Here is a 72,089-nt window from a genome sequence, read left to right on the forward strand (position 1 = left end):
AACAATCAGCTCACAAGGTAGAGCTTAGTACAGTATTACAAGCTTTTGTGATTTTTAAAGATTCTGTATTTAATTTATTTTTCGAAAGTCAGTATATAGTTAATGCTATAGTATCCCTTGAAGATGCTGGTAGGATTTCCCCTTTCTCTACTGTTTTCTCTTTGCTTTCCACTATAAAGTCTAATCTGGGACAGAAAAGATCCATTCTTTATAGGACATATCAGGGCACATACAGGATTGCCTAAAGCCCTTAGTTTGGGCAATGATTTAGCAGATAAAACTACAATTGACATACATACATATTTTCTTTACACTAGAAGAAGCAATAAATTTTCTTAAAAAGTTCCATGTCAGTGCTTATACTTTACAAAAGCATTACAAAAAAACTAAGGAACATCTAGACAAATTATAAAACAATGTCAAAATTGTGTGACCTTTTTACCACAAGTTAATCTTGGAGTCAATTCTAGAGGATTGATACCTAACCATATTTGGCAGATGGATGTCACACACTTGCCAGAATTTGGAAAATTAAAATATTTGCATGTTACAGTTGATATTTGTTCTGGATTTTTAATGGGCTCCCTTCATGCTGGAGAAAAAAACTAAAGATATTATAGCTCATTGCTTACAAAATTTTGCCACTGTGGGCATTCCAAAACAGTTAAAAACAGATAATGCCCCCGGTTACACTTCTAACTCTTTTAAACTATTTTGCTCATCATTTGGCATTACTCATATAACAGGAATCCCATACAATCCACAGTGACAAGGCATAGTTGAAAGAGCACATCAAACAATAAAAATGTACTTATTAAAGCACAAAGACGGAATTGAGAAGGGGTATATATTCCCCAAAGATAAACTTAAATTAACGCTTTTTACTCTAAACTTTTTAAACTTGGATTCATCAGGACTTAGTGCTGTGGAAAGGCATATGTTTCCAAAAAATGTGCATAAGCCCAAGGTACTTTGGAAGGATATTCTAATAGGACAATGGAAAAGTGTTGACCCAGTAATTGTCTGGAGTCGGGCGTCTGTTTGTGTGTTTCCACAGGAAGAACAGCAGCTGATTTGGATTTTGGAGAGATTAACTAAAGTCCTGACCCAGTGATTGTCTTTAGTCAGGGTTCTGTTTGTGTGTTTCCACAGGAAGAACAGCAGGCAATATGGATTCCAGAGAAATTAACTAAAGTGATTTCTATAGACCAAAAAGAAGATGATTTGGCTCAAATTCATAACAGCTGATATCCAAAACTCCAGTTTGGCTATCCTTACATCTGCGACAGAACCAGGATGCTTTTTTCAATATATATTTTATTATTGCCCTTTCCCACATCATGAAGTTCTATTTTTTATTTTTTATTTTTTGAGCTCATACAGACCTAGGTTAATGTTTTGCTGATCAGTTCTATTTTTTGACTATAGAGTTTTTAGACATTCCAATGGTGATTTCACCTGTAAAAAGTTATAAGGCCTTTACTATTATGTTATGTGTTGTATATATTATATTATTTGTGCACACTTGTGTTTTGTGTTTTATGTTTGAATGTACATATATCCATATATCATATATGATGTGCGCTCATGAAAAAATGGATCCAAATTTTTTTTTTATTCACGTGATTTAAATAGTTTAATTTAAATTGGGTAAACAACTGTTGAGGATTGTTTTAATATGTGAACAAAAAAAGGAGTTTAGCAGAACTGTTTGTTGACTTTCACCTTTCCTTTTCATTATATTTAATAATTCTCTTCAAGATAATGTAAATTGTTAAGATAATTGGGTTTTTTAGTGCCTTCTGGAATGGTAAGTAATTTTTTCTTTAGCCATTATTGCCAGAATTCCAATCTTCAACCCAGTTCTGGTGAAGACAAAGATAAAACCAATCTACAGCTTCTGCAATAGCCATCACTGAACTGCTTGCAGAACTTGCCTGGAATATGTATCACTTGTATGCATTGTGAACTAACATGTATGCATTGTGAACTATCTGTTGGTGCAGCGACTTGTGGTAGTGTTGGGGTAATTTTGCTGATGCTCTCATTGGTGGTACAATTTTTCCAAAAGGAGACATCAATTGGCTTGGTGTATCTTCCCTATTCTCACTTTATAGAGGTCAGGAACCTTACAGAGGAAGGCGAAAGACTTCATCTGCAATGACTGTACTTTCGGCCATTTTGGTTTTGGATGCACACATGGGATCTTTGTTTAGATCCATAAGGGGCTGAGAATTTAATCAACAGCCTCACACAGAGCTAAGAGGCTGATTCAGACACATCCCTTTCCAAAGCAATTAAGCAAAGAGCCACAGGTGATTTCCATTCATTTCCATTTGAAAACTGTTTTCTTCAGGTTTCACAAAGGGGTGGCCTGAGGCAAAGAACTTCCTGACATTCAGGGTAACAGAACAATATGTAAGCAAAAGTCCCAAAGCAGGGTTTATCCACTGAGACTTTTCTGGTCACAGTGATCTGAGTTTTCTGAGCTTCTCGCCATTCACTTCAGCTATCCAGAACATAGCCATGTCACAGAGCTTGGAAGTGATTCATATCTTGGACACAAAACCATGAGCCACTTCTGGAGAGTGGCCAGAATTCAGGAAGAAAACAGCAACTTAGGAAATTAGCAGGTGTTGCCCATCGATAAGGCAAGCCAAAGTCCATACATAAATCGGGCAGGATGAATGCTGGGAAGCTTTCTACCAGACAGGACACATCCATTGAATCATTCTCTTTTCTAATGTCTACAACCGCGATACACAGACATAGAAACAGTCGCCTTGTCAAATGACTTATTAAAAACAGTTCACTACAAACCAAACAAACCACCTTTCCTACATATTCTCAGAATATGAGACAAACCAAAAAACCACACCCACACAACAAAGGCACCTCCTTCCCTCAAATGGGTCTGTGACTATCCGGAGTGTCCTCTGACTGGTGGGCCACACTATGTTCCCCTGAGATGGCCTGTCCTGTATGAGATTAGGTCTCCTTGGTCAACTCTGTGAACTTGTCAGAAGCCAGGGGTGAGCCCCTACCTGCTTGCTCAGAAAAGGCCCCTCTTGAGAGCTTTCCTGTTATTTGGCCATTCCCACATCAGTAGGTATCAAGAAAGATTGACTCTATCCTTGGAAAATCAAAACAAGTGAGACCACTGAGACTGGGACTTGGACTGGCTCTGGGTGCCTGGCTTACTGGATCTAAGTTCAGAGAGTTTGATCACCACGGAAGTGAGGTAAGTCACTTCCTTCAGGAATTGAATGAGTTCACTGCCTTGGCAACCACTTTGTCCTAAGAGTTGACTCCAAGGGTCCCATGAGATGGAGGCTGCCCCTGCTTCCTGTGACACTTTCACAAGTTAGAATGGTATATCAACCATAGGCACACAGGAACAGCTCTCCACACAGGCCTGGTTTGGTCCATCTTCTCTACATTAATAAGAGAGAGGCTGATTCATACATATCCCTACATCCTGACCAGGTTGTTTTCCATGGAAGATGACTTTTGCTCTCTCAGGTCTTTCATAGCTGCCTACAACTTATCCAGGTGTCATTTATGTAGGACATTTGAGGTTCTCAACAGGTGGAAGATCGCCTACATTCCTGTATTGAAATACCAACTCCTTCCCTGCTCTTCTGTAAAGTTAGATTGAGGGAAGAGTGTATGATTAGGGTGAATAACAGGTTCGATTTGGGTGAGGAATCATTCTGAGGGTTGAATAACAGTATTGGGAACCTGCGATATTTACAAGAATATATAGGTGAAATATAAGTATGAAAACAGAAATCTAGTTAAGATTTGAAGCCGAGAAGGGCATGGGAACTTGATTGGGATACTTAGCGTTGAATTACGTTCTGAACAGATGTCTCAGATAAATCGATATACAATGGCATAGGACCATGTACCTTGAATGATTGAATGTAGAAGAGAACATCAAGTCAAAAAGGAATACTCGGTAGGAACAGGAGATAGTAGTTTTAGGAAGAAGAGTGAGTATAGGATCTGGACCAAAAGTTCTTTAGCAATATGGTTTCAGTTGAGAGTGAATGTAAATGTTAGCACATGTGAAGAGTCAGTCACGATGATGAACTGGGGAAAATATGGAGGAAAGCAGATATTAATAGAGACATTAGGAAATCAGGCAAAGTATAAACTGAGTCATAGGACTAGACATTTTCAACAGGGTTGAGTTTGGATATATAATGTTAGAAAGAAACAAATATGTAGTCACCAATAGGATTGACATTTGAGAGCATTAGGCAACCTGGACATGGGTGCATTTAGTAATCCATGCTCATTTTCCATTTAGGCTTTGGTACAATCATAGGAGTGACCTTTGTTTTATGTGTCCAGAATATTACTGTGATAAAATGTATATGTAGATCAGGTGACATGGGTATTTCTTCCACCATTTCTGGGAGCACTATTTTGAAGAAATATAAATTAGTATTGGGGGTACAAAGGGTATACCCTGTGTCATAGAATATATTGATAATGCATCAATTAACCATCATGTGAATAAATAATATAACTGGTTCCACTTTAAATAATGGATTGAATTGATATCTGAAAATACATAAGAAATCTAATATTGATATACAGTCATTCATTCCAACGAGTTATACATCTAATGGTAATATTAGGGTTATGGGTTATCATGAAAGGTGTGTGGGTTTTGCTTCAAAAGTGATTATGGAAATCGAAAATAATGTGTTTGGAAAGAAGTCTCATGAAAATATCAGTCAAGAAACATGGAGAAATACATGTGTTCTGAAGCAGGAAGTGACTGAAAGTGAAACAAATGCCTATCAATTTGCTAACTTGTGGATGAAATATGTATCCTATGATGTGCATAAACTGAAGAAATAGCAATGTACCAGTGTTGAATCAAAATGAACTTCAAAATACACATCATATCCCATAGTAATCTACTTGAATTGATGTTAAACAGGGTCAGTTACTGTAGAAATGTTAGGATATGTATGCACCATTCAACGAAGTTAGTTTTCAGTACTAGGAAACAAGTATGTATTTTAGGTGGATGAGTATTTCTGAGAATAATCTTGTGAAAAGTTGATTATAAATCCACATACATGAATATAAATGAATTTAGGGAGTCTACAATAAGACACATGTTTCATATTTTGAAAAATCTAGACAGAGTGCATATATATATATATATATATATATACACACACAGAGAGAGAGACATTAAAAATTGCAATATATATGCCAATCGAAATTTATCGTGAAATATATATCATCATCAGATCCAAAAATATTAATTTCACTGAACATGGATTTTTGTATAAGGTTGTTCAAATAGGAAGCTCACCCATTGGTTGTATTTTCAGTTCCAACAGCGTTTACGAGGAGTGGTCATTTCTCACAATTTGTATCTGCCAATCAGCCACCTCATGAGACTGTATGTGTGATAACCAGGTAGGATTCTATATGTGCATATAAAAACACATGTTCTGAATAAGCTAGAGAGAATGGGAGACAGTAATTTACATATTTGTTAACTTTAAAAACACATGGAAAACTATTTCAATTAAAAATTGACTAGATTTATTACTCCTACCCTATATAATGCAAAAGGCAAGTCCAACTATACACCATGCCTCCTATGAAATGCTTGTATTTCTATTTTGTTTGAGTTATTTTTCTCCATCATATTAGGATTAGTAGTCAGAGTCTATTAGGATATGGGTTAATGTCAGGGATTCAGTATTTCAAATAAATGCTGCACACAAATTTTTGCACTCTCATACAGAAAAATGCCTTGACATTACCCTCGCCTGAAGTAAGACACAATTAGAGGACAAGAGTTAAAAATTCTGTGAATACATATCTGGAATGGAATACGCTCAGGAGTTCACAACCTTGGAGGTGGTAGAGGAGTTTCCAAAAGTAAGGGACAGGGTAAACACTAACAAACATGGAGCTCTGCTGGCCTAAAGACTTCTTGAGAAACTGCCTCTGAGGTTGCGTACTTGAAATATAAGTATTTGTCAGGAGCTTCCTTTGTAGTGAGACCATCAAAGCTGGGTGTGCATGTATGTGACCTGGAGGACATAGTTTCTTATTTTCCACTGAACATGAGGCAGCAGTGCTGATTTCTCTCTATGTAGGTTAACAGTGTCCACTGGGGGCTAAGTTTCTTTCTGTGTGGACTGTGAAGCCATTTGGTCATCCTCCACTTTTCGTGGTATTTCTTACTGCTGCACTGGGAGTTTGTTATTTGCTTCACGAAATACAAGTAGTTCACCTGGTACAGTGCTGGAGGGAGTTCTGTCACCTGTGGTGGGTAAGGGTCTGCAAGAGAATGCACCAACCATGCTTCTATCCCACATACCTTTTCCCTTGACCATAGCATCCTGATTCTGAACATTGCCCTGAAACCTCTCCAAATAACAAGATGCTTTTACATATAAGGGTCTGCTGGCTGCACCATGTCAGTCACAAGCCATTTGGAAGACAATGGAAGATCCCCATGGCCCCACCACAGATGTTTTATCACACACCTGCCCTCCACTGCTCTAGGCCCACTACTCAGAAGGCTCGAACTTACTGGCATCTCTGTTCTACACCATTTGCATGAAACCCAGTGAATCAAGGCACTGTCTGTTATACTCATGATCAGAAACCGGACATCCAAACTTTCTCCAGTGGTACCTGGTCCTGGGAATTTCAAAAATTTCATGGTATTTATCTAGCCATTTTTCAAGGATGAAGTTGGAGGCACTGTGGGTTTCAATTCATTCAGGAACCTTTAAATTTTGAAAAAGCTGATTTCAATGAAATCTCTATAGAACTCTCACAGACAAGGCTTCTCAAAGAGTGGCCAAAAGGTCACATGAAACCAGGCCCATTGAGGTCTACAGTGTGAGGTTCATGTGTGTTTTGACTCTCAACTATGGCTGCCAGGTCATTCAGAATAAAATCATGTGATATCCTGGCTGAAATTTCCAATGCTCTGTGGAAAGCCACCCTGGGCCTAGATCTCAGTTTCCAAGGGCAACTCTCATGTGTGGCCTCTTATAATCCCAACACAATTCATGACACCTCTTCTCTGAGTTCAGTTCCAGAACTCAGTGTCTAAGGGGAATCACACCAGAGTTCACACCCAGGTGGACCCAGTCTGTTAGGGTAAAAGAAATTGAAGTTAAAGTGTAAAATAGCGGGTGTTGTAAAGTTTCTAAGCTGCAAAGCCTGAGTTAAAATGTAAAGGACCAGGTATTGTTAAGTTCCCATGCTAAACCTAAAACCTGAAATTCCTGTAGCTGTTAGGACAATTCCTTTCACTGCCCATTAAATATTCCCCCTGACCATCCAGTTGTTTAATAATCTAGGACCCTGTGCAGCTTGGCACCTAAGCATATCAGGGCCCAAACCAATCAGTTTGAATGTACCCCCTCCTTAGGATCGACCTATCACCCCCGCCCGACCTGATTCCACCAATGAATGTGCTAATCAAGTTTGAGAGTTGTTGTTCGATTTTCCGGCTGATCAAGATGATTTCCTCTGATATATATAAAGCCTCTGCCTACCCAAAAAGTGTACTGAAGCACTGCTTAACCTCTTCTCGGGGATCTGGGCCGCTCTTGCTTGTTGAGTGAGCACAGAGCCCCAGCGAACTGAATTGGATCCTCAATAAATCCCCATTGCTGTTGCATGAGCCAGTCTCTTGGTAGTCTCTTCCTCCGATGTCTGCTGGAATCTTACAAGTCATCTCTTCCAACTGCCACACAAATGACCACAATTAAAACCAAAACACTCCCACATGGCCCTCATATTCTTCCATATAGACACTCATCATATCCTCTGGCTAAAGGTTTCCATGAGGGGCGCAGCCCAAGACAGTGTCCAAAATAAGCTCCCTTGCCTCTGGTTTGCCTAAAGTCAGGGTGGCCTGGACAACCTTCCTGTGAACCAGGAGTGGTCAAATAGGCCTGCCATTAATACTACTTCGGTTCACCAATTTGAGGCCTACTGACTGTGGGGTTTAGATTCTTTATGTGAATTGGAGTAATCAGAAAACCCAAGCACCTATGGGCTAGCCTCTGCAGGGCTTTTAAGAACTCAATTGACCCAAAGGATCCCTATTCTCACTTGATGGAGGTCAGGAACCTAACAAAGGAAGGTGAGAGACTTTATCCATAATGACTGCTCTTTTGGCCAGTTTGGTTTGAATGCACACATGGGATCATTCTTTAGATCCATCAGGTGCTGATAATCTAAGCCACAGACTCACAAAGGGCCAAAAGACTGAATCAGACACATCTCCTTCCAAAGAAATTAAGAAAAGAGCCACAGGGGATGTCCATTCATTTCCATTAGAAAACTGTTTTCTTCAGGTTTCAAAAAGAGATGTCCTGAGGCAAAGACCTTGCTGACATTCAGGTCAACAGAACAATAGGTAAGCAAAAGGCCCAAAGCAGGGTTTCTCCAATGAGACTTAAATGGTCACTCTGATATCTGAGTATTCTGAGATGCTCTCCATTCCCTTCAGCTATCCAGTACATGGCCATGTCACAGAGCTTGGAGGTGGTACATATCTTGGAGAGAAAACCATGAGCCTATTCTGGATATTGGCCAGAATTCAGGAAGAAAACAGGAACTTAGAAAGATAGCAGGTGTTGCCCATCGATAAGGAAAGCCTCAGACCATTAATAAATTTGGCAGGATACATGCTGGGATGCGTTCTACTAGACAACACAAATCCATTGATCCATTCTCTTTTCAACTGTCTACAACCACGGACACAGTGGGATTCAGAGACATAGAAACACTCGCCTTGTCAAATGACTTACTAGAAACAGTTCACTCAAAACCAAACAAACCGCCGCTACTACCTATTCTCAGAACATGAGACAAAACCACAAACACACACACACATACAAAGGCACCTCCATCCCCCAAGTAGGACTGTGACTATCCAGAGTGTCCTATGACTGGTGGGTCATACTATGTTCCACTGAAATGGCCTGTCCTTTCTCAGATCTGGTCTCCTTGTCCAACTCTGTGAAGTTGTCAGGAGCCAGTGGTGAGCCACTACCTGCTTTCTCAGAAAAGGCCCCTCTTCAGAGCTTTCCTGGCATTTGGCCATCCACACATCAGTAGTTACCAAGAAACTCTGACTCTCTCCTTGGTAAATCAAAAAAATTGAGACCCCTGGGACTGGGACTGTGACTGGCTCTGAGTGCCTGGCTTCCTGGATACCAAGTTCAGACAGTTCCATCACCAAAGAAGTGTGATGAGGTCACTTCCTTCAGGAACTGAATGAGGTCACTATCTTGGCAACCTCTTTGCCTTCACAGTTGCTTCCAAAGGTCCCATGATATGGAGGCTGCCCCTACTTCCTGTGATACTTTCACAGGTTAGAATGGTATATCAACCATAGGCACCTAGGGACAGCTCTCCACATAGGCCTGTTTTGGTCCATCTTATCTATATGAAAAAAAGAGAGGCTGATTCAGACACAACCCTTTATCCTGACCAGGTTATTCACCATGGAAGATGTCTTTTGCTCTCTCAGGTCCTTCATAGCTGCCTACATCTTCTCCATGGATCATTTCTGCATGGGCCTTTTAGGTTCTCAGCAGGTGGAGAATCCCCTACATGCCTGTATTTTGAGACCAACTCTGTCCCTGCTCTTCTGAAAAGTTAGATTGAGGGATCAGTGTATGGTTAAGGTTAATAACATGTTTGATTTGGGTTAGGAATCATTCCGCTCAATTAATAATGGTATTGGGAACCTGTGACATTTTTAAGAATATATAGGTGAAATATAAGTATGAAAACAGAAATCTAGGTAAGATTTGAAGCCCAGAAGGGCATTGGGCCTTTGATTGGGATACTTAGCATTGAATTATGTTATGCACAGATGTCTCAGATAAATCGATATACAATGAAATAGGACCTTGTACCTTGGATGATTGAATGTAGAAGAGAACATCCAATCAAACAGGGATAGTCTGTAGGATCAGGAAGATAGTCGGTAGGTGTTGAAATGAGGGCGAGTATAGACTTTGGACCAAAAGTTCTTTAATAATAGGGTTTCGGTTAGAGAGTGAATGTCAATATCAGCACATGTGTAGGGTCACTCACAATGATGAACTGGGGAAAATATGTAGCAAAGCAGATATCAATAGAGACATTAGGAAATCAGGTATAGTACAAAGTGAGTGATAATATTAGACATTTTCAACAGGGTTGAACTTGACTGTATAATCTTAGGGAAAAATAAATATGGAGTCACAAATAGATTGACATTTGAGAGCATTAGGCAATTTAGACATAGATGTTTTAGTAATCCATGGTCAATTTCCATTTAGGCTTTGGTACAATCATAAAGGTGAACTTTGCATTTTGTGTCCAGATTATTACAGTGATAAAATGTATATGTAGATCAGGTGGAGTATTTCTTCCACTGTTTCTGGGAGCAATATTTTGAAGATGCATAAATTAGTATTGGGGGTACAAATGGGTGTACCATGTGTTTATGAATATTGAGATAATGCATGAAGAGACCATACTGAGAATTAAAAATATAACTGGTTCCAACTTTAAATAATGGAATGAATTGATGTCTGAAAATATACATGAAATCTTATATTGATACACATACATTCATTACAACCATTTATACATCTAATGGAAATATTAGGGTTATGGATAATCATGAAAATTGTGTATATTTTGCTTCAAAAATCATTATGAAAATCAAAAATAATGTGTTTGGAAAGAAGTTTCATGATAAGACCAGTCAAGTAACCTGCAGGAATACGTGTGTTCTGAAGCAGGAAGTGATTGAAAGTGAAACAAATACCTGTAAATTTGATAACTTTTGGATTAAATATATATCCTATGATGTGCAAAAAAAGACGAAATAGTAATTTACCAGTGTTGAATAGAAATAAACGTCAAAATACATAACATGTCCCATAGGAATCAACTTGCTTTGATATTAAACTGGGTCAGTTACTATAAAAATATTAGGATTTGTGTGCACCGTTCACTGAAGTTAGCTTTCAGTACTAGGTAACAAATATGAATTTCAGGTGGATGAATATTTCTGGAATAATCTTCTGAAAAGTTGATTATAAATCCAAGTACATGAACATGAATAAATTTATGGAGTGTATAAAAGACACATATATTTCATGTTTTGAAGAACCTGGAGAATATATATATATATATATATACAAAAAACACACACAGAGACATTAAAAACTGGCAATATATATGCCAATAGAAATTCATCATGAAATATATATCATCCATTGAAGCAAAAATATTTATTTTACTAAACATGGATTTAAGTAAAATGTTGTTCAACTAGGAAGCTCACCCATAGGTTGAATTTTCAGTTCCAACAGTGTTTAGGAGGAGTGATCTCTTCTCACAATTTGTATCTGCCATGTCATCCACCTCACAAAAATATAAGTGTGATACCAGGTAGGATTCAATATGTGCATTAAAAATACATGTTCTGAATAGGCTTCAGAGAAAGGGAAACAAGAATTCACATATTTGTTAACTTTAAAAACACATGGAGAACTTTTTCATTTAAAAATTGACTAGATTTGTAACACCTACCCTTTATCATGCAAAAGGCAAGTCCAACTATACAACAGGCCTCCTCTGAACTGGTTGTATTTCTATTTTGTTTGGGTTATTTTTCTCCATCATATTAGGATTAGTAGTGAGAGTCTAGTAGGGTATGGGTAAGTGTCAGGGAATCAGAATTTCGAATGGAAAATAGGAAAATTAATCTCATGTGTATTCAAATATGTGCTACACAAAAATCTCCCCACTCTGATCCAGAACAATGCCTTGACATTTCCTTCACCACAAGTAAGACACAATTAGAGGAGAAGAGTTAGAAAATTTGTGAATACATATCCGGAATGGAAAATGCTCAGGAGTTCACAACCTTGGAGTTGGGAGAGGAGTATCCAAAAGTAAGGGATAGGGTAAACACTCCACAAACATAAAGTTCTTTTGGCCTAAAGACTTCTTGACAAACTGCCTCTGAGTTTGGGCACTTAAAGTATATGTTGTTGTCAGGAGATTTAGCTTCCTTTGTAGTGAGACCATCAAATCTGGAATGGCATCTATGTGACCTGGAGGACATGGTTTCTTGTTTTCCAATGAACATTAGGCAGCAGTGATGAATTCTATCTTTGTCGGCAAACTTTGGCCACCTGGGTCTAAGTGTCTGCCCACGTGGACTGTGAAGTCATTTGGTCATCCTCCACTTTTCGTGGTGTTTCTGGCTGCTGCACTCGTAGTTTGGTGTTGCTTCAAAAAATACAAGGAGTTCATCAGGGACACAGTGCTGGAGGGAGTTCTGTCAGGTGTGGTGGGTCAGGGTTTACAGGAGAATGCACCAACCAGGCTTCTATCCCACATAGCTTGCCCCCTTGACAAGAGCAACCTGATTCTGAACATTGCCCTGAAACCCCTCTATATAATAAGATGCCTTTACATATAAGGGTCTGCTGGCAGCAGCATGTCAGTCACAAGCCATTTGGAAGTCAAAGACATATTCACATGGCCCCACCACAGATGTTTATCATACACCTTCACACCACAGCTCTAGGCCCACTACTCAGCAGGCTCCAAATTACAGGCATCTCTGTTCTACTCCATTTTCATGAAACCCAGTCAATCAAGGCATTGTCTGGTACACTCATGATCAGGAACCAGATATCCAAAGATTCTCCAGTGCCACCTGGTCATGGGAATTTCAAAACATGCATGGTATTTATCTAGCCATTTTTCAAAAATGAATTTGAGACACTCTGGGTTTCAATTAATTCAGGAACCATTAAATGGTGAGGAAGCTCATTTCAATGAAAGCTCTAGAGAACTCTCATAGGCAAGGCTACAGAAACAGAGGCCAAATGGTAACATAAGCAAGGCCCATTGAGGTCTACAATGTTAGGTCCATGTGTGTTTTGACTCTCAACGATGGCTGCCAAGTCTTTCAGAATAAAATCATGTGATATCCTTGCAAAGATTCCCAGTTTTCTGTGCAAAGCCACCCTGGGCCTAGATCACAGATACCAAGAGCGAATCTCATGCGTGGCCTCCTAAAATCTCAAAACAATTCATGGCAATACTTCACTGAGGTCAGTTCCAGAAAGCAGTCTCTAAGTGGAATCACACAAGAGTTCAAGCCCAGGTGAACACAGTTATCTCTTCCAACTGACACACAAATGACCACAATTAAAAACAAAACACTTCGAGATGGCCCTCATTTTCTTCCATATAGACACTCATCATAACCTCTGGCTGGAGGTTTTCATGAGGAGCGCAGTCCAAGACAGTGTCCAAAATAAGCTCCCTTGCCACTCATTTGCTAAAGTCAGGGTGGCCTGGACATACTTTCTGTGATCCAGGCGTGATGAAATAGGCATGCTGTGAAGACTACACCGCTTCTCTACTTTGAGGCCAACTGACTCAGAGGTTAAGATTCTTTATGTGAATTGGAGTCATGAGAAAAACCAAGCACCTCTGCAGGGCTTTGGAGAACTCCTCTGACCCAAAGGATCCCTATTGATGGAAGTCAGGAACCTCACAGAGTAAGGCGAGACGTCATCCACAAGGACTGCTCTTTTGGCCATTTTGGTTTTGGATGCACACATGGGATCTTTCTTTAGATCCATCAGGTGCTGAGAATCTAAGCCACAGCCTCACACAGGGCCAAGAGGCTAAATCACACACATCCCTTTCCAAAGCAATAAAGCAAAGGGCCACAGGTGATGCCCATTGATTTCCATTTGAAAACTGTTTTCCTCAGGCTTCACAAAGGGGTGGCCTGAGGCAAAGAACTTCTTGAAATTAAGGGCAACAGAACATTATGTAAGCAAAAGGCCCAAAGCAGGGTTTCTCCACTGATACTTTACTGGTCACACTGATATCTGAGTTTTCTGAGATGCTCGCCATTCCCTGCAGATATCCAGTACATGACCATGTCACAGAGCTTGGAGGTGGTACATATCTTGGACAAAAAAACATGAGCCAATTCTGGAGATTGGAAAGAATTCAGGAAGAAAATTGGTAATTAGGAGGATAGTAGGTGTTGCCCATCCTTAAGGAAAGCCGCAACCCATTCATAAATTGGGCAGGTTGAATGCTGGGAAGCTTTCTACTAGACAGGACAAATACATTGATGCATTCTCGTTTCTAATGTATACAACCACGGACACAGTGGAATACACAGACATAGAAACACTCGCCTTGTCAAACGACTTACTAGAAACAGTACACTCCAAAAAAAAAAAAAAAAAAACTAACCGCCTTTCCTACCTATTCTCAGAAGATGAGACAAAATCATAAACCCACAACCACACCCACAAAGTCACCTCCTTCCCCCAAGTAGGTCTGTGACTCTACGGAGTGTCCTCTGACTGGTGGGCCATACAATGTTCCCCCGAAATGTCCTGTCCTATCTCAGATCTGGTCTACTTGGCCAACTCTTTTAAGTTGTCAGAAGGGAATTTTGAGCCACTACCTGCTTTCTCAGGAAAGGCCCCTCTTCAGAGCTCTCCTTGCTTTTGGCATCATAATATCAGTAGGAACAAAGAAAGACTGACTCTGTCTTTGGTAAATCCAAGCAAGTGAGCCCACTGGGACTGGGACTGGGACTGGCTCTGTGTGCCTGGCTTCCAGGATCCCAAGTTCAGAGAGATCCATCACCAAGGAAGTGAGGTGAGGTCACTTCCTTCAGGAACTGAATGAATTCACTGTCTTGTAAACATTTTGTCCTAATACTTGCTTCCAAGGGTCCCATTAGATGGAGGGTTCCCCTACTTCCTCTGAAATGTTCACAAGTTAGAATGGTATGTCAACCTTAGGAACCTGGGAATAGCTATCCACACAGGCCTGGTTTGGTCCTTCTCCTCTACATTAAGAAGAGAGAGGCTGATTCAGACACATACCTTCATCCTGACCAGGGTGTTTGACATGGAAGATGACTTTTGCTCTCTCAGGTCCTTCATAGATGACTATATCTTCTTCAGGGTTCATTTCTACATGGATCTTTGAAGTTCTCAGCAGGTGGAAGATCCCCTACATTCCTGTATTGTAAGACCAACTCTGTCCCTGCTTTTCATTAAATTTAGATTGAGGGAACAGTGTATTCTTAGGGTTAATAAAATGTTTGAATTGGGTTAGGAATCATTCTGCGGGATGAATAATGGTATTGGGAACCTGAGATATTTATAAAAATATAGAGGTTAAATATATGAATGAAAACCGAAATCAAGGTAATTTTGAAGCCTAGAGGGCATTGGGCCCTTGATTGGGATACTTAACTTTGATTTACATTGTGCACAGTTGTCTCAGAAAAATAGATATATAATGGCATAGAACCTTGTACCTTGGATGATTGAATGTCGAAGAGAACATCCAGTCAAAAACGGATAGTCGGTAGGATTACGTAGATAGTAGGTTTAGGAAGAAGTGTCAATATAGGATTTGGAATATATGTTCTATCGCAATAGTGTTTTGGTTAGAGAGTGAAAGTAAACATAACTTCATGTGAAGGGTCAGTCACAATGATGAACTGGGGAAAATATGTAGGAAACCACATATCAATAGAGACATAATGAAATCAGGCAAAGTATAAAGTGAGTGATATGATTAGGCATTTTCAACAGGGTAGAGTTTGAATATATAATCTTTGGAAGAAACAAATATGTAGTCACCAACAGGATTGATAATTGAGAGGATTAGGCAACATGGACAGGAATGTTTTTAGTAATCCATGTTCATTTTCCATTCAGACTCCGGTACAATCATAAGTGTGACATTTACTTTTTGTGTCCCGAATATTACTGTGATAAAATGTGTATGTAGATCTGGTGACATGAGTATTTCTTACACCGTTTCTGGCAGTAATATTTAGAAGACATATACATAAGTATTGGTTGTACAAAGAGGTGTGCCCTGTGTCTATGAATATAGAGATAATGCATGAATTGACCACACTGTGAATAAATAATATAGCTGATTCCACTTTAAATAATGGATGGAATTGATATCTGAAAATATTTAAGATATCTTATATTGATATAAAATCATTCATTCCAACCAGTTATACATCTATTGTTAATATTAGTGTTATTGTTTATCATGAACGGTGTCTGAGTTTCGCTTCAAAAATGATTATGAAAATTGAAAATAATGTGTTTTGTAAAGAAGTCTCATGAAAAGACCAGTCAAGAAACATGGATGAATACATGTGTTCTGAAGAAGGAATTGATTGAAAGTGAAACAAATGCCTATAAATTTGCGAAATTGTGGATGAAAAATATATCCTATGATGTGCATAAACTGAAGAAATCATAATGTACCAGTGTTGAATAAAAATGAACGTCAAAACACACAGCATGTCCCATTGGAATCTACTCGCATTGATGTTAAACTGGGTCAGTTACTGTAGAAATATTAGGATTTGTATGCAACATTCACTGAAGTTAGTTTTCACTAGTAGGAAAAAATATGTATTTCAGGTGGATGAATATTTCTGAGAATAATCATGTGAAAATTTGATTATAAATCCACATACATGAATATGAATGAATTTAGGAAGTGTGTAATAAGACACATATATTTCATATTTTGAAAAATCTGGAGACTGTATATATATATATATATATATATATATATATACATCCTCACACTACTAAACTAGGAATTTAGGTTATCCAGACCAAGGACCTTCAAAGTCCTAAGCAAGTACCCAATACTTAATTCCTGCATTAAGGACTGCAAGACTCTATCTTACATCAATTGAATGCAAATCAATTACTTTAATTAAGCTAAGCCCTTTATCCCTAGACTGATGGGATTTAAACCCACAAGATCTTAGTTAACAGCTAAACGCCCTACTCAACTGGCTTCAATCTACTTCTCCCGCCGTAAAAAAAAAAGGCGGGAGAAGCCCCGGCAGAGTTGAAGCTGCTCCTTTGAATTTGCAATTCAATATGACTTATTCACCTCAGGACTTGGTAAAAAAAGGATTCAACCTCTGTCTTTAGATTTACAGTCTAATGCTTACTCAGCCATTTTACCACCTACCTATGTTCATCAACCGTTGATTCTTCTCAACTAATCATAAAGATATTGGTACACTTTACCTTCTATTTGGCGCCTGAGCTGGTATAGTAGGAACTGCACTTAGTCTACTAATCCGAGCTGAGCTGGGTCAACCCGGAGCTCTATTAGGCGATGATCAAATCTACAACGTTATCGTTACTGCTCATGCATTTGTTATAATTTTTTTCATAGTAATACCAATTATAATTGGCGGATTCGGAAACTGATTAGTACCCCTAATAATTGGAGCTCCTGATATAGCATTTCCACGTATAAACAATATAAGCTTCTGACTTCTTCCCCCTTCATTTCTCCTCTTACTTGCTTCTTCTATGGTCGAAGCAGGTGCAGGAACTGGTTGAACTGTATATCCCCCACTAGCTGGAAATCTTGCCCACGCAGGAGCCTCAGTAGACCTAACCATCTTCTCCCTTCACTTAGCAGGGGTATCATCAATCTTAGGAGCAATTAATTTTATTACAACAATTATCAATATAAAACCGCCCGCTATATCTCAATATCAAACCCCTCTATTCGTATGGTCTGTGCTAATTACAGCGGTACTTCTACTCTTGTCTCTTCCAGTTCTTGCAGCAGGAATTACTATACTTCTCACAGATCGTAACCTTAATACTACGTTTTTTGACCCCGCTGGAGGTGGAGATCCTATCCTTTACCAACATCTATTCTGATTCTTTGGACATCCCGAAGTTTACATTCTTATCCTCCCAGGATTTGGTATAATTTCCCACATCGTAACATATTACTCAGGTAAAAAGGAGCCATTCGGTTATATAGGAATAGTGTGAGCTATAATATCCATTGGTTTTCTTGGATTTATCGTGTGAGCCCATCATATATTCACTGTCGGGATAGACGTAGACACCCGAGCTTATTTTACATCTGCAACCATAATCATTGCTATTCCTACAGGAGTAAAAGTTTTCAGTTGACTAGCAACCCTGCATGGGGGAAATATCAAATGATCACCAGCAATACTATGAGCACTTGGCTTCATTTTCCTGTTCACTGTAGGGGGCCTAACAGGAATTGTCTTAGCTAATTCTTCATTAGATATTGTTTTACACGACACATATTATGTCGTAGCCCATTTCCACTACGTATTATCAATAGGAGCTGTATTTGCCATCATAGGAGGATTTGTTCACTGATTCCCCCTTTTTTCTGGTTATACACTAAATGATATATGAGCTAAAATTCATTTTACTGTAATATTTGTTGGAGTAAATTTAACTTTCTTTCCTCAACATTTCTTAGGACTATCAGGCATACCACGTCGGTACTCTGACTATCCAGATGCCTATACAGCATGAAACACTGTATCTTCAATAGGCTCATTTATCTCTCTAACAGCTGTTATAATTATAATTTTTATAATCTGGGAAGCATTTGCATCAAAACGTGAAGTCTTCACCGTAGAACTTACACCAACCAACTTAGAATGACTACACGGATGTCCTCCACCCTACCACACATTTGAAGAGCCTACTTATATTAAAGCTTAAATCAAGAAAGGAAAGAATCGAACTTCCTAAAACTAGTTTCAAGCTAGCCCCATAACCATTATGACTTTCTTCATGAGATATTAGTAAAGTAATTACATAACTTTGTCAAAGTTAATTCATAGGCTAGACTCCTATATATCTCTATGGCATACCCACTAGAATTAGGATTTCAAGACGCCACATCCCCTATTATAGAAGAACTCTTACATTTTCACGACCATACTCTTATAATTGTTTTCTTAATTAGCTCTTTAGTCCTTTATATTATTTCATTAATATTAACTACAAAATTGACTCATACAAGTACTATAGACGCTCAAGAAGTAGAAACCATTTGAACCATTCTCCCAGCTATTATTCTTATTCTAATTGCTCTTCCCTCCCTACGCATTTTATATATAATAGACGAAATCAATGACCCATCCCTAACAGTAAAAACAATAGGCCATCAATGATATTGAAGCTATGAGTATACAGACTATGAAGACCTAAGCTTTGACTCTTACATAATTCCAACCTCAGACTTAACCCCAGGAGACTTACGACTTCTAGAAGTTGATAATCGAGTTGTACTTCCAATAGAGTTACCTGTACGAATACTAATCTCATCTGAAGATGTTCTTCACTCCTGAGCAGTCCCGTCCCTCGGATTAAAAACAGATGCAATTCCAGGTCGACTTAATCAAGCTACATTAACATCAACACGACCAGGACTTTATTATGGACAATGCTCCGAAATTTGTGGATCAAATCACAGTTTTATACCAATTGTTCTTGAATTAGTCCCATTAAAATACTTTGAAAACTGATCCTCATCAATGCTATAAATTCATTATGAAGCTATGATAAGCGTCAACCTTTTAAGTTGAAGACTAGGAGTTGAATCTCCTCATAATGAAATGCCCCAGCTAGATACATCCACATGACTTATTACAATCTTATCAATAATTTTAACCCTCTTCTTTTTATTTCAACTTAAAATTTCAAATTACTCTTATCCATCCAATCCTTCCCCAAAAGATATAAAACTAATTGAGTATAAAACTCCTTGAGAAGAAAAATGAACGAAAATCTATTTGCCTCTTTCATTACCCCTACATTCATAGGTCTCCCTATCGTTCTTCTCATTATCATATTTCCCAACTTACTTTTCCCTTCACCTACTCGACTGATAAATAACCGTCTAGTATCATTCCAACAATGACTGATTCAACTTGTATTAAAACAAATAATGGCCATGCACAATCCTAAAGGACGTACTTGATCCCTAATATTAGTCTCATTGATTATGTTTATTGGCTCCACTAATCTTCTAGGTTTACTACCTCACTCTTTTACACCAACAACACAATTATCAATAAACTTAGGAATGGCTATCCCTCTATGAGCAGGAGCAGTGATTACCGGGTTTCGTCATAAGACTAAAACATCTTTAGCTCATTTCCTTCCTCAAGGAACTCCCATCCCATTAATTCCTATACTTATTATCATTGAAACAATTAGCCTTTTTATTCAACCCATAGCATTAGCCGTACGACTAACAGCTAATATCACAGCCGGTCATCTTCTCATACACCTAATCGGAGGAGCAACTCTTGTTCTATCATCAATTAGTCCTCCCACAGCCATCCTAACCTTTATTATTCTTATTTTACTAACAATGCTCGAATTCGCAGTCGCATTAATTCAAGCCTATGTTTTCACTCTCTTAGTAAGCTTATATCTACATGATAATACTTAATGACCCACCAAACCCACGCCTACCATATAGTTAATCCCAGCCCCTGACCACTAACAGGTGCCCTGTCTGCCCTACTTCTGACATCTGGTCTAGTAATATGATTTCATTTTAATTCCTCTTTTCTCCTTATTCTAGGCCTGGTAGCTAACACCCTTACAATATATCAATGATGACGAGACATTGTGCGAGAAGGCACATTCCAAGGTCATCATACATCAACCGTCCAAAAAGGCTTACGATACGGCATAGTACTATTTATTATCTCAGAAGTATTCTTCTTCGCTGGATTTTTCTGAGCTTTTTATCACTCTAGTCTAGCCCCCACCCCTGAGCTTGGCAGCTGCTGACCTCCGGTAGGGATCAATCCACTTAACCCCTTAGAAGTACCACTCTTAAATACCTCTGTTCTTTTAGCCTCGGGAGTTTCAATTACCTGAGCCCATCACAGCCTAATAGAAGGAAAACGAAAACATATAATTCAAGCATTATCAATTACAATTGCATTAGGACTTTATTTTACCCTTCTTCAAGCCTCTGAATACCTAGAGACATCCTTCACAATTTCAGATGGTGTATATGGCTCAACATTTTTTATAGCTACAGGTTTTCATGGTCTCCACGTTATAATCGGATCAACTTTCCTCCTGGTATGTCTTATCCGCCAACTAAATTTTCACTTTACATCAAATCACCATTTTGGATTTGAAGCAGCCGCATGATACTGACATTTTGTAGATGTCGTATGACTCTTCCTTTATGTATCTATTTATTGATGAGGCTCATATTCTCTTAGTATTAATTAGTACAATTGACTTCCAATCATTTAGTTCTGGAATAATCCCAGAAGAGAATAATAAATCTTATGTTATCACTCTTCATAAACTCCTCCATCGCCCTTCTATTAATCTCTGTAGCATTTTGATTACCTCAACTGAACGTATACGCCGAAAAAACAAGTCCCTATGAATGTGGCTTTGACCCCATAGGATCTGCTCGTTTACCATTCTCAATAAAATTTTTCCTTGTTGCAATCACATTTCTACTATTTGATTTAGAGATTGCTCTTCTTCTACCTCTTCCTTGAGCCTCCCAAACAAATAGTCTTAGCCTTATATTAACTATAGCATTATTCCTAGTCCTAATCCTTACCCTTGGATTAGCTTATGAATGAATTCAAAAAGGCCTAGAATGAATTGAATATGATAATTAGTTTAAAAAAAAACAAGTGATTTCGACTCACTAAATTATGAGTTATCATAATTATCAAAATGCCTATAATTATTCTTAATACTATTTTAGCCTATTCGATATCTCTATTAGGAATATTTATTTACCGATCTCATTTAATGTCCTCACTTCTATGTTTAGAAGGCATAATATTATCAATATTTGTCCTATGCTCCCTCCTAATTATAAATTTTCATTTTTCTTTATCATTTATAATTCCTATTATCTTACTAGTATTCGCCGCATGTGAAGCAGCTGTAGGCCTAGCCCTTCTTGTAATAGTATCCAATACATATGGCCTAGACTACGTCCAAAACCTGAATATTCTTCAATGCTAAAAATTATCATTCCCACAATCCTACTTGCCCCTCTTGTATGATTCTCAAAACCTTCTATAATTTGAATCAATCCCTCAATTCATAGTCTAATAATTAGCATAATTGTTCTCCTCACATTAAACTGCCCCACAAATATAGACTTAATTTTCTCACTGGCTTTTTTCACAGACTCCCTATCTTCTCCCTTATTAATCTTAACAGCCTGACTCCTACCCCTTATAATTATAGCAAGTCAAAATCACCTGAATCAAGAACCATTAATCCGAAAGAAATCATATATTCTTATATTAATCTCCTTACAATCCTTCTTAATCATAACTTTTTCTGCTACCGAACTAATCATATTCTATATTCTATTTGAAGCCACCTTAATCCCTACACTAATCATTATCACTCGATGAGGAAATCAAACTGAACGGCTAAATGCAGGGTTATACTTCCTATTCTACACCCTAGTAGGCTCTTTACCTCTACTAGTAGCATTAATCTACATTCAAAAATTTACAGGAACCTTAAATTTCGTTATCTCAATATATCAATCATCTATTCTCTCTATTTCCTGAACAAACGATATCCTATGATTAGCATGTATCATAGCTTTTATGGTTAAAATACCTCTATATGGCCTTCATCTTTGATTACCAAAAGCCCACGTCGAAGCTCCCATTGCTGGCTCCATGGTCTTAGCTGCTATCCTACTAAAACTCGGTGGATATGGAATAATCCGAATTTCAACTCTTCTTCATCCTATCACAAGCAGTATGGCGTATCCCTTTATTTTATTATCACTATGAGGCATAATCATAACAAGTTCAATCTGCTTACGACAAACAGACCTAAAATCTCTCATTGCCTATTCATCAGTTAGTCATATAGCACTAGTAATTGTAGCAATCATAATTCAAACCCCCTGAAGCTTTATAGGAGCCACAGCACTAATAATTGCCCATGGACTAACATCTTCAATATTATTCTGTTTAGCAAATACCAATTATGAACGAATTCATAGTCGAACTATAACACTAGCCCGAGGTTTACAGTCCATCCTTCCTCTTATAACTACATGATGAATCCTAGCTACTTTAACCAATCTAGCCCTTCCCCCTTCCATTAACCTAATCGGAGAATTATTTATTATCATAGCATCATTTACCTGATCAAATGTTACAATTATCTTAACTGGCCTAAATATATTAATCACAGCCCTTTACTCACTGTATATACTAATTATAACACAACGAGGAAAACTTACATATCATACATTAAATATTAACCCCTCTTTCACACGAGAAAATACACTTATATTCCTCCATCTTTTTCCACTTGCTGTTTTATCTACCAACCCTACCATTATTCTAGGCCACCTATACTGTAAATATAGTTTAAACAAAACTTTAGATTGTGAATCTAACAATAGAGAGTCATAACCTCTTATTTACCAAGAAAGTATGCAAGAACTGCTAATTCATGCCTCCGTGATTACACCCACGGCTTTCTCAACTTTTATAGGATAACAGTAATCCGTTGGTCTTAGGAACCAAAAATTTGGTGCAACTCCAAATAAAAGTAATTAACATATTTTCCTCACTCATCCTTACATCACTTGCTACTCTCTCATTCCCCATCCTCCTTACTATAACTGACCACTATAAGCACAACAACTACCCAAACTACGTAAAAATTTCTATTATTTGCGCATTATCACTTTGTATAATACCAACGCTAATATTTATCAACTCAAACTATGAACTTATCATCTCAAACTGACACTGAATTACCATTCAAACATTCACCTTCTCCATAAGCTTCAAGCTAGATTACTTTTCCTTACTATTCATACCCGTAGCTTTATTCGTTACATGATCCATTATAGAATTCTCAATATGATATATACATTCTGACCCCTCTATCAACCGCTTCTTCAAATATCTCCTCTTATTCCTTATTACTATAATAATCCTAGTTACATCTAACAACTTATTTCAACTATTTATTGGTTGAGAAGGAGTAGGCATTATATCTTTCTTATTAATTGGCTGATGGTATGGTCGCACAGACGCCAATACAGCAGCCCTCCAAGCTATTCTATATAACCGAATTGGAGATATTGGATTCGTTTTAGCTATAGCATGATTCTTACTTAACTCAAACTCGTGAGAACTTCAACAACTCTTTATAACTGATGTATCCTTATTTCCTTTACTGGGACTACTCCTAGCTGCTACAGGAAAATCCGCCCAATTCGGTCTTCACCCCTGATTACCCTCTGCTATAGAAGGCCCAACCCCTGTGTCAGCCCTACTCCACTCCAGTACAATAGTAGTAGCAGGAGTTTTCCTCCTCATCCGCTTCCACCCACTAACAGAACATAACAAGACTATTCAAACACTTACTCTATGCTTAGGAGCCATTACCACTCTATTTACTGCTATCTGTGCACTAACCCAAAATGATATTAAAAAAATCATCGCATTTTCCACCTCGAGCCAGTTGGGGTTAATAATAGTAACTATTGGTATTAACCAACCCTACTTAGCATTTCTTCATATCTGCACACACGCATTCTTTAAGGCTATACTATTTATATGTTCAGGATCAATTATTCACAATTTAAATGATGAACAAGACATTCGAAAAATAGGAGGACTATTTAAAGCCCTTCCATTCACCTCATCATCACTTATCATTGGTAGCCTAGCACTAACAGGAACTCCTTTTTTAACCGGGTTTTACTCTAAAGACCTAATCATCGAATCCATAAACACGTCGTATACCAACGCCTGAGCCCTTACTATTACTCTCCTTGCCACTTCTCTAACCGCTGTCTACAGCACACGAATCATCTTTTATGCTCTAATAGGACAACCTCGATTCTTCGTATTAACTTCTATCAATGAAAATCATCCTCAATTACTTAATTCAATTAAACGCCTGCTCATTGGCAGTATCATCGCAGGATTTATCCTTTCATTTAATATCCCGCCCACAGGCGTCCCAGTCCTAACCATACCCATTTACTTAAAACTTACAGCACTACTAGTAACCATTTTAGGATTTGTAATCGCCATAGAACTAAACTCAATAACCCTTTATCTTAAAACTAAAATATACTCAAATTTATCAAACTTTTCAACCTTACTAGGCTATTTTCCCACTATTACCCACCGATTTAATCCTCACTTCAATCTCACTATAGACCAAAAGCTCTCATCAACCCTATTAGACCTAATCTGGTTAGAAAAAACCATCCCTAAATCTACTACCAAATTCCACTCAAAAGCCTCCACCACAACCTCTAACCAAAAAGGCCTCATCAAACTATACTTTATATCATTTCTAGCCTCAACACTCCTGGCAATCGTGACCGTATTCTACTTCCACGCGTAACTTCAATAACAATAAAAACACTAACAAACAATGATCAGCCAGCCACAACCATCAACCAACTCCCATAACTATACATAGCCGCTACCCCTATCGAATCCTCACGAATTAACCCTAATTCATCTCCCTCAAACATTATTCAATTCTCTGAACCCTCAAACTCAGTCACAACTTCTAATTCATTATATAAGACTATAAATACAACAATCATAAACTCTATCAAAAATCCTAATAATAAAGCCCCCCAAATTATTACATTCGACCCTCATGTCTCCGGATACTCCTCCGTTGCTATAGCCGTGGTATAACCAAACACCACTAGTATACCTCCCAAATAAATTAAAAACACCATTAAACCTAAAAAAGACCCTCCAAAATACAGTACAACCCCACACCCAATCCCCCCACTAATAATTAACCCCAAACCCCCATAAATAGGAGAAGGCTTTGAAGAAAACCCCACAAAGCCCAAAACAAAAAACACACTCAATAAATACGTAATATATGTCATTATTTTTACATGGAATCTAACCATGACTAATGACATGAAAAATCATCGTTGTTATTCAACTATAAAAACGCTAATGACAAACATCCGCAAAACCCACCCCTTAATTAAAATTATTAACCACTCTTTTATTGATTTACCCACACCTTCTAACATTTCCACATGATGAAACTTTGGATCCCTATTAGGCCTTTGCTTAGCCATTCAAATCCTCACCGGCTTATTTCTAGCAATACACTACACATCCGACACCATAACAGCCTTTTCATCAGTCACTCACATCTGCCGAGACGTAAATTACGGCTGACTTATCCGCTATATACACGCTAACGGCGCATCAATATTCTTTATCTGCCTTTTCCTCCACGTAGGACGAGGGTTGTACTACGGCTCATACTCCTACTTCGAAACATGAAACATCGGAGTAATTCTCTTATTTATAGTGATAGCTACAGCATTCATAGGCTATGTACTCCCCTGAGGCCAAATATCATTCTGAGGGGCTACCGTAATTACTAATCTTTTATCCGCTATCCCTTACATCGGCACAACCCTAGTAGAATGAATCTGAGGTGGTTTCTCAGTAGATAAAGCTACTCTAACACGATTCTTCGCATTCCATTTTATTCTCCCATTCATCATCACAGCCCTAGTTATAGTCCATCTCCTTTTTCTCCACGAATCTGGATCAAACAATCCCTCAGGCCTCATATCTGACTCAGACAAAATTCCATTTCATCCCTACTACACCATTAAAGACATCCTCGGAGCCCTTCTCCTTATTATGGTTTTAATAACCTTAGTCCTATTTTCGCCAGATCTTCTAGGAGACCCCGACAATTACACACCCGCGAATCCCCTAAGTACCCCACCCCATATTAAACCAGAATGATACTTTTTATTTGCCTACGCTATCCTCCGATCCATCCCTAATAAACTAGGAGGTGTATTAGCCCTAGTTTTCTCAATTCTTATCCTAGTACTCTTTCCACTACTTCACCTAGCCAAACAGCGAAGCATAATATTCCGACCACTAAGCCAATGTATATTTTGAATTCTAGTAGCAGACCTATTTACATTAACCTGAATTGGAGGACAACCTGTTGAATACCCATTTACTATCATTGGCCAACTAGCATCAATTCTATACTTCACCATTATCCTATTAATCCTACCAACCGTCAGCCTGATCGAAAACAAACTCCTCAAATGAAGAGCCCTAATAGTATATATATATTACCTTGGTCTTGTAAACCAAAAATGAAGTAATAAACTTCTTAGAGCAGTACCTATCAGGGAAGAAAATAGACCTTTCCACCTTCAACTCCCAAAGCTGATATTTCTTACTTAAACTATTCCCTGTACTCGACCAATTACTTAAATTTTGACTTCTATCTCACTATTAGCTTTTATTTAACGATTTGCCCTCCTATGTAAACCGTGCATTTAATGCTTTACCCCATTATGACATTACTAATCCATGTACATAGGACATTATATGTTTAATCAACATTAATAGCACTCTCACCATGCATATCAAGCACGTTCATAATACTCACATAGTACATAACACAATACATTATCCCTTCACATTAAATCCTCCCCAACACGACTATAGTCACTCCAACGTAAGTGTAACCAGTACATGGCACATTAACATCACTAGCGGTACATACCACATTTAGTCATAAATCTTCCTCGATCCAAATGACTATCCCCTTCCAATTTTGGTCTCATAATCTACCACCCTCCGTGAAACCATCTACTCGCCCACTGAATGTCCCTCTTCTTGCTCTGATCCCATATTAACTTGGGGGTAGCTAACTATGAACTTTATCTGGCATCTGGTTCCTACCTCAGGGCCATAAACCGCATAATCGCCCACTCGTTCCTCTTAAATAAGACATCACGATGGATTAGTTCCATTCTAGCCCGTGACCCAACATAACTGCACTGTCATGCCTTTAGTGGTTTTATTTTTTGGGGGATGCAGGGACTCACCATTGGCCGTCAGAGGCCTCGTTCCATTCAACTCAATTGTAGCTGGACTTATTAGTCACTATTCTCGCTTTACATATTTACTATCTGCCATAGTCGGGCTTAATGCTCGATAGACAAAAAAAGAGTCAAAACAGAAATCTCATAGTAGATCTAAATTAAGATAAACGTTTAAACAATTATCTTTCTCCAAACCTATTTTCAACCTTCTTATCTGCTTAAAATTTTATTAACTCCTTCCCCAGTAGATTGAAACCCAAAATAAATTTTAATCAAATTACTATAAGCAATTATACTACCTTTACACAATAATACTTACATATTACTCTACTCACCTAAACTCTATATAAGCACACCTCTTAAAAATTCATATGTTAATGTAGCTTATTCAAAAGCAAAGCACTGAAAATGCTTAGATGGGTATTCTATACCCCATAAACATACAGGTTTGGTCCTGGCCTTTTTATTAACTCCTAGCTAACTTATACATGCAAGTATCCCCGTTCCAGTGAGAATGCCCTCTATATCTATTAACTGATCAAAAGGTGCAGGCATCAAGTTCACTTACCCTAGTGGCTCATAACGCCTTGCTCCACCACACCCCCACGGGACACAGCAGTAATTAAAATTAAGCCTATAAACGAAAGTTTGACTAAGTTAAGCTAAATCTAGGGTTGGTAAATTTCGTGCCAGCCACCGCGGTCATACGATTAACCCCTGTTAATAAAATACGGCGTAAAGCGTGATTAAGAGATAAATTAAATAAGATTAAAATATTATTAAACTGTAAAAAGTCCTGATAATAGTGAAAATCAAATGCGAAAGTAATCTTAAATCGTCTGAATTCACGATAGCTAAGACCCAAACTGGGATTAGATACCCCACTATGCTTAGCCCTAAACATAAACATTTAACAAACAAGAATGTTCGCCAGAGTACTACTAGCAACAGCCTAAAACTCAAAGGACTTGGCGGTGCTTTATATCCCTCTAGAGGAGCCTGTTCTATAATCGATAAACCCCGATACACCTCACCACCTTTAGCAAATATCAGCCTATATACCGCCATCTGCAGCAAACCCTAAAAAGGTATAACAGTAAGCAAGAAAATTTTACATTAATACGTTAGGTCAAGGTGTAGCCTATAAGGTGGAAAGCAATGGGCTACATTTTCTATTATCTTAGAAAAATTTTCACGATAGCTTTTATGAAACTCAAAGCACAAGGCGGATTTAGTAGTAAGTTAAGAATAGAGAGCTTAACTGAATAGGGCAATAAAGCACGCACACACCGCCCGTCACCCTCTTCAAATATATTTTCACACTACATGATAAATAATTTACTTAACCAAATATGTAAGAAGAGGCAAGTCGTAACAAGGTAAACATACTGGAAAGTGTGTTTGGAAAAACCAAAATGTAGCTTAATAACCTAAAGCACCCGGCTTACACCCGAGAGATTTCACTCACTATGAACATTTTGAACTAATACTAGCCCAACCTTTTCCCACCTCCAATTACAATTCACCCAATAAATAAAACATTTGCCCCAATAAAGTATAGGAGATAGAAATTTATACTAGGAGCTATAGAGAAAGTACCGTAAGGGAAAGATGAAAGAATAAATTTATAGTATTAAAAAGCAAAGATTAACTCTTTTACCTTTTGCATAATGATTTAACCAGAAAATACTTGACAAAAAGAATTTAAGCCAAACACCCCGAAACCAGACGAGCTACTTATGAGCAGCTTACAAGAGCTCATCCGTCTATGTAGCAAAATAGTGGAATGACTCATAAGTAGAGGTGAAAAGCCTACCGAGCCTGGTTATAGCTGGTTGTCCAGATTAGAATTTTAGTTCTACTTTAAATTAACCTAAAGCACAAATAAGCCAAATGTAAATTTAAATGTTATTCTAAAGAGGGACAGCTCTTTAGAGTCAAAGGATAAACCTTAATTAGAGAGTAAACCTACCAACCTCCATAGTTGGCCTAAAAGCAGCCATCAATTAAAAAAGCGTTAAAGCTTAACCTAATTACCAAAACTTAATACCTAACTCCTTTAATAACCTCCTAAACCAACACTGGACTAATCTATTTTTCTAATAGAAGCAATTATGTTAAAATAAGTAACAAGAAATTATTCTCCCTGCATAAGCTTATATCAGACCGAATAAATCACTGATAGTTAACAACTTCATAACACTAAATAAATCATAAAACCATTATCAATAACACTGTTAACCCAACACTGGTATGCATAAGGGAAAGATTAAAAAAAGTAAAAGGAACTCGGCAAACGCTAACCTCGCCTGTTTACCAAAAACATCACCTCTAGCATAAATAGTATTAGAGGCACTGCCTGCCCAGTGACATACGTTTAACGGCCGCGGTATCCTGACCGTGCAAAGGTAGCATAATCACTTGTTCTTTAAATAAGGACTAGTATGAATGGCTCAACGAGGGTTTAACTGTCTCTTACTTTCGATCAGTGAAATTGACCTCCCCGTGAAGAGGCGGGGATTTTTTAATAAGACGAGAAGACCCTATGGAGCTTAAATTTAATAGTCTCACAATCCTAACAATATCTAAGGAATTAAAATCATTGCTCATAGACTAAAGATTTTGGTTGGGGTGACCTCGGAGTACAAACTAGCCTCCGAATGATAATAATCTAGACATAACATGTCCAAATTACAACTCATTAATTGACCCAAATTATTGATCAACGGAACAAGTTACCCTAGGGATAACAGCGCAATCCTACTCAAGAGTTCATATCGACAGTTAGGGTTTACGACCTCGATGTTGGATCAGGACATCCAAATGGTGTAACCGCTATTAATGGTTCGTTTGTTCAACGATTAAAGTCCTACGTGATCTGAGTTCAGACCGGAGAAATCCAGGTCGGTTTCTATCTATTATTACATTTCTCCCAGTACGAAAGGACAAGAGAAATAAGGCCAATTATATATCTACGCCTTAATTTAATGAATGAAATAATCTTAATTTAATTAAATATTAAAAACAACCCGCCCTAGAGTAGGGCTTGTTAAGATGGCAGAGCCTGGTAATTGCGTAAGACTTAAAACTTTATTCCAGAGGTTCAACTCCTCTTCTTAACACTAATGTTTATAATAAACTTCCTACTTCTGATTATTCCAATCTTAGTAGCCATAGCCTTCCTTACCCTAATCGAACGAAAAATATTAGGGTACATGCAACTCCGCAAGGGTCCTAACGTTGTTGGGCCTTACGGTTTACTCCAACCGTTTGCTGACGCAATAAAGCTATTCATTAAAGAACCCATAAAACCCTTAACATCATCAATTATATTATTTATTATTGCCCCCTCCCTCGCTCTAACACTAGCATTAACCATATGAATCCCCCTACCTATACCCCAACCCCTCATTAACATAAATATAGGAATCCTATTTATCCTAGCCACCTCAAGCCTAGCTGTATACGCAATTTTATGATCTGGCTGAGCCTCCAATTCTAAATACGCCCTAATCGGAGCTTTGCGAGCCGTAGCACAAACTATCTCATACGAAGTAACACTAGCAATTATTCTTCTCTCAGTACTTCTAATAAATGGATCCTTCACCCTATCTACACTAATCACTACTCAACAATTTACATGACTTTTACTCCCAACATGACCCCTAGCAATAATATGATTCATCTCTACATTAGCAGAAACTAACCGAGCTCCATTTGATCTAACGGAAGGAGAATCAGAACTTGTATCAGGATTTAATGTTGAATACGCAGCCGGCCCCTTCGCCCTATTTTTCATGGCCGAATACACTAACATCATTATAATAAATGCTTTAACAGTCACCCTTTTCATAGGAGCACTACTAGACCCCATCTTCCCTGAAACCTTCACATTAAACTTTATTCTAAAAACACTCATCCTAACCTCCACTTTCCTATGAATCCGAGCATCCTATCCTCGATTCCGCTATGACCAACTCATACATCTCTTGTGAAAAAACTTTCTACCTCTAACTCTGGCTCTGTGCATATGACACATTTCTCTTCCAATTATTACTGCATGCGTACCACCCCAAATCTAAGAAATATGTCTGATAAAAGAATTACTTTGATAGAGTAAATAATAGAGGTTTAAACCCTCTTATTTCTAGAACTATAGGAATTGAACCTAATCCTAAGAATTCAAAATTCTTCGTGCTACCTTTTACACCACATCCTAAACAGTAAGGTCAGCTAAATAAGCTATCGGGCCCATACCCCGAAAATGTTGGTTTACACCCTTCCCGTACTAATTAATCCCCTAACCTCCTCAACAATCTATTTCACTCTCTTCTCCGGAACCATAATTACACTTTTTAGTTCGCATTGATTCCTAACTTGAGTAGGCTTAGAAATAAGCATACTAGCTATTATCCCTATTCTAATTAACAAAGGAAACCCTCGATCCACAGAAGCTGCATGTAAATATTTTCTTATTCAAGCCACTGCATCAATAATCCTAATAATAGGCACAATAATTAACTTCATAAACTTAGGTCAATGAACCCTATCCAACCCACACAATCAAATTTCATCATTCATATTTACAATTGCACTCTCAATAAAGATAGGACTCGCCCCATTTCACCTATGAGTGCCAGAAGTAATCCAAGGAATCCCACTTAAATCAGGCCTAATCATGTTAACATGACAAAAAATCGCTCCAATCTCCATCATTTACCAAATCGCTTATTCCATAAACTCTACCCTCATACTATTTATAGGAACCCTATCAATTATACTAGGAGGCTGAGGAGGACTTAACCAAACCCAACTACGAAAAATCTTAGCATATTCATCAATCGCCCATATAGGATGAATAATAGTAATCGTTACATATAACCCAACCTTAACAACATTTAACCTAATCATCTATATCCTACTAACTATCAACATGTTTATACTTCTCTATTATTATAAGAATTCTACTACTACCTCCCTATCAAATCTATGAAATAAGTCCCCCCTTTTAACTCCCATAATTTTAATTGTATTAATGTCGCTAGGAGGACTACCCCCCCTAACAGGATTTGCGCCAAAATGAATTATTCTCAAAGAACTTATCTCAAACAACAATATTATTCTCTCCACATTAATAGCAATACTAGCACTCCTAAATTTATACTTTTACACACGACTTATTTATTCAACATCCCTAACCCTATTTCCATCATTTAACAACACAAAAATAAAATGACAATTTGAAAACACAAAACCCATACCTCTCCTACCAAACTTTATCACCACTTCCACCCTTATATATATATATACACACACACACACAGACATTAAAAAGTAGCAATATATATGCCAATCGAAATTCACCATGAAATATAAATCATCCACAGATGCAAAAATATTCATTTTACCGAACATGGATTTATGTATAATGTTGTTCATCTAGGAAGCTCACCCATAGGTTTAATTTTCTGTTCCAACAGTGTTTAGGAGCTGTGATGTCTTCTCGCAATTTGTATCTGCCAAGTAAGCCACCTCAGAAGATTGTACGAGTGGTACCAGGTAGGATTCTGTATGTGCATATAAAAATACATGTGCTGAATATGCTACGGAGAAAGGGAGACACGAATTCATACATTTGTTTACTTTAAAAACACATGGAGAACTATTTCAATAAAAAAATTAACTAGTTTATACCTTCTACCCAATATAATGCAAAAGACAATTCCAACTACACACCATGACTTCTCTGAACTGCTTGTATTTCTATTCCGTTTGGGTTATTTTACTCCACCATATTAGGATTAGTAGTCAGAGTCCAATAGGGTATATGTTAGTGTCAGGGATTTAGTATTCTGAATGGAAAATTGGAAAATGAATCCAATGTGTATGCAAATATGTGCTACACAAAATTTTTCCCACTGTCATCCAGAACAATGCCTTGACAATACTTTCACCCCAAGTAAGACACAATTAGGGAAAAAGAGTTAGGAATTCTGAGAATACAAATCTGGAATGGAATATGATCAGGAGTTCACAAACTTGGAGGTGGTAGAGGAGTTTCCAAAAGTAAGGGACAGGGTCAAAACTCTCCATATAACAAGATGCCTTTACAAATAAGGGTCTGCTGGCTGCATCCTGTCAGTCACAAGGCATTTGGAAGCCAATGGCAGATCGAAATGGCCCCAGCGCATATTTTGTGTCACACACCTGCCCAACATTGCTCTAGGCCCACTGCTCAGCAGGCTCCAACTTACTGGCATATCTGATCTACACCATTTTCATGAAACCCAGTCAATCAAGGCACCGTCTGGTATACTCATGATCAGCAACAGGACATCCAAAGTTTCTCCAGTGCCACCTGGTCATGGGAATTTCAAAAATTTCATGGTATTTATCTAGCCATTTTTCAAGGATGAAGTTGGAGGCACTATGGGTTTCAATTAATTCAGGAACCATTAAATGGTGAGGAAGCTCATTTCAATGAATGCTCTGAAGAACTCTCACAGGTAAGTCTTCCCAAAGAGTGGCCAAAAGGTCACATGAAGCCAGACCCATTGAGGTCTACAATGTGAGTTCCATGTGTGTTTTGACTCTCAACTATGGCTGCCAAGTCTTTAAAAATAAAATCATGTTATATCCTGGCTGAGATTCCCAGTGCTCTGTGGAAATCCACACTGGCCTTAGATCTCAGTTTCCAAGGGTCACTCTCATGCATGGCCTAATAAATTCCCGACAAAATTCATGGCAATACTGCTCTGAGGTCAGTTCCAGAACTCAGTCTCTAATGGGAGTCACACCAGAGTTCAAGCCCAGGTGGACCCAGTCATCTCTTCCAACCACGATACAAACGTCCACAATTAAAACCAAAACACTCCCACATGGCCCTCATCTTCTTCCATATAGACACTAATCATTACCTCTGGTAGCAGGTTTCCATGAGGGGCGCAGCCCACAACAGTGTCCAAAATAAGCTCCCTTTTTCCCTCATTTTCCTAAAGTCTGTGTTGCCTAGACACCCTTCCTGTTAACCAAGAGTGATCAAATAGGCATGCCGTTAATGCTGCTTTGCTTCTCCAATTTGAGGCCTAATTACTGTGCGGTTTAGATTCTTTATGTGAATTGAAATCATGAGAAAACCCATGCACCTATAGGCTAGCCTCTACAGGGCTTTTAATATCTCATTTGACCCAAAGTATCACTATTCTCACTTAATGGAGGTCAGGAACTTTACATAGGAAGGCGAGAGACTTCATCTACAATATCTGCTCTTTTAGCCATTTTTGTATTGGATGCACACATGAGATATTTCTTTGGATCCATCTAGTGCTGAGAATCGAAGCCACAGCCTCACACAGTGCCAAGAGGCTGATTCACACACATCCCTTTCCAAAGCAATTAAGCACAGAGCCACAGGCGATGCCCATTCATTTCAATTTGAGAACTCTTTCCTTCAGGCTTCACAAAGGGGAGGCCTGAGGCAGAGACCTTCCTGACATTCAGGGCAATAAAACAATAGGTAAGCAAAAGGCACAAAGCAGGCTTTCTCCACTGAGACTTTACTGGTCATACTGATATCTGAGTTTTCTAAGAAGCTCGTCATTCCCTTCAGGTATCCAGTACATGTCCATGTCACAGAGCTTGGAGGTGGTACATATCTTGGACACAAAAGCATGAGCCTATTCTTTAGAGAGGCCAGAATTCAGGAAGAAAACAGGAACTTTGGAGGATAGCAGATGTTGCCCATCCATAAGTCAAGCAGCAGTCCATTCATTAATTGGGCAGTATGAAGGCTGGCAAGCTTTCTACTAGACAGGACACATCCATTGATGCATTCTCTCTTCTTATGTCTACAACCACGAACACCGTTTTATATACAGACATAAAAACACTCGCCTTGTCAAAGTACTTACCAGAAAGAGTTCACTCAATCCAAACAAACCGCCTTTGATACCTATTCTCAGAACAAGTGAAAACAACAAACCTACACCTACACCCATAAAGGCACCTCCTTTCCCTAAGTAATTCTGAGACTATTTGGAGTGTCCTCAGACTAGTGGGCCACAGTATGTTCCCTTTAAATGGCATGTTCTCTCTCAGATCTGTCCTCCTTAGCCAACTCTGTAAAGTTGTCAGGAGCTAGCATTGAGCAACTACCTTTTTCTCAGGAAAGGCCCCTCTTCAGAGCTCTCTTGGCATTTTGCCATCCTCACATCAGTAGGTACCAAGAAAGACTGACTCTGTCTTTGGTAAATCCAAACAAGTGAGACCACTGGGACTGGGACTGGGACTGGCTCTGTGTGCATGGCTTCCTGGATCCCAAGTTCAGATAGTTCCATCAACAAGGAAGTGAGGTGAGGTCAATTCCTTCAGGAACTGAATGAGGTCACTGCCTTGGCAACCACTTTGTCCTAACATTTGCTTCCAAGGGTCCCATGAGATGCAGGCTGCCCCTACTACCTGTGACAGTTTCACAAGTTAGAATGGTATATCAACCATAGGCACCCGGGAACAACTCTCCAAACAGGCCTGGTTTGGTCCATCTTCTCTACATTAAAATTTGAGAGCCTGATTCAGACACAACCCTTCATACTGACGAGGTTGTTTTCCATGGAAGATGACTTTTGCTCTCTCAGGTCCTTCATAGCTGCCTACATCTTCTTCAGTGATCATATCTGCATGGATCTTTGAGGTTCTCAGCAGATGAACAATCCCCTACATTCCTGTATTGTAATACCAACTCTGTGCCTGCTCTTCTGTAAAGTTAGATTGAGGGAAGAGTGTATGGTTATGTTTAATAACATGTTTGATATGGGTTAGGAATTATTCTGCTGGATGAATAATGGTATTGGGAACCTGAGATATTTATAAGAATATAGAGTTGGAATATTGTAATGGTCGGGCAGGCATAGGAGGAAGAGACCACCAAGAGACTGTCTCATGCAACAACAAAGGGTTTATTGAGGGTCCAGCATGCTGGGGCTCAGAGCTCACTTGAATGCAGCAGAGAGTCCTGAGAACAGCTTAAACCGAGCTTATATACTTTCCTTGGAGAGGGCAGGGAGGGAAATTTATTGATGCGTCAGGGAGAGTGGGCAGTTTGCTTTCAACGGGATGATGGAGTACATTCTGCAGTTTGGCAGTTGGGGACAGCACATTCTGGGAACAAGATTAGCAAACAGTTCTCAAGATTTCAACAGTGTTTTATTAAGCATACAGAAAAATAGGAAGTGACAAGTACCTATTTTATTAACTTTTTATTCCCCAATTCTTCTTCTGGTTACTTTTAATCATGAAAGTGATCATTGAAGGGTGTCACATTTTATGTCTCCTAGTGGGGTATATTGTTGTCTGATTACCATAAGTTTCAATTGTCCAATTTGAGCTTTGAGAAAGGAAACTACATGGTTGAGCCAACAGGGTCCTACAGTTAGCAATAATATGAGGATTATTAATGGACAGGCCTGGGCTGATGAAAGCATAGTTAACCAGAGGGACTGTGTGAACCAAGACTCAAACCACCCTTTTTGGGCCTCTCTCTCTCGTTGACACTCTTAAAGGCATTTTCTTAATATACTCATAGGTTCTTATACAACTCCAGTATGGTCGGCATAAAAACAACCTTCTTCCCTCAATGCAGCACAAAGTCCCCCTTCTCTCATGAAGAGAAGGTTTAACCCTCGCCTGTTCTGTAAAACAACTTCAGAGAGAGAGGTTAAACATTCCTGTAAAGCTGTGATGGAGGTTTTATTATCTTTAATTTTTGGTCTATTGCTGCTTCTAATTGGGTCATTTGTTGTGTCCCATGGACTAGGGTTCCTGTGCTCACTCCTGCAGCAACTCCTATTCCTAATAGGATGGCTAAAGTGAGAGATACAGGTTCCAGGTGGAAACAGGTTGTATGCCCTCCGATTTGATCTTTAAATGAACATGCATCATCCTAGAACACTCTGGGAAACATCTGCACCATTACATAATTAATCACATCTGTTGACCATTTCATGAAAACATAAACAATGTTTAAGTATATAGAATTATACTGTTGTAGGTACGGAAAAGGAAAGGAATCTAAGATAGCACCGAAGACAGGGAAACAGCCCTATTTGGTTGCAAACGGATTTAGAGGGTATTGCTTCTGTTGTAATCAATTAATCTTCTGAACCCCAAGTTTCGGTAGTTTCAGAATTTGTACCCAACATGTAAGGGAAGGGGCTCAGAAGTTCACAGTCTGCAGAAGTTCACAAAAAGCAGTTTTTGTTTCTGTTATTTTTTCCTCTGTTCTCGGCAAGTTAACTTTTCAAGGACACTTGGGACAGGGAGAGCTTTTTTTTTTTCTCTTTTTTTTCTCCCTGCCAGCTGTTACCATGGAGCCTAGTTGGTAACTTCTTTACTTAGAATTGTAGCCATCTCTGTGAATCCCCAGCTCAAGGCCAGAGGCCTTGTTCACTTATTTTGTGAAAAACTTGTAAGGGGGTGTCTAGCTTAGGAGTGCTGATTTTTCCAGCCACTGGCCAAGTAGAACAGGGCGACATGAAAACAAGGAGTTTATCTACATTGAATTCTTTTATAGGGACTCTTTTGCTGAAAGTCCTTATGTCAGCAATGGTGAAGACTTCTGGAGAAGGTCATACAAGACTTTTCTGTGGGCCTGGTAAAGAGGGGCAAGACGTGGAAAGCAAGGCTGAGAGCAGCTCCGTTTATCTGAGAATTAGGAAGGAGAGATGTAAAAGAATATTGGGAAAGGGGTTTGTGATTTTCCTGGCAACAAAAACTTGAGCAGTAGAACAGGTAGAGCAGAGGGGACGACAGGAGTGAGTATCCCAAAAAGCCTGTGAGGGACTTTAAATTCTTAGTCACCTGTTTTCAGTGATGACAAGGCAACTTTAAAGGTCACTTTCATTACATCTTGGATAGTGGTCTGAGGGATCTCCTCAGCTGGTTTGAGCTTTGGGTTAGCTGGTAAGAGGACCTGATGGGACCTGCTCTGGGCACTTACTGGAGAAAAGAGGACTGAGTGGGTGGAGGGGTACCTCAGTACCTGATACCTCAGCAAGGGCGCAATGGTCTGAGAACCGGCCGAGGTTTGGTTTTTTGATCTAGTAAATGGAGGGGAGAAATCAGGTTGCTGAGGTGGGAGTGAAAGCAGAGAGTCTGGAGCAGAAGGCTGAGGGTTAGGATCTATTGGAGAAGCATTGTTCAGGACGTGAGTGAAGGAGGGAAAAGGTCTTCACATAGGGGAATCTCCTTCCACCCTTTTGATCACTTGTAGAAGTTAAAAATGTCATGCATAATTTGAGGATCTAGAGAGCCTTCTTGGGTCCATCGGTTTTGATTGTCTAATTGGTAATATGGCCAATCCTGTGTACTGAATTTGAAGGGGAGTTTGGGTTCCACCAGGAAGTCCCTGTATGCTACCATCCCCATGACTTACAGAAGAAGTTGGCTTTTTCCCCTGACAGCCGTGGCTCTTTGTGGCTTTGATAGTCTGCCATGCAAACATAGTAATCTGGGCTAGCCAACCTGCATCTTGCTCGCGTGTCCCTACATCCATAATGTTTGTTTCCATTATCGATGATACAGAAGGTATTTAATAGAATTTTAGTGGGATCCACTTTATCAGATATATCCCAATAGGAAAAACCTATAGCCAGCTGACAAATGTCTGGGTGGAGAGATGGCCACCAGGTCCCTATGGGGGCTGTAAGCGAGATAGACCATACTTCTTATCTAGTAGGATTTGTGATCAGCCATCGCTGATGAACCACCTGATGAGGTTTAGGACTACTGGTGGCCAAGGGGAGAGTCTATAGCCTTATTCATATGGTGAATACACAATTTGAAAGGATTACTAGTCATTTCCAGTTTCCAGCAAGAGTCTAGACAGAGCGCAGGCTTGAGATGAGAGGCATGGATCCAGGAATTGATTCCGTATACATTTACTGATGTAGGTGTTATAAGTAGTACCTGGTATGTTCCTTTCCATCGGGGTTCCAGGAATGAAACCTGATGACTTCTTATGTAGATGAAGTCTCTTACATTATATTGAAGAGGAGTCCCCTTGTCCCCAGTTTGGTAGGCCGTGGCCAGCTGTTTGAACAGATATCAATGAGTTCTTTCAAGAGCTTTAAGTCTGTCAAGCTACGGGGTGTGGAAGGGATCCTTAGGTCTTAGAGTTGGGGTTAGGTCCCTTACTGGAGGAAGGGCACCATAGAGAATTTCACAGGTGGTGAGGTTACACAAAGAAACAGAGGGAGTATTTCTTGCATGAAACAGTGCATAAGGCAGGAGCGTAGTCCAATCATTTATGCAGGTCTCTAAGATTAATTTCGTAAAGGTCTATTTAATGGTTCTATTTATTTTTTCTACCTGTCCTGAGTTCTGGGGTCTATAAGCATAATGTAACTACCAATTAATAACCAGGGTACTGGTTAACCTATTCTCAGAACATGAGACAAAACCAGAATCCCACACCCACACCCACAAAGGCACCTGCTTCCCCCAAGTACATCTGTGACTATCTGGAGTATTCTCTGACTGGTGGGTCATACTATGTTCCCCAAAAATATCCTGTCTTGTCTCAGATCTGGTCTTCGTGGCCAACTCTGCGAAGATTTCAGGAGCCAGCATGATCCACTACCTGCTTTCTCAGGAAAGGCCCCTCTTCAGAGCTCTTCTGGCATTTGGCCATCCCCACATCAGTAGGTACCATGAAAGACTGACTCTGTCCCTGGTAAATCCAAAGAAGTGAGCCCACTAGGAGTAGGACTGGGACTGGCAATGGGTGCCTGGCTTCCTGGATCCCAAGTTCAGAGAGTTCCAACACCAAGGAAGTGACGTGAGGTCACTTCCTTCAGAAACTGAAAGAGGTCACTCCCTTGGCAACCACTTTGTCCTAACAGTTGCTTCCTATGGTCTCTTGAGATGGAGGATGCCCCTACTTCCTGTGACACTTTCACAAGTTAGAATGGTATATAAACCATAGGCACTCAGGAATAGCTCTCCACACAGGCCTGGTTTGATCCATCTTCTCTACATTAATAAGAGAGAGGCTGATTCAGATACAATCCTTTATCCTGACCAGGTTGTATGCCATGGAAGATGACTTTTGCTCTCTCAAGTCCTTCATAGCTGCCTACATCTTCTCCAGGAATGATTTCTGCATGGACCTTTGAGTTTCTAAGCAGGTGGAAGATCCCCTACATTCCTGTATTGTAAGACCAACACTGTCCCCGCTCTTCTGTAAAGTTAGATTGAGGGAACAGTGTTTGTTAGGGTTAATAACATGTTCAATTTGGGTCAGGAATCATTCTTCGGGATGAATAATAGTATTGGGAAACTCTCTCAGATCTGGTCTCCTTGGCCAACTCAGTGAAGTTTTCAGGAGCCAGTGGTGAGACACTGCCTGCTTTCTCATGAACTGGCCCTCTTCAGAGCTCTCCTGGCATTTGGCCATCCTCACATCAGTAGGTACCAAGAAAGTCTGACTCTGTCCTTGGTAAATACAAACATGTGAGCCCACTGGGACTGGGACTGGGACTGACTCTGGGTGCCTGGCTTCTTGGATCCCCAGTTCAGAGAGTTCCATCACCAAAGAAGTGAGGTAGGTCACTTCATTCAGAAACTGAATGAGGTCACTGCCTTGGCAAACACTTTGTCCTAAAAGTTGCTTCCTAGGTTCCCATGAGATGGAGCCTGCCCCTACTTACTGTGACACTTCAAGCTAAGAATTGTATATCAAAAATAGGCACCCGGGAACAGCTCTCCACACATGCCTGATTTGGTCCAACTACTCTACATTAAGAAGAGAGAGGCTGATTCAGACACATCCCTTCATTTTGACCTGGTTGTTTTCCATGGAAAATGAATTTTTCTCTCTCACGTCCTCCATAGCTGTCAACATCTTCTCCAGGGATCATTTCTGTAAGGACCTTTGAGGTTCTCAGCAGGTGGAAGATCCCCTACATTCCTGTATTGTAAGACAAACTGTGTCCCTACTCTTTTGTAAAGTTAGATTGATGGAAGAGTGTATGGTTAGGATTAAATAACATATTCGATTTGAGTTAGGAATCATTCTGCAGGATGAATAATGGTATTGGGAATCTGCGATATTTACAAGAATAAATAGGTGAAATGTAAGTATGAAAACAGAAATCTAGGTAAGATTTGAAGCCCAGAAGGGAATTGGGCCTTTGATTGTGACACTTAGCTTTGAATTATGTTCTGCACAGATGTCTCAGATAAATCGATATAAAATGGCATAGGACCTTGTACCTTGGATGATTGAATGTCGAAGAGAATATCCAGTCAAAAGGGGACAGTAGGTGGATTAGGAAGATACTAAGTAAGTTTAGAAAAAAGAGTGAGTATAGGAATTGGACCAAAAGTTCTTTAGCAACAGGGTTTCGGTTAGTGAGTGAATGTCAATGTCAGCACATGTGAAGAATGAGTCACAATGATGAACTGGGGAAAATATGTAGGAAAGCAGATATCTATAGAGACATTATGAAATCAGACAAAGTATAAAGTGAGTGATAGTATTAGATATTTTCAACAGGGTTGAATTTGAATATATAATCTTAGGAAGAAACAAATATGTAATCATTAATAGGATTGACATTTGAGAGCATTAGCCAAATTGGACATGGATTTTTTTAGTAATCCATGTTTACATTCCATTTAGTCTTTGGTACAATCATAAGTGTGAACTTTGCATTTTGTGTCCAGAATATTACTGTGATAAAATGTATATGTAGATCAGTTGACAGAGTATTTCTTCCACCATTTCTGGGAGCAATATTTTGAAGACATATAAATTAATATTGGGGGTACAAAGAGGTGTACCCTGTGTCTATGTATGTAGAGATAATGCATGAAGAGACCATACTGTGAATCAATAATATAACTGATTACACTTTAAATAATCGATTGAATTTATATCTGAAAATATGCAGAAAATCTTATATTGATATACAATCATTAATTCCAACCAATTATACATATAATGGTAATATTACTTTAATGGTTTATCAAGATGGGTGTGTGAGATTTGCTTCAAAGCCATAATGGAAATTGAAAATAATGTGTTTGGAAAGAAGTCTCATGAAACGAGCAGTCAAGAAACATTAAGGAATACATGTGTTCTGAATCAGGAAGTGATTGAAAGTGAAACAAATGCCTATCAATTTGATAAATTGTGGATGAAATATTTATCCTATGATGTGCATTAACTGAAGAAATAGTAATGTACCAGAGTTGAATAAAAATGAACATCAAAATACACTTCATGTCCCATAGGAATCTATACGCATTGATGTTAAACTGGGTGAGTTACTGTAGAAATATTAGGATTTGTGTGCACCATTCACTGAAGTTTGTTTTCAGTACTAGGAAACAAATATGTATTTCAGGTGGATGAATATTTCTGATAATAATCTTGTGAAAAGTTGATCATAAATCCACATATATGAATATGAATGAATTTAGGGAGTGTATAATAAGACATATATTTCATATTTTGAAAAATCTGGAGAATATATATATATATATATATATATATATATATATATATATATATATATATAAAACACACACACACACAGACGTTAAAAAGTAGCAATATATATGGCAATCTAAATTAATCATGAAATATATATCATCCACAGATCCAAAAATATTCATTTTACTGAACATGGGTTTATGTATAATGTTGTTCAACTAGGAAGCTCACCCATAGGTTGAATTTTCAGTTCCAACAGCGTTTAGAATGAGTGATCTATTCTCACAAATTGTATCTGCCAATTCATCCACCTCACAAGAATGTACGTGTGGTACCAGGTAGGATTTGATATGTGCATATTAAAATACATGTGCTGAATAGGCTACAGAGAAAGGGAGACATTAATTCAAATATTTGTTAACTTTCAAAACACATGGAGAACTATTTAAATTGAAAATTTGCTAGATTTATAACTCCAACACTACATAATGCAAAAGGCAAATCCAACTATGCACCATGCCTTCTCTGAACTGCTTGTATTTCTATTTTGTTGGGGTAATTTATCTCCATCATATTTGCATTAGTAGTCAGAGTCCAGTAGGGTAGGTTTTAGTGTCAGGGATTAAGTATTTCGAATGAAAAATTAGATAATGAATCCAATGTGTATGCAAAAAATCTTCCCATTCTCATCCAGAACAATGCCTTGACATTACATTCGCCCCAAGTAATACGCAATTAGAGCAGAAGAGTTAGAAAATCTGTGAATACATATCTGGAATGGAAAATGCTCAGGAGTTCACAAGCTTGGATGTGGAAGGGGAGTTTCCAAAAGTAAGGGACAGGGTTGATAGACCCAACCTGATCATTTATTAAAATTGGGAGCCCACTTGCCAGAAACCCAAGAAAAGATAATTTTGGCTTTATTATAAATTACTGCAAATTCTGAACCTGCTTGGAATGTTTGCCCATGCCTTAAACTCACCCATGCCTGGCTCTCTGACCAGATTGCAGCCCTCTCTGAAACTTTAGTGACACCTCATAAATATTTTCTTTCCCTGGCCAGACAACGAGTCTCTGAGGCTCTAATGGTCCTCATAATTTCTGATGTTGGGGTGAGCTTAAAAAAAATGTAAACTACCGTTAGTGTGATGCTTGTTAAAGTTCTGTTATCTGTAACACCCTTTTTGTGCATCTTTCTGGGCTATATAGCTGGGCTATAGGAAAGGTGGGTTTGCTGTCTTGCTTCTGCCATTTTGGGAGGGAGAGGTAGCCTTTCCCTTTGAAATAATTAGCTTGCCTTAATTTGATTTTACTAGGAGTCAGTGGTCTTTACATGCGTTCCTGGTCTAATATTTTGGAGTTCCCCAGTGAGATGACCCTGCCGGACAAGATCACAAGACCAGACTGCTGTAAATTCTGAAGTTGGCCTTCCTTCCAGGGCTCCAAGATTGAGAGCAACTCTAGGGTTTGTGCAACTTGAGATGGTCCAAGGCCTTGGAGTTAGCCTTCAGTTCAGGGAGCACTGCAGTGAACCACCGCATTAAAACTATTAGCAAGCACCTGGTGGAGGAGGCATCCATAGGTAATTGGTGCCTTTATAACATCTGATATCCGGTTAAGGGAGATCTCTTCTGATGACAGAGAGGTGGACTGAGGAGGCTCACATATACTCCTGTTTGGGACAGTAACAAGAATCATTCTGTCATCTGTTCTGTTCTCTAGGGAATTCATCTGGAAGGGTAGAGAGGTGCCAACGGGCACGCATGCGCTCCTACGGGGAGCTTTAGGAAGACATTGCATTGCTCCTCTGTTTTCCTGTTTCGGCGCCGGATTTCTGTTTTTTTTGTTTTTTTTTTTTTGTTGTTGTTGTTGTTTTGTTCTGTGTTCTATATGTTTTTTGTTTGTTTGTTTTTGTACATTTTGTTGTGTGATTTCTGTGGTGAAAACTTAAGGATATCGGACATGAAAATAAAGCAAGTAAGCCTGACACCCTTTGGACTGAGTTTAAAGGAACTGCAATGAACTTTACACCCGTTTGTTAAGCAGTATGAGAGAAGCCCCTAGCTGGCTGCCTGGAGCACACTCACTGCAGAGGGCAGTGCCTGCGGGGGACCTAAGAACTGAGTATCTCCCAGGTTAATAAGTGAAACTCCTTAGAAATCCCTTGTCCCTCCAGATAAAGAGAGTCACAACCTTTTGGCAGAGACCCTGTGTTTATCTTTGTTAGCAAAGCAATAAACCTTCGTTTTTCTTTTTCTCAAAACCCTGTCCTCATTTTTAAATTGGCATTAATTGGCTTCAAGTTCAGGAACCCAACTTTAAGTTACAAATTTTGATAACCCACCCGCACCCTGGAACTTTTTGAGAGCTGACTACAGAAATGTTAGGAGATGGAGCATGCTTGTGGTGGAACTGAACCAGAGGAGCAAATCCTGTAAGTAAAAGGAGGGACTGAGGGACTCCCAGCAGCTGCTGAAGCCTTATTTTTTCAGAGAATTCCCTAGGTCTTTCCCTGCAATTTAACGATAATGCCACCTCTGTCATCTTAAAAAAGAGGGAAAAAAAGGGGACACTAAATGCAGGAAAGTCACTATGGAGACCCTTGATTTTACATTTCAGGATGCTCCTCTGTGAAAACATCTGGTCCCCTTGTGGGGACATCTGTGGTGCAACTGGTGTAGGAGATTTTTCTCTTATCTGCTCTGTTTTAAAGGCTTGGGTCTGTCAGTCATAGTCTGAAGCTCCTTTCTGTCTGTCGTGTGTCTTTGTTTCTGGCACTTTAAGACATGTGCAATAATGTGTTGATATTATATATTGTTTCTTGGGAATGATTTTACCTGAATGTGTGTCTAAATGATGATGTTTTATTGTAACAATCTGGTAGCTTATTGGGTTTTTGAAGCATTGCAGAATCTTGCCATTAAAAGTCAGATTCAGATAATTGTTTAGTTTATGATTTCAGATAATTCATGCCAGAGAACTTAAATACTTAGGATGGAAAACTAAAGAACTCTACTTCCAAGTTGGCAAGAAATTTTCCAATCATTCAGTCTTTTTTTTTTCACCAATTTTTTATTGGGTAGCCTGGGAAAATGTCACTGTGTGTACCAGTGCATTAATTTGGACAAGGATAGTAAATCATTGTATGGTATTTGTTGACAACACAAGATGTAAACATATAAAATTTTGTAAATTTTCTCTTAAACTTGTATCAAAATTTTCAACATCCTATCTGGAAAATTATGGTTAAAATGCGTTAGGCCTGAGGTGTCTGCTCAGAATAGCAGTTTTTTCCTGCTCCTTCCAGACCTCAGCCAGGACTTAGATTGAAATGCAAATGAAAGAAGCCTGCAAGATCAGTAGGAGACTGATATGAGGCTTAAGGAAAAAAAAAAGTAAATAGTATGGTATTTACTAATTACTGGTCAGTTATTTTTTCTAGGACTCTTATTTTTTTCCTTAGATCCTTTAATTTTTCTAACTCATAATTTTGATCCTACAGACCTAGGTTAATGTTTTTCTGATCAGTTCTATCTTTGACCAACTGTGGAGTTTTTAAAACATGGCAATGGAGATTTCACCTGCTAAAAGCTACAAGGCCTTTGCTATTATTATGTGTGCACACTTTTGTTATTTGTTGTATGTCTATATATATATATATATATATATATATTCTTAATCATATATATGATACAGAAATTAACATATATAAGGAGTGCTCATAATAAAAAAAGCACTCATAAAAACAAATTTTAAGTGATGCGCTCTCTCACCACTTCGGTTCAACATAGTTCTCGAATCACTGGCCAGAGCAATTAGACAGACGAAAGAAATTAAAGGCATAAAAATAGGAAAAGAACTCAAATTATCACTATTTGCAGATGACATGATTCTATACCTAGCAGACCCAAAAGGGTCTACAAAGAAACTACTAGAGCTAATAAATGAATTCAGCAAAGTGGCAGGATATAATATCAACACACATAAATCAAAGTCATTCCTGTATATCAGCCACAAATCCTCTGAAATGGAAATGAGGACAACCACCCCATTCACAATATCCTCAAATAAAATAAAATACTTGGGAATCAACCTAACAAAAGAGGTGAAAGACTTATACAATGAAAACTACAGAAACCTAAAGAGAGAAATAGAAGAAGATCTTAGAAGATGGAAAAATATACCCTGTTCATGGATAGGTAGAACTAACATCATCAAAATGGCGATATTACCAAAAGTTCTCTATAGGTTTAATGCAATGCCAATCAAAATCCCAACGGCATTTCTTGTAGAAATAGAGAAAGCAATCATGAAATTCATATGGAAAAATAAAAGACCCAGAATAGCAAAAACAAGGCTAAGCAGGAAGTGTGAATCAGGCGGGATAGCTATACCAGACTTCAAACTATACTACAGAGCAATAGTAACAAAAACAGCAGGGTACTGGTACCAAAACAGGTGGGTGGACCAATGGTACAGAATAGAGGACACAGAAACCAATCCACAAAACTACAACTATCTTATATTCGATAAAGGGGCTAAAAGCATGCAATTGAAGAAGGATAGCATCTTCAACAAATGGTGTTGGGAAAACTGGAAATCCATATGCAACAAAATGAAACTGAATCCCTTTCTCTTGCCATGCACAAAAGTTAACTCAAAGTGGATCAAGGAACTTGATATCAAATCAGAGACATGGCATCTGATAGAAGAAAAAGTTGGCTATGATCTACATACTGTGGGGTTGGGCTCCAAATTCCTAAATAGGACACCCATAGCACAAGTGTTAATAACTAGAATCAACAAATGGGACTTACTCAAACTAAAAAGTTTTTTCTCAGCAAAAGAAAGAATAAGAGAGGTAAATAGGGATCCTACGTCCTGGGAACAAATCTTTACTCCTCACACTTCACACAGAGCCCTAATATCCAGAATATACAAAGAACTCAAAAAATTAGACAATAAGATAACAAATAACCCAATCAACAAATGGGCCAAGGGCCTGAATAGAAATTTCTCAGAGGAGGACATACAATCAATCAACAAGTATATGAAAAAATGCTCACCATCTCTAGCAGTCAGAGAAATGCAAATCAAAACCACCCTAAGATACCATCTCACTCCAGTAAGATTAGCAGCCATTAGGAAGTCAAACAACAACAAGTGCTGGCGAGGATGTGGGGAAAAGGGTACTCTTGTACATTGCTGGTGGGACTGCAAATTGGTGCGTCCAATTTGGAAAGCAGTATGGAGATTTCTTGGAAAGCTGGGAATAAAACCACCATTTGATCCAGCTATTCCCCTACTCGGTCTATTCCCTAAAGACCTAAAAAGAGCACACTATAGGGACACTGCTACATCCATGTTAATAGCAGCACAATTCACAATAGCAAGACTGTGGAAGCAACCTAGATGCCATTCAGTAGACGAATGGATAAAAAAAATGTGGCATTTTTACACAATGGAATATTACTCTGCATTAAGAAATGACAAAATCATAGAATTTGGATTGAAATGGATGGCATTAGAGCAGATTATGCTAAGTGAAGCTAGCCAATCCCTCAAAAACAAATGCCAAATGTCTTCTTTGATATAAGGAGAGTAAATAAGAACAGAGTAGGGACGAAGAGCATGAGAAGAAGATTAACATTAAACAGGAATGAGAGGTGGGTGGGAAAGGGAGAGAGAAGGGAAATTTCCTGTAAATGGAAGGAGACCCTCAGGGGTATACAAAATTACATACAAGAGGAAGTGAGGGGAAAGGAGGAAAAATATGAGGGGGGAGAAATGAATTACAGTAGAGGGGGTAGAGAGAGAAGAGGGGAGGGGATGGGGGAGTGGGGATAGTAGAGGATAGGAAAGGCAGCAGAATACAACAGACACCAGAATGGCAATATGTAAATCAATGGTTGTGCAACCGATGTGATTCTGCAATCTGTATATGGGGTAAAAACGGGAGTTCATATCCCACTTGAATCAAGTGTGAAATATAATATATCAAGAACTATGTAATGTTTTGAACAACCTACAATAAAAATTAATTTAAAAAAAGTGGATCCAAAGATCTTTAATTCACGTGATTAAAATTGTTCAATTTAAATTGCATAAACAGATAAAAATAAATGTTTTTAAATTTAAGCTTACAAGTTTTTATAGGTGTTCAAAAATCTAGTAAAATATTAATATCTACAAAATGTCTAAAATGCCTTGATTCTAGGACTTTTCCTTCAACAAAAAAATGGTTTACACTCTTCAATACATTTGTCTAATATTTTAATAAATAAGTAAAGTAAATTTGATGTGGAATTTCTCATTCTTGAGTACATTTCTTAGATACCCGATTGATTTACTAAGGTCTGTATCAGATTGTAAAAATCAGTCATGTGTTAAAGAGACAAAAATTTCTGAAAACATAAGTTTACCCATAACATTGTGTTTATTAAGTTTTATTTTTTCTAGAGCAAGCAACCATAAAAATTAAACAACTGATTAAATAAGAACTGTTATTTTAGAGCACTCTACTGCCATTTCTTTAAAAGCTAAACTTGGTTAATCTAGAAATATCAATGTAATATTGATGCTATTAATGTGCTCATATCTTCCAGGTATACAAGTCTGTAAGTTAGAAACATTTAAAGAGCATTATATCAAGCTGGTATTCTGAAGTTGTATGGTAAAAAAAAATGTACTGGGGATTTATTTACCTGTTATCAATAAGATATGTAAAGTTTTATGTTACTTTTTTCATTGGGGAACAATTTAAATGTATTTTTAAGTTAATCAGAGCCTAATATATGTAAAGGTTAAAATCTTTCAGCCTTTCTTTAATCCATGTTTTAAATGTGATGTCATATGATGTTAGATAATGTTCATGTGACCTCAAACAATTTATGTAAACTTTGTAAAATGATATTTAAAAAACAATGATCAGCTTTAGAACTAAAACACTTAATATTTATAAAGAGGCCTGCCTTACCTGAGATAAGGCTCTGTGTCCCATCTTACTACACGTGAGAATGACTACAAAAGGAGTAGGTCAGATTTTATTTCATTTAAAGTTATGTTCAAAAGTTCTTTTGTTTTTCTGTGAAGATTACTAGGATCTCAAACAGGGCATATAATGTATAACTCAGCCAAAAAATTCAGGGTAGCTATTACAGAAACTAAGTATTTTTACTCTTGTTAAAAAATTTTATTTTTAATTTGCTTATAAGTGATCTAAAGATTCCCTGTTAGTCTTTTACAGAAGTGTTGCTTTAATAACACAACATGGGTTAATTTAAGATAATAAGTCATCACCTACAAGACAGACAGAATAATACATATCCCAATTAATGAAAAGATAAATAATAATTAAGTTATAGATATTAAAGCCCAGTACTCTCAATATAAGGCTGTTAAAATTTATTTGCTGGATGTTTAAGATTAGGATTTAAAATTAAAGTTAAATGAATCGGCCAAGAAAACAAATATTAATATTTTAAGGTATACACTTTATGTTAGCCTCCCAAAATAAGTAAGACTGGAGGTTACAAAGAAGGATTCTCAGAAGGGAATGCCTGATAACTATAAAAAGAGACTATTAAGAGGAGCTGCCAGAGGCAGAAAATTTAGTTTAGGGCCTACAGATATTCCTAACCTACAGAGGTAGGCTTGGTGTTTCCTAGTACGATTATCCAGCCCTGAGTAACAGAATTAAAGGTTTCTCTATTAGACACAGAGGTCATACTAGAAAAAGGATTTTGCAAGATCAGATGACATTAAATTAATAAACTGTATCTTATGGGGAGGGACAACTGTAAAACGAAAAATTAAATATTAAGTTGACAGTCCTGATAACTGAGGATATTAACGAATGGTGAGGGAACTTCTATACGGTGACATGTTCCAGCTGCTGCAACATTTATTCATCACTCATGGTTTTTGTTACTCTCATAGAAGAACCCATTCCCAGATGACTTTACAACCTGTTCTTCCCCAACCAGACTTCAAACCAAGCTGAAATCTAAAAGGCAACTCATGTCCCTCAACTAAATTCTAAAAGGCAACTCATGTCCCTCATGCCATGACCCTTACGTCACCCTCTCTCAGCGCAGAAGAATCCAAAATGCGTGAGGCCTCCCTTCTTACAACAATGGAGCCAAAAATAAATAGACTATCAATATACGTAATTAATTAAGTCAGGTAAAATCAGGGAGACCCGTTTTGGGTGAGTTCTAGAAATTTGGAGACTGTTACCTGAGGGATTTAAATTTCCTCAGTGCACTTCCCTTAATCTATCAAAGATTTGAAAGGAACACATAAGAAAAGGGGGGAATGATAGGCCCAACCTGATCTTTTATTAAAATTGGAAGCCATCTTGCCACAAAGCCATGATAAGATAATTTTGGCTTTAGTATAAATTACTGCAAATTCTGAACCTGCTTGGAATGCCTGCCCATGCCTTGAACTCACCCATGTCTGGCTCTCTGACCAGATAGCAGCACTCTGTGAAACATTAGCAACATATCATAAATATTGGCCTTCCCTGGACAGACAATGACCATCTCTGAGGGTCTAATGGTCCTCACAAATTCTGATGTTGGGGCCAGCAAAAAAAAAAAAAAAAAAAAAAAATATATATATATATATATATATATATATATATATATATATATATATATATAAAAACTACCATTAGTGTGATGCTTGTCCGAGTTCTGTTATCTCTAACCCCCCTTTTGTGTAACTTTCTGGGCTTTAAAGCTGGGCTGTAGGTAAGTTGGGGTTGCTGTCTTGTTCCGGCCGTTTTGGGAGGGAGAGTTAGCCTGGCTGGTGAAAATAATAAGCTTAGTTTAATTTGATTTTAATTGGAGTCAGTGGTCTTTTCTTGCATCCTTGTCTAACAGGTAAACACTCCACAAACATGGAGCTCTGCTGGCCTAACGACTTTTTGAGAAACTGCCTCTGAGGTTGGGCACTTGAAATATATGTTGTTTTCAGGAGCTTTAGCTTTCTTTGTTGTGAGACCATCAAAGCTGGCTCTGCATCTATGTGACCTGAAGAAATTGGTTTCTTATTTTCCAATGAAAATGAGGCAAAGTGCTGAATTCTCTATTTGTAGGTAAACTGTGGCCACTGAAGGCTAAGTGTCTCCCTGTGTGGACTGTGTACCCATTTAGTCATCTTCCACTATTCATGGTGTTTCTTGCTGCTGCACTGGGAGTTTGGTATTTGCTCTATGAAATACAAGAAGTTCAACTGGGACACAGTGCTGAAGGTAGTTCTGTCACGTGTGGTCGGTCAGAGTCTGCAGGAGAATGCACCAACCAGGATTCTATCCCACATAGCTTGCCCACTTGAAGATAGCAACCTGATTCGGAACATTGCCCTAAAACCTCTCCATATAACAAGATGCCTTTACATATAAGGGTCTGCTGGCTGCACCATGTCAGTCACAAGCCATTTGGAAGTCAATGGTAGATCCAAATGGCCCCAACACAAATGTTTTATCCCACACCTGCACACCACAGTTCTGGGCCCAATACTCAGCAGGCTCCAACATACTGGCATTTCAGTTCTACACCATTTTCATGAAACCCAGTCAATCAAACCACTGTCTGGAACACTCCTGATCAGCAACAGGACATCCAAATGTTCTCCTCTGACACCTGGTTATGGGAATTTCAAAAATTTCTTGGTATTTATCTAGCATTTTTCACGGATGAAGTTGGAGGCACTGTAGGTTTCAATTCTTTCAAAAACCATTAAATGGTATGGAAGCTCATTTCAATGAAAGCTCTGGAGAATTCTCACAGTCAAGGCTTCCCAAAAAGTGGCCAAAAGATCACATGAACCCAGGCCCATTGAGGTCTAGAGTGTGAGGTCCATATTTGTTTTGAATCTCATCTATGGCTGCCAAGTCTTTCATAATAAAATCATGTGATATCCTGGCTGAGATTCCCGATGCTCTGTGGAAAGCCACCCTGGGACTTGATCTCAGTTTCCAAGGGCGACTCTAATGCGTGGCCTCCTAAAATCCCAAGAGAACTCATGGCAATATTTCTCTGAGGTCAGTTTCAGAACTCAGTCTGTAAGGGGAATCACACCAGACTTCAAGCCCAGGTGGACCCAGTCATCTATTTCAACCACCACACAAATGACCACAATTAAAACCAAAACACTCCCACATGGCCCTCATCTTCTTCCATATAGACACTCATCATAACCTCTGGCTGGGGTTTTCCATGAGGGGCAAAGCTCACGACAGTGTCCAAAATAAGCTCCCTTACCCCTCATTTGCCTAAAATCAGGGTGGCCTGGACACCCTTCCTGTGAACCAGTAGTGATCAAATATGCCTGCCATTTGTACTGCCCAGCTTCTCCAATATGAGGCCTACTGACTGTTTGGTATAGATTTTTTATGTGAATTGGAGTCATGAGAAAACCCAAGCAATTACGGGCTAGCCTCTGCAGGGTTTTGAAGAACTCATTTGACCCAATGGATCCCTCTTCTCACTTGATGTAGGTCAGAAACCTTACAGAGGAAGGCGAGGGACTTCAACCACAATGACTGCCCTTTTGGCCATTTTGGTTTTGGAAGCACAAAAGGAATCTTTCTTTAGATCCATCAGGTGCTGAGAATCTAAGCCACAGCCTCACACAGGGCCAAGAGGCTGATTCAGACACATCCCTTTTGGAAGAAATTAAGCAAAGAGCCACAGGTGATGCCCATTCATTTCCATTTGAAAACTGTTTTCTTCAGGCTTCACAAGGGTTGGCCTGAGGCAAAGACCTTCCTGACATTCAGGGAAACAGAACATTATGTAAGAAAAGGCCCAAAGCAGGGTTTCTCCACTGAGATTTTACTGGTCACACTGATATCTGAGTTTTCTGAGATGCTCGCCATTCCCTTCAGCTATCCAGTACATGGCCATGTCTCAGAGCTTGGAGGTGGTACATATCTTGGACTCAAAACCATGAGCCTGTTGTGGAGAGTGGCCAGAATTCAGGAAGAGTACAGGAACTTAGGAATATTGTAGGTGTTGCCCATCCATAAGGCAAGCCACAGTCCTTTCATAAATTGGGCAGGATGAATGCTGTTAAACTTTCTCCTGGAGAGGACAAATCCATTGATGCATTATCTTTTCTAATGTCTACAACCAGAGATACAGTGAAATACACAGATATAGAAACACTTGCCTTGTCAAACAACTTACTAGAAACAGTCCACTCAATACCAAACAAATAGCCTTTCCTACCTATCACGCCTTTCCTACTGTATCAACATACACTAGTTATTCATCACCCCCTGCCCCGGTTATTTTGCTGCAGTGGGACTGCTGCAGATGGTGGCCCATACAGGGAGCCCTGGGACACTTGGGGGTAAGTGACGAATAAAAGCTGCCCATCCATAGATAGGATGGGAGCAAATCTGCTCATCCCTAGGCAGATAGGGGGAGAGGAAAAACGGTCATTTCAAAAAATGGAGAAGATTGATACAGTATGATTGTGTCTTGTTTTATCTCAGTGTATTGTATTGTCTTTGTGATGAAAATAAGGAAGGGGTGAGAAGTAAATTGATAATGGAAAGAGGCACCCCAGTGGAAACAAGAGCAATTAGGGCATGTGTTGATGGAAGCCCAGGAAGTCTAATCAGAAAGAAAAAGAAAGTTAAGAAGAAGAAGGATTATCAGGAAAAAAGTTTCAGCAAAAGGCTGTTACTGAATACTTTTCGTTTCCGGAGTGTGTGTGAATAGGCGCCTAGGCTGCCACATGCTCAAGCCAGTCACTGTGCAGCAAGGGCTTTTCAAGCAGTGGCAGCTGGCAATTCCCCGCCCCCAGCCTGGGGAGCGGGGCCCCGTGGCAGTTTGAGTCCTGGAAACTCCCCAGGGCCATCTGTGGCTGCCCAGGATGCTACAGCCAGCCATAGATGCTACTGGCTCCCTGATGTTTGGTCATTTTCAATGCCAATAACTAAGATACAATGGTTCTTCCACACCCGGAAAATAATAAATAATAAGCACTATTAAGGCTTTTTTCAAATGTAAAAAACCTTGAGATAATGTACTAAATTTTTCAGAAGGTTGTTTTCTTAGCACCTGGTGGAATACTATAGGATTTTCTTTAGCCAGTGGTAGGAGTTCCTGCCTTCATCCCAGTGCCGGTGAGGACAAGGGTGGAAGAATTTCCAGTGTTGCTGAAAACCGGAGGAGACTTCGGCTGAGAAACGGAGGAGACTTTGGATCAAGCTAGCTGCCTTCAGAACTTTCCTGGGCTGTGATTTAAGCTAGCTGCCTGCAGAATTTACATGGACTGTGATTTAAGCTAGCTGCCTGCAGAACTTACCAGGACTGTGATTTAAGCTAGCTGCCTGCAGAACATACCTGGACTGTGGTTTACCTGAACTGTGAGTTAATCTATTGAGACACTGCTTTACCTGGACTGAGACAACAAACTGTAATCTATAACAAATTTTAACTCGGTGTCTTTGCTAACAGTGTCATTGCTGGTATTATTTCTCCAAGTGCTTCATCAATTGGCTTGTATTGTGACATTTTGTATCCTCCCTTTCTGTTTGTAGCAGGTTATTTATGGTGTTTCTGTAAAAACCACTGTGGTCTTTATTTAAATTAAATAAAAGGGGGAAATGTTAGAGTCTGTAAACATGTCAAAATAACACCTGGCATTTTGCCAGGGGAATGTTAGAGTGTGTAAACAAGTCTGGATGATGCCTGGCAAAATGCCAGAGGGAGTGGTTTGAGATGTAACAAAAGCGAGCCATTAAGTGTGGAGATTCCTGATTGGTTGACTGCAGTATCTAGTTTATGTTAATTAGATAAGCTGGGTGTAATGTATAAATACCTCTATTGTCCTACAATAAATGGCTTCCACTCCTGCTATATCAACATACACATGTTATTCATAACCCCCACCCCCCGGTTATTTTGCTCCAACCGGACCGCGGCAGTATCTGCCAAGTCAGAAACCTCTCAAGTATGAACATGTGATACCAGGTAGGATTCTATATGTGCATATAAAAATACATGTGCTGAATAGGCTACACAAAAAGGGAGAGAGGAATTCACATATTTGTTAACTTTAAAAACACATGGAGAACTATTTTAATTAAAAATTGACTAGATTTATAACTCCTACCCTATATAATGCAAAAGGCAAGTCCAACTATACAACATGACTCCTCTGAACTGCTTGTATTTCTATTTTGTTTGGGTTATTAATCTCCATCATATTAGGATTAGTAGTCAGAGTCTAGTAGGGTATGGGTTAGTGTCCAAAATAAGCTCCCTTGCCCCTCATTTGCCTAAAGTCATGGTGGCCTGGACACCCTGCATGTGAACCAGGAGTGATAAAATAGGACTGCAGTTAATACGGCTCTGCTTCTCCAATTTGAGGCCTACTGACTGTCAGGTAACGATTCTTTATGTGATTTGGAGTCATGAGAAAACACAACCACTTCTTCAGGGCATTGAAGAATTCATTTGAACCAAAGGATTCCTATTCTCACTTGATGTAGGTCAGAAACCTAACAAAGGAACGCAAGAGACTTCATTCACCATAACAGATCTTTTTGCCATTTTGGTTATGGATGCACACATGGGATCTTTCTTTAGATCGATGAGGTGCTGAGAATCTAATCCACAACCGCACACAGGGCCAAGAGGCTGATTCAGACACATCCCTTTCCAAAGAAATTAAGCAAAGAGCCACAGGTGATGCCCTTTCAATTCCATTTGAAAACTGTTTTCTTCAGGCTTAACAAAGGGGTGGGCTGAGGGAAAGAACTTCCTGACATTCAGCTCAACAGAAATATAGGTAAGAGAATGGCCAAAGCAGGATTTCTCCACTGAGACTTTCCTGGTCACACTGATATCTGAGTTTTCTCTGATTCTCCCATTCCATTCAGCTGTCCAGTACATGGCCATGGCACAGAGCTTGGAGGTGGTATATATCTTGGACACAAAACCATGAGCCTATTCTGGAGAGTGGCCAGAATTCAGGAAGAAAACAGGAACTTAGGAAGATAGTAGGTGTTCCCCATCCATAAGACACACCGCAGTCCATCCATCAGTTGAGCAGGATGAATGCTGGGAAGCTTTCTACTAGACAGGATACATCCATTGGTGCATTCTGTTTTTTAATGTCCAAAACCACGTACACAGTGGAATACACTGAACTAGAATCACTCACCTTGTAAAACGATTTACTAGAAACAGTCCATTCCAAACCAAACAAACCACCTTTCCTACCTATTTTCAGAACATGAGACAAAACCACAAACTCACACCCACACCCACAAAGGCATCTCCTTCCCACAAGTAAGTCTCTGACTCTCCAGTGTGTCCTCTGTCTGTTGAGCCAAACTATGTTCCCCGAAATGGCCAGTCCTGTCTCAGTTCTGGTTGCCTTGGCCAACTCTGTGAAGTTGTCAGGATCCAGTGGTGAGCCACTACCTGCTTTCTCAGGAAAGACCCTCTTCATATCTGTCCTGGCATTTGGCCATTCTCTCAGCAGTAGGTACCAAGAAAGACTGACTCTGTCCTTGGTAAATCCAAACAACTGAGCCCAGTGGGAGTGGGACTGGGACTGGCTCTGGGTGTCTGGCATCTTGGATCCCAATTTCAGAGAGTTCCAATACCAAGGAAGTGAGGTAGGACACTTCCTTCAAGAACTGAATGGGGTCACTCCCTTGGCAACCACTTTGTCCTAACAGTTGCTTCCAAGGGTCCCATGAGATAGAGGCTGCCCCTACTTCCTGTGACACTTTCGCAAGTTAGAATGGTATATCAACCATAGGCACCCGGGAACATCTCTCAACAAAGGCCTGGTTTGGTCCACCTTCTCTACATTTAGAATAGAGAGACTGATTCAGACACGACCCTTCATCCTGACCAGGTGGTTTGCCATGCAAGGTGACTTTTGCTCTCTCAACTCCTTCATAGCTGCCTACATCTTCTCCAGGTATCATTTCTGCATGGACCTTTGAGGTTCTCAGCAGGTTTAAGATGACCTACATTCCTGTATTGTAAAAACAACTCTGTCCCTGCTCTTCTGTAAACTTAGATTGAGGGAAGAGTGTATGGTTAGGGTTAATAAAAGGTTCGATTTGGGTTAAGAATCATTCTGCAGGATGAATAATTGTATTGGGAACCTGTAATATTTACAAGAATGTAAAAGTGAAATATTAGAATGAAAACAGAAATCTAGGTAAGATTTGAAGCCCAGAAGGGTATTGGGCCCTTGATTGGGATACTTAGCTTTGAATTATCTTCTGCAGAGATGTCTCAGATAAATCGATGTACAATGGCATAGGACCTTGTACCTTGGATGATGGAATGTCGAAGAGAACTTCTAGTCAAAAAGGGATACTCGGTATTATTTGAAAGATAGTCAGTAGGTTTAGAAAGCAGAGAGAGTATAGGATCCAAACCAAAAGTTCTTTAGCAATAGGGTTTCGGGTAGAGAGTGAATGAAAATGTGAGCACATGTGAAGAGTCAGTCACAATGATAAACTGTGGAAAATATGTAGGAAAGCAGATATTAATAGAGACATTAGTAAATCAGGCAAATGATAAAGTGATTGATAGGATTAGACATTTTCAACAGGCTTGAGGTAAAATATATAATCTTAGGAAGAAACAAATATGTAGTGACCAATAGGATTGACATTTGAGAGCGTTAGGCAACCTGGACATGGATGTTTTTAGTAATGCATACTCACTTTTCATTAAGGCTTTGGTAAAATCATAAGTGTGAACTTTGCTTTTTGTGTCCAGAAAATTACTGTGATAAAATGTATATGTAGATCAGATGACATAAGTATTTATTCCACCGTTTCTGGGAGCAATACTTTGAAGATATATAAATTAGTATTGGGGTTACAAATGGGTGTACCCTGTGTCTAGGAATATAGAGATAATGCATGAATAGACAAAACTTTGATTAAACAATGTAACAAGTTCTAAATTTAAATAATGGATTGAATTGATATCTGAAAATATACAGGAAATCTTATATTGATATGCAATCATTCAATCCATCCAGGTATCCATCTTATTTTAATATTAGGCTTATGGATTATCATAAAGAGTGTGTGAATTTTGTTTCAAAGGTGATTATGGATTTCAGAAATAATAAGTTTGGAAAGAAGTCTCATGAAGAGACCAGACAAGAAACCTGGAGGAATACAAGAGTTTTGAATAAGGAAGTTATTGAAAGCGAAACAAATGCCTATAAATTTGTGAACTTGTTAATGAAATATATATACTATAATGTGCATAAACTGAAGAAATAATAATGTACCAGTTTTGTTAAAAAATGAACGTCAAAATACACATCATGTCCTATAGGAATCTACAAGCATTGATGTTAAACTGGGACAGTTACTGTAGAAATATTTGGATTTGTATGCACCATTCACTGAAGTTTGTTTTTAGTACTAGGAAACAAATATGTATTTCAGGTGGATGAATATTTTTGAAAATAATCTTGTGAAAAGTTGATTATAAATCCACATACATGTACATGAATGAATTTAGGGAGTATATAATAAGACACATATGTTTCATATTTTCAAAAATCTGGAGAGTGTATATCTATCTATCTATCTATCTATCTATCTATCTATACACACACACACACACACACACACACTCAAACAGACATTAAAATGTAGCAATATATATATATATATATATATATATATATATATATATATATATATATAATCATGAAATATATATAATCCACAGATCCAAAAATATTAATTTTACTAAACGTGGATTTATGTATAATGTTGTTCAACTAGGAAGTCACCCATAGTTTGAATTTTCACTTCCAACAGCATTCAGAGGAGTGATCTCTTGTGACAATTTGTATCTGCTAAGTCAGCAACCTCTCAAGTATGTACATGTGATACCAGGTAGGATTCTAAATGTGCATATAAAAATACATGTTCTGAATAGGCTACAGAGAAAGGGAGAGAGGAATTCACATGGTTGTGAACTTTAAAAACACATGGAGAACTGTTTCAATTAAAAATTGACTAAATTTATAACTCCTACCCTATATAATGCAAAAGGCAAGTACAACTATACAACATGAATCCTCAAAACTTCTTGTATTTCTATTCTGTTGGGATTATTATTCTCCATCATGTTAGGATTACTAGTCAGAGTCTAGTAGGGTATGGGTTAGTGTCCAAAATAAGCTCCCTTGCCGCTCATTTGCCTAAAGTCATGGTGGCCTGGACACCCTGCATGTGAACCAGGAGTGATAAAATAAGACCGCAGTTAATACTGATCTGCTTCTCCAATTTGAGGCCTACTGACTGTCAGGTATAGATTCTTTATGTGAATTGGAGTCATAAGAAAACCCAAGCACTTCTTCAGGGCTTTCAAATATTTATTTGAACCAAAGGATCCCTATTCTCACTTGATGTAGTTCAGGAACCTAACAAAGAAAGGCAAGAGACTTCATCCATCATAACTGATCTTTTTGAAATTTTGGTTTTGGATGCACACATCGGATCTTTCTTTAGATCCATCAGGGGCTGAGAATCTAAGCCACAACCGCACACAGGGCCAAAGGGTGATTCAGACACATCCCTTTGCAAAGAAATTAAGCAAAGAGCCACAGGTGATGCCCATTCATTTTCATTTGAAAACTCTTTTTTTCAGGCTTCACATGAAGGTGGCCTGAGGCAAAGAACTTCCTGACATTCAGGGAAACAGATACATAGTAAGAGAATGGCCCATAGCAGGGTTTCTCCACTGAGACTTTCCTGGTCACACTGATATCTGAGTTTTCTGAGATTCTCCCATTCCCTTCAGCTGTCCAGTACATGGCTATTTAACAGAGCTTGAGGTGGTACATATCTTAAACACAAAACTATGTGCCTATTCGAGAGAGTGGCCAGAATTCAGGAAGAAAACAGGAACTTAGGCAGATAGTAGGTGTTGCCCATCCATGAGGCAAGCCGCAGTCCATTCATCAATTGGGCAGGATGAATGCTGCGAAGCTTTCTACTAGACAGAACACATCAACTGATGCATTCTCTTTTCTAATGTCGACAACCACGAACACAGTGGGATACACAGACATAGAAAGACTCGCCTTGTCAAACGACTTACTAGAAACAGTTCACTACAATCCAATCAAACCGCCTTTCTTTCGTATTCTCAGAACATGAGAAAAAACTACAAACCCACACCCACACCCGCAAAGGCACCTCTTTCCCCCAAGTAGGTCTGTCATATCCGGAGTGTCCTCTGACTGGTGGGCCATACTATGTTCTCCCAAAATGGCCTGTCCTGTCTCAGATCTGCTCTACTTTGCCAACTCTGTGAAGTAGTCAGGAGCCAGCGGTGATCCACTACCTGCTTTATCAGGATAGGACCCTCTTCAGAGGTTTCCTGGCATTTGGCCATCCTCAAATCAGTAGGTACCAAGAAATATTGACTCTGTCCTTCGTAAATCCAAACAAGTTAGACCACTGGGACTTGGACGGGTTATGGCTCTGGGTGCCTGGCTTCCTGGATCCCAAGTTCAGAGACTTCCATCACCAAGGAAGTGAGGTGAAGTCACTTCCTTGAGGAACTGAATGAGGTCACTGCCTTGGAAACCACGTTGTCCTAACATTTGCCTCCAAGGTTCCCATGAGATGGAGGATGCCCCTACATCCTGTGACACTTTCACAAGTTCGAATCGTATATCAAACATAGGGACCAGGGAACAGCTCTCCACACAGGCATGGTTTGGTCTATCTTCTCTGTATTAAGAAGAATGAGGCTGATTCAGACACATTCCTTAATTCTACCAGGTTGTTTGCCATTGAGATGACTTTTGCTCTCTCAGGTCCTTCATCGCTGCCTACATCTTCTCCAGGGATCATTTCTGCATGTACCTTTGAGGTTCTCAGCAGGTGGAAGATCCCATGCATTCCTGTATTGTAAGACCAACACTGTCACTGCTCTTCTTTAAAGTTAGATTGAGGGAACAGTGTATGGTTAGGGTTAATAACATTTTCATTTTCGGTTAGGAACCATTCTGCTGGATGAATAATGTTATTGGAACCTGTGATATTTATTAGAATACAGACGTGAAATATATGTACATAAACAGAAATCTAAGTAAGATTTGAAGCCCAGAAATCATTGGGCCCTTGATTGGGATACCTATCGTTGAATTACATTCTGCAAAAATGTCTCAGAGAAATCGATATACAATGGCATAAGACCTTGTAACTGGATGATTGAATGTAGAAGAGAACCTCCAGTCAAAAAGTGATAGTCGGTAGGATTAGGAAGATAGTAGGTAGGTTTTAAGAAGAAGAGTGAATATAGGATTTGGACCAAAAGTTCTTTAGCAATAGGATTTCGATTAGAGTGTGAATGTAAGTTTCAGAACATGTGAAGATTTAGTCACAATGATGAACTGTGGAAAAGCAGATACCAATAGAGACATTACAAAAACAGGCAAAGTATAAAGTGAGTGAGAGGATTAGACATTTTCAACAGGGTTGAGTTTGAATATATAATCTTTGGAAGAAACTAATTTGTAGTTACCAATAGGATTTTCATTTGAGAGCATTAGGCAACCTGGACATGGATGTTTTTAGTAATCCATGTTCACTTTTCATTTAGCTTTGATACAATCATAAGTGTGACCTTTGCTTTTTGTGTCCAGAATATTTCAGTGATAAAATGCATATGTAGATCAGGTGACATGGGTATTTCTTCCAACATTTCTGGGAGCAATATTTTGAAGACGTATAAATTAGTGTTGGGGGTACAAAGAGGTGTACCTTGTGTCTATGAATATAGAGATAATGCATGAAAATACCACATTGTGAATAAATAATATAACTGGTTCCACTTTAAATAATGGATTGAATTGATATCTGAAACTAAGTAAGAAATCTTATATTGATATACAATCATTCATTCCAACCAGTTGTACATCTAATGGTAATATTAGGGTTATGGTTTATTATGAGGGGTGTGTGAGTTTTGCTTCAAATGTGATAATGGAAATCGAACATAATGTTTTTGGAAAGAAGTTTCAAGAAAACACCAGTCAGAAACGGAGGAATACATGTTTTCTGAAGCAGGAAGTGATTGAAAGTGAAATAAATGCCTATAAATTTGTGAACGTGTGGATGAAATATATATCCTATAATGTGCATAAACTCAAGAAATAGAAATGTACCAGTGTTGAATAAAAATAAACTTCAAAGTACATATCATGTCCCATAGGAATCTACTTGCATTGATGTTAAACTGGGTCAGTTACTGTAGAAATATTAGGATTTTTTTTTTTTTTTTGGTGTTATACTACAATTTATTTTAGCACTAGAATGCCACAGAATGTAGAGGAAAGAGCAATGGATTTTTAGTTATAGCACTAATAATCTAACATTTAATGACTCTTTTGGGGAGTCTATAAATTACATAAGGCTATGTAACATATATTTTATTATTTAACATTCATAAATGCTTGGGATTTTAGTAATATTTCTAGTTTTTTATTTTTTATTTTTTAAGTTGTTGATGGATCTTCATTTTGTTTATTTGTTTATGTGGTGCTGAGAATAGAACCCAGTTCCTCACACATACTAGGCAAACATGTTAACACTGAATCACAAACCCAGCCGCTCCACTTTTGTCTTAACATCGAACACGCCTCTCCCTCTTCTTTACTCACTTTCTTCCCCATTTTTCCCCTTCTCTCTCTTCCTTTTTCGTTTTTCCTCCATATCTATTTTTCTCTCATGGCATTACAAACAGTTGTATGCTATGAAATTTAAATTTGAGACTGTTTTTTATAGTCACTATTTTTTTAAAAAAAAATTTAATAATTATAATCACCTGATAGATATATTACAATACATTTATTATACATATGTGTCTATATTCATGCATATGCATTACATATATTATGTATATATATATATACATATATATTTAAAAGTACTTTGATTAGCCTGTTAGAAATAATATACACCAAGACTTTCTTAATTCTGAAGTCTTCCAGAATTAACATCTTACAATGAAAATCAAATAAACATATTTAAGAAAAAAGGTATCATTCTTTATTATCAATATTGATAATTTAATGTTTTTTATCACGTTACGCTGTAATATGGCATATTATATCTTATGAATTAGAGAAATTTTTTTGAACAACCTATTATTTAAGGACCATATGCACTGACATTTTAAATGGCTTTCTTATGATTTCAATTTCTATCAATTATGTATTAATTGCCAAATACTTATTTTAGTACTTTTCATATTCATAATTGATATAAAGTGAATTGTTTAATTTTTCTGGTAATTAGTTACTTATTACAGTAGGGACATTATTAATAGTTCTAAATTTTTATAAGTAAATGGTACAAAGATATTTTCATGCAAAATTAAGAATAATTGCATGCTCTAAATGTTTGATTGTTGATACATATAATACAGAGCTTTTGATGAGTCTCTTCCCAGTAAAACATAAAATGCAAAGATATCGTTGGGTATGTATGTCCAAATAAAGATAATGAAAAATACACATTATCAGCTAGAAACTATTAAATAAAAGATGAAAAGAAAAATCCAACACATTGTACCAACTTATCAGATGAGGCAGTATTCTGAAAGAATAGCCTAAGACTAGACCTGGTCCATGACAAAATATTTACCAAAAATGAAATATGAAAAATATAGGAAATGCTATGAATTTTTCATGAAGGTAGGTGGATTATCTTTTAATCTCAATTAAGTGTATTTTCAAAAGCCAGTTTTCTGGTAAAATAAATTTGTGATAGATACGACTACACAAAACAAATTTCTGCTTAGCAAAATGAATGCATCTCAACACTTTTTTAGCTGATTTCTTGCCACTCAATTTTAAACCTTTATTTATTTATTTATTTTTATTGATTGTTCAAAACATTACAAAACTCATGATATATTATCTTTCATACATTTGACTCAATTGGGTTATGAACTCCCATTTTTCCCCAAATACGAATTGTAGAAGCACATTGGCTACACATTCACATTTGTACATAATGGCATAATAGTGATGTTGTATTCTGCTACCTTTCTATCCCCTACTATCCCCCCTCACCTCCCCTCCCATCTTTCCTCTCTACCTCATCTGCTGTTGTTCAATTCTCTCCATTGTTTTCCCCCCATTTCCCCTCACAACCTCTTATATGTAATTTTGTGTAACATTGAGGGTCTCCTACCATTTCCATATGGTTTCCCTTCTCTCCCCCTTTCTATCCCCCCACTCGTCTTTGTTTAATGTTAATCTTTTTCTCATGCTCTTCCTCCCTGTTCTGTTCTTAGGTGCTCTCTTTATATCAAAGAAGACATTTGGCATTTTTTTAAGGATTGGTTAGCTTAGCTTAGCATAATCTGCTCTAATGCCATCCATTTCCTTGCAAAGTCTATGATTTTGCCATTTTTTAGTGCTGAGTAATACTCCATTGTGTATAGATGCCACAGTTTTTTAACCATTCATCTATTGAAGGACATCTAGGTTGGTTCCACAGTATAGCTATTGTGAATTGTGGCGCTATGATCATTGATGTGGCAGTATCCCTATAGTACGCTCTGTTAAGACCCTCTAGTCCGAGAAGGGTGATAGCTGGGTCAAATGGTGCATTCATTCCCAGCTTTCCAAGAAATCTCCATACTGCTTTACAAATTCGCCTTATCAATTTTCAGTACCACCAGTAGTGTACAAGTGTACCCTTTTCTCCACATCCTCGCCAACACTTATTGTTGTTTGACTTCATAATGGCTGCTAATCTTACTGGAGTGAGATGGTATCTTAGGGTGGTTTTGATTTGCATTTCTCTGACTGCTAGAGATGGTGAGCATTTTTTTATGTACTTGTTGATTGATTGTATGTCCTCCTCTCTGAAGTGTCTGTTCAGGTCCTTGGCCCATTTGTTGATTGGGTTATTTGTTATCTTATTGTTTAATTTTTTGAGTTCTTTGTATATTCTGGATATTAGGGCTCTATCTGAAGTGTGAGGGGTAAAAAATTGTTCCCAGGATGTAGACTCTCTATTTACCTTTCTTATTGTTTCTCTTGCAGAGAAAAAACTTTTTAGTTTAAGTAAGTCCCATTTGTTTATTGTTGTTATTAACTCTTGGGCTATGGGTGTCCTATTAATGAATTTGGAGCCCGACCCCACAGTATGTAGATCATAGCCATCTTTTTCTTCTATCACATGCAGTGTCTCTTATTTCATCACTATCTCCTTGATCCATTTTGAGTTAACTTTTGTGCATGGCGAGAGAAAGGGATTCAGTTTCATTTTGGTGCATATGGATTTCCAATTTTCCCAGCACCATTTGTTGAAGATGCTATCCATCTCCCAATATGCTTTTAGCCTCTTTATCATATATAAGAATGTTGTAATTTTGTGGATTGATTTCTGTGTCCTCTATTCTCTACCACTGATCCACCTGCCTGTTTTGGTACCAGTACCACGCTGCTTTTATAACTATTGCTTTGTAGTACAGTTTGAACTCTGGTATCGCTATACCTCCAGATTCAAATTCCTGCTTAGAATTGCTTTTGCTATTCTGGGTCTTTTGTTTTTCCATATGAATTTCATGATTGCTTTATCATTTCTACAAGAAATGCCGTTGGGATTTTGATTGGCATCCATTTTAACCTGTAGAGAACTTTGGGTAATATCACCATTTTGATGATGTTAGTTCTGCCTATCCATGAACAGGGTACATTTTTCCATCTTCTAAGATGTTCTTCTATCTCTCTCTTTAGGGTTCTGTAGTTTTCATTATATAAATCTTTCACATCTTTTGTTAGGTTGATTTCCAAGTATCTTATTTTCTTTGAGGATATTGTGAATGGAGTGGTTTTCCTCCTTTCCATTTCAGAAGTTTTGCTCCTGATATACATAAATGCCTTTGATTTATGCGGGTTGATTTTATATCCTGCCACTTTGCATAATTCATTTATTATCTCTAGCAGTTTCTTTGTAGACCCTTTTGGGTCTGTTATATATATTATCATGTCATCCACAAATAGTGATAATTTAAGTTCTTGTTTTCCTATTTTTATGCCTTTAATTTCTATTGTCTAATTGCTCTGGCTAGAATTTCAAGAACTAAATTGAATAGAAGTGGTGATAGAGGGCATCCCTGTCTTGTTCCAGATTTTAGAGGCAATCCCTTCAGTTTTTCTCCATTTAGGATGATGCTAGCCTGAGGTTTAGCATATATAGCTTTTACAATGTTGAGGTAAGTTCCTGTTATCCCTAGTTTTTCTAGTGTTTTGAACATAAAGGGATGCTGTACTTTGTCAAATGTTTTTTGCTGCATCTATCGAGATGATCATATGGTTCTTGTCTTTAAGTCTATTGATGTGGTGAATAGTATTTATTGATTTCCATATATTGAACCAGCCTTGCATCCCAGGGGTGAATCCTACTTGATCATGGTGCACAATTTTTTTTGATATGCTTTTGTATTCGATTCATCAGGATTTTATTGAGAATTTTTGTATCCAAGTTCATTAGAGATATTGGTCTGTAGTTTTGTTTCTTTGAAGTGTCTTAGTCTGATTTCAAGATCAGGGTGATTTTGGCCTCATAGAATGAATTTGAAAGAGCTCCTTCTTTTCCTATTTCTTGAAAGAGCTTGAAAAGAATCAGTATTAATTCTTCTTTGAAGGTTTTGTAGAACTCCGCTGTTTACCCATCCGGTCCAGGGCTTTTTTTCGTTGGTTATCTTTTGATGGCTTCTTCTATTTCTTCCTTTGTCATTGGTCTGTTTAAATTGTGTGTGTCTTCCTGACTCAATCTGGGCAGATCGTATGACTTAAGAAATTTATTGATATCTTCACTATCTTCTATTTTATTGGAATATAGGGTTTCAAAATACTTTCTAATTATCTTCTATATTTCTGTAGTGTCTGTTGTGGTATTGCATTTTTCACCCCCTATGTTAATAATTTGAGTTCTCTCTCTTCTTCTCTTCGTTATCATGGCTAAGGGCCTGTCAATCTTATTTATTTTTTCAAAGAACCAACTTTTAGTTTATCAATTTTTTCAATGATTTTTTTGTTTCAATTTCGTTGATTTCTGCTCTTATTTTAATGTCGTCTACTACATTTGCTGTTGTTTTGCTCTTCCTTTTCTAGGTTTTTGAGGTGTAGTGTGAGTTCATTTATTTGTTGTTTTTTTTTTTTCTTTTTTTGAGGAAAGAACTCCAAGAAATGAATTTTCCTCTTAAAACTGCTTTCATTGTGTCCCATAGATTACAGTAGGTTGTGTCTGTATGGTCATTTGTATCTAAGAATTTTTTTGTCTCCTCCTTAATGTCTTCTGTAACCCATTGATCATTCAGTAGAATATTGTTCATTTTCCATGTGATGTAGGATTTTTCCTTCCTTCTTTTATCATTGATTTCCAGTTTCATTTCATTATGATCTGATATGGTGCATGGTATTATCTCCATGCCTTTATATTTACTAAGAGTTGCCCTATGACCTAATATATGGTCTATCTTTGAGTAGGATCCATCTGCTGCTGATAAGAAGGTGTATCCACTTGATGATGGTTGATATATTCTATATATGTCGGTTAAGTCTAGGTTATTGATTGTGCTGTTGAGTTCTATAGTTTCTTTATTCAGTTTTTGTCTAGAGGATGTGTCTAATGGTGAGAGCGGTCTGTTGACGTCACCTATAATTATTATGTTGTAGTCTATTTGACTCTTGAACTTGAGAAGAGTTTGTTTTATGAGTGTGGCAGCTCATTTGTTTGCTGCATACAAATTGGTAATTGTTATGTTATGTTGGTGGATGGTTCCTTTTAACGTTATATAGTGTCCTTCTTTATCCCTTTTGATTAACGTAGGTTTGAAGTTGATTGTATTTGATATGAGTTTGGCCACTCCTGCTTGCTTCCGTGTGCCCTGTGAGTGGTATGATTTTTGCCAACCTTTTACTTTCAGCCTGTGTATGTCTTTACCTATCATATGAGTCTCCTGAAGGCAGCATATTGTTGGATTTGTTTTTTTGATCCAGGTTACTACCCTATGTCTCTTGAATGGTGAGTTTAGGCCATTAACATTTAAGGTTACAATTGAAATATGATTTGTACATCCATTCATGTTAATTTATTTATTTATTTTAGTTTGGCTAGTTTTTACTTTTTGGTTATTTTCCTCCCCCTTTACTGAGATACCTCCCACTGTTAGTTTGGGGCACTATTTTTCAATTCTTCTTCTTGTAGTATTTTGCCCAAAATCCTTTGCAGTGCTGGTGTTATGGGTGTGAATTCTTTTAGTTTTTATTCATTGTGAAAGATTTTAATTTTATTGTCAAATCTGAAGCTTAATTTTGCTGGATACAGTATTCTTTGTTGGAATTCATTATTTTTCAGTGTTTGAAATACATTGTTCCAGGATCTTCTCACTTTCAAAGTTTGTGATGAAAAATCAGTTGTTAATCTAATTGGTTTACCCCTGAATGTAATCTGCCACCTTTCTTTCGTAGCTTTTAATATTCTCTCCTTGTTCTGTATGTTGGCTATCTTCATAATTATATGTCTTGGAGTTGGTCTATTATGGTTTTGAATGTTTGGGGTCCTGTAGGCTTCAAGGATTTAGCAATCCATTCCATCTTTCATCTCTGGGAAGTTTTCTAGAATTATTTCATTTAATATGTTGTCCATTCTTTCGGTTTGAATCTCTATGGCTTCTTCTATCCCGATGACTGTGAAATTTGTTTTTTTTATGACATCCCATATCTTTTGAATAGACTGCTCTTGGGACTTAAGCATCTTTTCTGTGTTGACTATATTCTTTTCAAGTTGATAAACGCTGTCGTCATTATCTGATGTTCTGACTTCTATTTGATCTAGTCTATTTGTAATATTCTCGTTTGAGTTTTAATTAATAGTTTCCTGCATTTCTAGGATTACTGTTTGATTTTTTTTAAGATCTCTATCTCCTGGTAAAGCTTGTTCTTTGCCATTTGAATTTGTTTAATTCATTTTCAAAATATACTTTTATTGCTAGGACTTGCTGATTCATGTATTCTCTAATATCCCTTTCCATCTGAGTTAGGTAAGCCTTGAGTTATTTTCCCTATCCCTGTTTCTGATGATTCTAGGTCCTCCTGTAGAATTAAGTTGTCCTGCATTGTTTGTACACATTTTTTTCCTTTGTTTTTTCATGATGTTCACTTTGTTTTCCATCTCTATTTGATTGCTGTTTTTCTGCTCTATTCTATAGATTTGTTTTGGTTTAATATATTTGTTGTCTCTCCTTTGTGTTGGTAGACTATGCCTGCTAAAGTGAATTCTGCTTGGAAGGAATTGCGATGGCCGAGCTCCAGTGATGTCATCTGTCTGCTATGGCGGGCCCCAGGCTCCTTGCCAGGGTGTTCAAATGGGAGTGGGCTGGGACTGATCTGTCTCTGTTTGTTTTCAACTCCCGGTCGCCGGCGGGCGGGCAGTCTCCAGCTGTCCAGTCACACAGTCAGCGGGTGGGCTGTCACTGGTGGGCGGGAGATCTCTAGCCACCCAGTTGCACGTGCAGCCAGCGGGCGATTGGTCGCTGGTAGGAAGGCAGGCACCAGCCACCCAGTCGCACCAGCAGCGGGCTGTTTGTGACCAGTGGGCGGGCGTTCTCCAGCCGCCCAGTCACGCTGGCCTGGCCTCTAGTCCCCTGTTATCTCCTGCTAGTCCTGGTTTCTCGTGCTAGACCAGATTTCCCCTGAGTGATGCCTCTCGGCAGCTCATACTGTCCTCTGGGCCTGCCGTTTCTTGGGTGTGGATGGTGTCTATGGGGAACCCCCGCACTCTATTGTTTTGATTTTTTCCTCTTGCCCCTGTCCCAGCTCTGGCTAGACAGGTTTCGTTTTCGCCGCTGATGGGAGGGGAAGTTGAAGGTCAGGTGCCTCTAGTTTTCCCGACGTCTTTATGCAGGCTCTCTCTGATAATCTGTCCAATGGAAAGCCTAAGAGAGATTTTATGTGAATTCCCTGCTGTATGGGAGATGAGCTGAGTAACACAAACTTGTTTTATTGTTGCAATCTGTTGGAGAGTGGCGGTGGTTACTTCTGCTCTCCAAGATGGTGGCCCTTGGTTTCCTTGGTGGAGTTTTTATTGTGGGGGGATAGAACTGTAGCACTTCCTTCCCCGTCTGAAATCCCAAACTCAGCCCGGGGCTCAGTTGGAGGTCAGCCAGCAGGATTCCACAGAATATGCAGCAACGTTTCTCCCTGCCGGCTGGTCGCTTCTAGGTGGTGCCCTGCTGTCTCTAGCCACGGGGCAGGCCACACAGATTTGTCAGCCCAGATCTCTGGTCGCACATTTGGCTCGTGTTTGAGACTCAGTTACCGGACCTCATTGGTGGAAATCATTCTTCTAGGTTTCGGTGCACACCCATTTTTCTGTAAGATCCTAACAAGATAATTTTTTGTCATTCTAACTCGTTATTCACCTGTGAAGTGGCGCAGTTCACAGGGTGTGAGTGGCAGATTCAGAGACATCCCTTCATCCTGACCAGGTTGTTTGCCATGGAAGATGACTTTTGCTGTCTCAGGTCCTTCATAGCTGCCTACATCTTCTCCATGGCTTATTTCTCCATGGACCTTTGGGGTTCTCAGCAGGTGAAAGATCCCCTACATTCCTGTATTATAAGACCAACTCTGTCCGTGCTCTTCTTTAAATTTGATTGAGGGAACACTGTAGGGTTAGGGTTAATAA

The 72,089-nt window shown here is 38.5% G+C and overlaps 1 non-coding gene and 1 pseudogene across 1 annotated transcript; both read left to right on the forward strand.

Moving 5' to 3' along the window:
• The first annotated feature begins 28,284 nt into the window (after nucleotides 1–28,284).
• On the forward strand, nucleotides 28,285–29,255 carry LOC143640484 (18S ribosomal RNA). Its single transcript, XR_013154953.1, has one exon. It is a non-coding gene; the product is annotated as an 18S ribosomal RNA (ribosomal RNA).
• Nucleotides 29,256–29,313: 58 nt separating this feature from the next.
• LOC143640483 (NADH-ubiquinone oxidoreductase chain 2 pseudogene) lies at nucleotides 29,314–33,181 on the forward strand (annotated as a pseudogene).
• Nucleotides 33,182–72,089: the final 38,908 nt, after the last annotated feature.

This window comes from Callospermophilus lateralis, unplaced genomic scaffold (genome assembly GCF_048772815.1).
Source record: "Callospermophilus lateralis isolate mCalLat2 unplaced genomic scaffold, mCalLat2.hap1 Scaffold_308, whole genome shotgun sequence".
Classification (NCBI taxonomy): domain Eukaryota; kingdom Metazoa; phylum Chordata; class Mammalia; order Rodentia; family Sciuridae; genus Callospermophilus; species Callospermophilus lateralis.